Raw genomic sequence first — 72,089 nt, 5'->3', positions numbered from 1 at the left:
AAGCTCGGAGGCGGAGGCGACGGAAGAATTGTTCGACATCACGGCGTGTATTAAATTCATTGATGCGTGGACGGAGGGGGATGAAGGTGAGTCCTTTGCTGAGGACTGATCATTCGTCCTCAGTGAGTGGGAGGTCTGGAGGGATGGTGAAAACTCGGCAGGGCTGGGAGCTGGGATCTGGTGTGGGAGTGGGGTCGGAGCCAGTACCTGGAGTGGGTGTGATGGTGGGGGGAATGGGGGTGGAGGCATGAGCTGGGGTAATGTTCCCCTCGGGGTTCTGGGGGGTGGGGATAGTGACAGGGGGGTCTATGGGGGGCGTGTCAGCAGAATGCAGGTGTGTGGCGCTGGTGGAGGCGGAAGTGGTGGTGATCATGGCAGTAGGGGTGGCGGAAGTCACTGAGCGTGTGGCATCAGCGATGATGTGAGTGCCGGAAGTGGCTGTGGGAGTGGCCATGATGGGGGCGGAAGTGACAGATCTGTAGAGTTAACACTTCAGGTAAGATTTCCAGGATCTTGACGATTTTGTTTTTCAGAATAAATTGTTCATAGTGCAAAGCCAAAAAGAGTGCTCATGGGACAAGTAAAGAAACAAAAATGTGCCTGGAGGAGATGTGAATGGCAGAATCATGAACAGTTGTTGACTGAGAATGAAACAAGGAAAGAAAAGAGAACCAGAGGAGATAGCAAAGACCAGTAGAGAAACAAAAAATAGAATGATTTGGAGGTGCCAGTCTTATAGAGGGGTGGACAAAGTAAAAAAATCACACAACACTAGGTTATAGTCAAATGGGTATATTTGGAAGCACTAGATTTTGAAACACTGCTTCTTCAGGTGGTTGTCACAATAACCTGGTGTTCTGTAAATTTTACTAAAAAAAAACGAATGGCTACACGAATTATGATCTAATATGGTTGAACTCAGTGTTTAGCCTTCACAGCTATAAAGTGCCCAGTCAGCAGATGGTATGCTGCTCCTCGAATTCATGTTGAGTTTCATTGAGTTATAATAAATGGATCTATGATTAATTAGTATAAATATTGTCAAACACACTTATTATAATGAATAACTTATACTGTGTTAGCTGATCCAAACTGGAATAGAATACAATTGGCTTCAAGTCCTTCAGAGGAACAGAGGCAAAATTCAGCCTCAGGTTCCTACTCCAACTCAGCGTTTGCTGGAAAATGTGCGTATATGGATATTCAGTGAGAGCGCTGCCCACAATAATTGAATAGCTGATATACACTAACAACTAGTAATGGTTTTAAACTCATAGGGATTGCCCATTTGGATGAGTTACTGAAGGGTGGGTACCCAATGCTCATAAAACTGTGTTCAAGCAGGACTAAAAGGACAAAGAGGGACAGAGGTTAACAAAATATGTAAAAACCACAGACAGAAACTTTAAATTATAGCAGTTGGCCACATTTACAATACCCACTCCAATAACTCAGCTTAATCGTGCACAGATTGTTCCAGAAAGTAAACCTAACCATTGTCTATAAATATGCTTATGATGACACAGCCCCTTTAGTAAGGACTTGCTGGCAATTTGAAATGGTCTTCACCAATGCATTATATATGTTTTAAAGTGAAAACAATTGTGTTTCATGAATGAGATGCAATTAAATAATAAAAGATACAGCTGTAAACATCCTTTAAGGCATGCAATAGTTACTGGACTCAGAGACTGTATTAATCAGTTTTTACAACAAAGCTATTATCAAATGAAATAGCTGATGAACTAAATCAGTCAAAACAAAGATTGTCTGATGTTTTAACACCTTTTTAGACCAAAGACTGACCCCAATTTGCCATCACAGTGTGTCTGTAATGATGAATAATGTGACCATAACAACCTAGATTACATCATTGTTGGAGCCAGAATGGATACACGCACATTAGTTTGTTTAGCCTCTGTTATTCAGAGTCAGCAATACAATTTCCCTTCACTTTATCATTGTATCCAGCATTTAACCCTTTGGAGTCACAATTTAGACATCTTTGTACTTTATCTTATTAGACTAATGAGTTCTGAACATTGCTGTTTACCTAACCATAAATATTATAGAAATGATTAAGGTAACAAGGTACTGTTGTGTTTTAATATAATGTTGAGATTCATGTGTCGTCGGATTGCAAGTTGTCAGAATTATAACAAGTCGAAGACAGAACCAGAAGATTACTCAGTTAAAAAAAAGTTGTAAAAGTTGATGCCAGGAAACACCAGAAACAATGTGGTTACTGCCTGGGGTAGAGGCAGAAGGCCTGCCTCAGTACTTTGGCACTTTCTGTCCAGATACAAAAAGCAGCAAAACAAAAGCTCTCCACCCTCCAACTCTCCCTCCCGATGCCTGCTCCATGCCAGCATATGCTGCCCGACCCAAACCTCATGTCCCTTTAAAACTTTCATACCAAATAATGCCCTCTGTCAAGACCCCCATACCCTCCATCTACCCACAGACCACCATAACCTTCATGCCAAGCTCTGCGTCCCACCAACCTCCAAGGTCCTTTACAGCCCTTATGCCAATTTAACATTAATTTAAACTGTTCTCACCTACTATTGTTTGCCATTACATCTACCATGCCAACTCATCCAGAATCCCAATGGGCAGACTTCAAGATCTATATTGAAATGAGCTATTTATTAATTAATTCACCATCTAAAAAGGCTCTCATTTATAAAAAATATACTCACTAAGTTTAACCTCCCTTAAATTCTTACTAAAACCAATCACCAGATCATAATCTTACTTAACCACTTTGAGTTGTCAATTAAAGCATGAACTGAGATCTACCCTGCTGTGAGTAGGAAAGGTTGTGAAGTCAGTCATGCCACATTAATTCAGTAATAATAACCTTCAGATTTTTGTTAATAAAGAATGAAATAGCAAGAACAAGTTTTTTGTCAAATTTTTAAAGGGAAGACATGAAGACAGAAGTAACAAAAATGAGGACAGTAGTGAGAGATGTTCGAGGCTCGGATGACATAGCGTTCAATTGGTTGGACATAAATAACAGCAAGAGAAGGAAGACATTGGTAGGGGTAGTGTGTAGACCCTCAAACAGCAGCCACACTGCCAAAAAGGGTATAAATTAACAAATAATTGGAAGGTATAAAAAGAATAATCATTATGCGTGAATTTAATCTTCATTTTGATTGGGTCAATCAAGTTGGAAAAGGTAGCTCCAGCAGCAAATTCATAAAGTGCATTAAGGATAGTTTACTAGAGCAATATGTCATGAAGCCAACCTGAGAAAATGCTACAAAAACAGAAATTGCTGGAAATGCTCAGCAGGTCTGGCAGCATTTGTGGAGAAAAAGCAGAGACAGAAGTCACATGACACTAGATTATAGTCCGACAGGTTTATTTGAAATCACAAGCTTTTAGAGCACTGCTCCTTCATGAAGTGAAAAAAAAATCAGTTAACATTTCAGGTCAGGTGATCCTTCCTTAGCACGTCTTCATACCTATTTTTTAAATTCTAATTTTTCTCCACAGATGCTGTCAGCCCTACTGAGCATTTTCAACAATTTCTATTTTTGTTTCTGATTTCCAGCACCTGCAGTGCTTTCGGTTTTTACAAGGAATAGGCTATCCTGGATCTGGTAATGGCTAATAAGGCAGGTTTAATAAATTACCCAAGAGTAATAAAAATCCTGGAGGCAATTGACATCATAACATGATGAATTTAATATTCAGTTTGAGACTGAGGAACTTGGGTTGGAAACAATTGTGTTTAACTTAAAAAGAATTACAATGAAATGAGGATAGAGTTTGCTAATGTGAACTGGGCACATAGACTAAATGGAAAGCAAGCAGAGGCAGACATTTTGGATTTAATTCATGACTCTCAGCAAAAATATATCCCAGTAAGGAGGAAAGATTCTAAGAGAGAGAGAAATCAATCATGAGTAACCAAGGATGTTAAGGACAGCATAAAGTTGAAAGAAAAAGCATATAAAGAGATAAAAGTCAGTGATAGCCCTAAAGACTAGGATAAATTCATAACCTTATAAAGGAGGACTAAAATGATGTGAGAAGATAAACTATGAGGGCAAACTAGTGAGGAATATAAAAACTATAATAAGAACTTCTTTAAATATATGTAAAAAGGAAGAGGGGGTCAAAGTGAGCGTAGACCCCTTAGAATAACTGGAGCGTTAGTTATGGGGAAAATGGAAATAGCAGACAGGATAAACAGATATTTAGCATTAGGTCTTACAGCAGATGATTGGATTAGCTTTATTGTCACATGTACTCAAATGAGTACATTGAAAAGTTTATAGGTCACCATTTACAGTGCTATCCTAAGTACAAAGGCACCTAGATACAATCCTTAGTTACAGAATAGAGAAATGAAGAAAAAAGTTACATTACACTATACACAGTATAACCATAGGTCAGAAAAACAAGAAGCAAAAGTTAAAAACACAAACATCACAGAGTCTCTCCAAAGTGTCTCCACAGCAGAGCCTGTGCTGGATGCCACCATACTCCATACTGGGCTGCTGGTTGCTGGAGTCCCCACTCTGGCTGCTGGTTGCCAGTGTTCCCACCTTGGTCAATAAAGCAGGCATAAAGTTGTCAAATGGAGTATAATGTGGGGAGATGCAAGTTGTTCCATTTGGAATGGAGAACAAAAGAGCAGAGTATTATTTAAATGGAGGTGATGCCATTGACACATATAGGGGTTTGACAGGGTAAATGCTGAGAGAATGTTTCCCCTAATGGGTGAGTCAGGGACCAGAGGGCATAGTCTCAGAATAAAGGGGTGCCAATTTCAAATTGAAATGAGGAAAAATTTCTTCTCTCAGAGGTTTGAGAGTCTTTGCAACTTCTTGCAACAGAGCTACGAGGGCAGAGTCCTTGTATATATTTAAGGCCTAGATAGTATAGATCTTTGATTAGGAGAGGAATCAACAGTTATGGGGAAAATGCAAGAAAATGGACATGAGCAATGTCAGATCTGTCATGATCCTATTTGAAGAGATTGTAACTAGGTCAGCCAGGTGAACATCTTGGAATATGAGTTCCCTGACAGGGGCTGTTAATCTGGCTGACAGGATTAAAAACAGGAGTGTCTATTCACTCAAAACTGGCTCTGAGGAAACTATATCAGTGTCAAGAACTCCCAGGTCTTAAAAAAAAAGGTCAGCCTTGGAAACGGTCACATAGCCAAGCCATGGCTTTCAGGGAAGCGAAGAAACAGTTATCCTGTAGGATATTGGCACACAAGCAAGTTCTGGTATTGACATGAGATGCCTTCCTACATGACAGCAGGGTGGTATTAGCTCATAGGTAGCCCAGTGGAGAGAAACACCAACGGCTTCAGACCAGATTCAGCTGTGTGCTTTAATAGTAAGTGCATATAATTACAAGTTGGAACACTGCCTGGGAGGCCAGGTAGCAAATTTGGATGCATTGAACTGTCTCCCTGTGGTAGATACACCACAGGTGGAATCACCACTAGACAAGTGCTGAATGGATTTAAATTTTCTGCACCTACTTCCAGCCACAGCTGACATTATCAGACTTTGGATGCAGAAAGATCTGGTCCTGGCAAAACTGAAACAACTATTCATGATGAGGGAAGCCTTGATGATGATGATGATGATGATGAACTGAAACCTTTATGAACCCACAGAGACCAGATCACAGTTGAAGACAGTATATTGTTATGGTGAGCAAGAGTGATTGTCTTGAGCAAACATTGCCACCACATACTGGCTGATCTCCACCAGGGTCATCCATCAGTTTCTAAAATGAAGAATTTGGCGGGAATTTATGTCTGGTGGCCAGGATTAGATGCAGACACAATGACATTGAAGGACAACAATTATCGCTAGCAGCTCCCCTACATTCATGGGAATGGCCAGGTATACCTGGCCAATAATATGTTAGTTATGCCAGTCCTTTCATGGGCTTTATATTCTTAATAAGTGGTTGGATGTGCATAGAGTTCATTCGCCAAACACAAGCATGCATCTTTTGCAATACATGGACTCCTGAAAGTGTTGGTCACTAATATCGGGCCATCATTTACCTGGAGGGAACTTGAGTTTTTCCTAAAGTTGAAAGGTATTCATCATATAATGACAGCACTATACCATCCATTATCCAATGGTTCGGTAAAAACAGCAGTCCAAACTTTGAAGGCAGGCTTAAAGAAATAGCCTACAACTTGCTTAAACACCAAACTGTTTTGCTTCCTATTTGATTACAGGACCACTCCTCATGCAAATTCAGGAGTAGCTCCAGCAGAGTTGCTAATGGGGCGAAGACTCCACACCAGGTTAAATCTAATCTTCCTGGACCTTGGGAGGAGGGTGAAATGGCAGCAGGCATGCTACTGCTGCACGAAGCAAGAGAGACAATTTACTTCAGAGGACAAAGTTTGGTGTACAAATCATGGGAATGGCCTTGCATTGTTAGAAGGCATGGCCATCGCTGCTCATTGGATGCTGCCTGAACTTCTGTGCTCTTCCAGCACCACTAATCCAGTATTTGGTTTTCAGCATCTGCAGTCATTGTTTTTACCATGGCCAAAGTGAGGTCAGGTCCAGTGACGTATAAAGTTTGGGTGGGTGCAACGGTCCTGAATGAGCATGTGAATTGTATGAAAGGTGCAAACGATGCACGAGCAAAGTGTGCCTGGCTCCTCGACAGCCTATCTGACTGTTCTGTAACCTGTGAATTCTCCCTCTCCATCAAACATTGAAGAAACTTTGGAATCTGAGATGGGCATGGTGCATGTTGCTGCCTTGATGCAATTGCTGCCTGTGGAGAAAAGCGAATTTATTCCAAGGCACAAGAGGCAAGCTACTGTGCATTATACACTGCACGTATCAGAGGCAGAGTTGGAGGAACGTCATCTAATTCTAAAACACCAGGAGGAGCTACAAAAAATGAACCAGGCTATGTGCTTGGACTCAGAAGGGAAGTGATTGTAAAAAGGTAAGGCAGGTAGAGTAGAATATGAGTTCCCAAACTGGGGCTGTTAACGTGGTGCAATCAGGGAACCCACACTGATAGATATAAAAAGGCATGTCAGAAGTTCTGTTCATTGTCAGAGCTGGCTGTAAGGAAGCTGGGGATAAACAGCCTACACCTGTTGTTGTTTCTTAAGGTTTTATGGTCCAATAACTTTGAAATGACTTGGCAGCTAGACAGCTGTTTTAGGCAGTTCTTTTGAGCTGTTCCCTTTGACATTTCCTTTCAATGGTTCCTTTTGTCAGCTCCAATGAAATTGGTAGTTCAAATGAGTTTATGAACTTTTCACACACTTCTTGCCTACTTTTAGTAAATACGGAAAGTTTATATCTCCTCCTAATAGATATAATAGTCATGATTAACGGCAGCCGCTGTGTTATGGTCAGATGCCTCAGCGAAACATCTAGATGCAAAACACAACCTGCTCCCATGCAAAAGCAATGGGGGGCCATGTTCAGGTGTAGGAGTTGTGGATTACAGCCTTAGTTGCATTTTGTCAATGATGGTAAAATCATCATTGGACCACAGGCTGATCTTTCCTTAGAGACAGAGATGACTGGTGGTAATTTAACCTTAGGGTCCCCACATTTAAGGCAAGGGGTGAAGTCAAGAAGGCAAGACCTCTATTTGTGTGAGAATTGAACCCACACTGTTGGCCTCAATGCATCGCAAACCAGCTGTCCCAGCCAATTGGGCTAGTCAATCCTCTTTCAATGCCAGAGTAGTTCTATTTCAATGTATAAGTTCAGACGACATCATATTTATAGTTGATGATAACTATCCCATTAGATCAGAAGAAACATTACTATCCAAGAAACGTTACAATTTAAAATCTTTGTAATGATGGAAATCCCTCACACCAACTATTCTCCGTGATTGGAGGGAAAACCTTCTACCCTCATCCAATACTGAGTGGATGAAAAAAGCTGATCTGTAATTGACAGTTCCCAAATTATGATTTTGTATGTAAAGGTAAAGTCGCTATAGTCCCCCTTCCTGACTATTGCCTGAGAGAGGGAGCGGTGGTGGGTTAACCTGAGCTTCACTGTGCCTCAGGTGACAGAAAAGAAATAGAGTCATAGACATATACAGCACAGAAACAGACCCTTCAGTCCAACTCATCCATGCCGACCAGGCATCCAAAACGAATCTAGTCCCATTTGGCAGCATTTGGCACACACCAACCTCTGTGTGAAAATATGGCCCCTTTTAAGTCGTTCCCCCCTCACCTTAAACCTATACCGTTTAGTTTTGGATGCCTCTACCCTGGGAAAAAAACTTAGGCTATTCACCCTAACCATACCCCTCAGGACTTTATAAATTTCTACAAAGAGTTTGAGGGGCAGTCATTTGATTTATTGTAGTTACACTGTGCGATTCTACTGTTGGACCACTTTTATTTAATAATTTTGATTGTACCAAGAATTTCACCAGAAACCAATTTAAGACTATCATTTGGGTGTGATTCGTGTGTGTGTGTTTGAAGCGTCATCTATTCATACACAGAGTCATGCTCTTTAAGGGTGTACAATATACATTAACACATTACGTCTTTTTTAGTGAAGAAAGGCCAAGGAGATAGAGAATCTCTGTTGCATCCCCATGGCATTGCACTGGCTCGAGTTGACTTGGCTAGGATGAACTTAATTAGCTAACTATGACAGTTAACAGTTTTTGCTGTGTCTCTGTGCTAATCACAGTCTAATAAATCAATACCCTCTTCTCATGCTCTCTAAATTTTTGTTCCTTTTGAAGTTGTTTCTCACGTGTTTCAGTTCTGATGAGTGCAGGTGAAAAACTTCAATATCATCTCTCTCTTGGATACATATGCAGAATGTCTTTTCTGCTTATACATACCTTATCAGCTGCTATTTTCTGAATGTCCTGAATGCTGAAAGGGAGAAGAAACAAGATATGAACAGGATGGAAAAAGCATTGAATAGAAAAAAAGAGATTAGAGTGTAATGTGAATGGCAAGTCAAGTTAAGAATTCCTGAATGTGTAATTGCTACATTTGAGACTGTGAAGGCAGAATGCAACAAGTGAATGTTTGTTTGGATTGAGAATGTTAGGGTATAATGTGATGCATGGTGATGAGCATGATACAAGAAGCAGACTGCTTACAGGTCTTGTTGTGAGAAGTAGTGAAATGAAAGACTGTAGTCATCCTCATTTGTGATCAAGCGTTTCCTTCATTGGACCCATGATGCTGTAGACCATATTCCTGAAGCTGACCTTGTTCTAGGTCTGGTGTGCATCAGTTTTGGTAATTGACCTCCCCGGAAAAAAACAGACAATCCTTCTTGGATCACAGAATCCTGGGGCTCACTTCTGACTAAAAGGCACAGCCTCAGTAAAGTGAATGCCAACTGCATGTTAATAATTAAAATAAGGGTGTGGAATCTTACTAGAAGTTACTCGCAAGTTTGAACAAGTAGCACATAAATCATATTTTAATTAGCATGAAAACACAAAAACAGACTACTGCCAAAATTGGAAATCTGAAAAACAAAGTGTTGGATATACTCAGTAAGTTAGTTACCATCTGTGAAGAGAACAAGAGATATTGTTTCAGGTTGATCATGACCCTGGATCTTCATCAATTGGAATTAATGAAGTGTGTTAAAGAGGGATTTGGTGAGTTAGGCCACACAATTGCACGAGACCAGTAGAGTCAAAATGCAGGCAGTGGGAACTGATGGAAAAATCAATCAAATTATTGGAAAGTACTGAGGAGACAAACCCACATAAATGCAAGTAGGAAGTCAATTAAGATTGTTGAACAGTTACTAAAGAGTCATGTTGCTGAACTCTTGAAAATTATATGAGTGATTGTCAGAGCCCTGGGAGTGAAAGCTAGTTACATTGAAGTCAGGTGTCCCTTCAATTGAAAGGTAAGCCATTTTGCAGCTGCTTTCCACAGGAAGAGGAGGACATCTGGAAATTCATAGTCAGAGGAGGAAGGCAGATGATATATCTGAAGTACATAGATTAGGTTGAGAGGACCTGATGCCATAGGCTGAGAAGTGCATATTAAATTAAGGATCAGTATCTAATAAAAGAGCTAAACCTTGACCTGGACATCAAGTACCTATTATTGTTGGACAATTGAGGTTTACTCCTGAAGCCTTTCCCATGTGTGGGTCTGACCACATGGCAGCGGAGGTTTGAAATCAGAGTTTTGCTCCTGACTCCCCCGTATCACTCCTGACCCCCCATCCTCCTCCATATCGCTCCTGACCCCCCTCCTGTGTCACTCCTGACCCCCCCTGTGTCACTCCTGACCCCCCCTGTGTCGCTCCTAACCCCCCCATATCGCTCCTGACCTCCCCCCCCCCCGTATCGCTCCTGACACCCCACCCCCTTATTGCTCCTAACCGCCCCCCCATATCACTCCTGACTCCAGCCCATTTCGCTCCTGACTTCCCCCCCCCCCCCCCCCCCCATATCGCTCCTGGCCCACACCCCGCCGCCCCCGTATCGTTCCTGACCCTCCTCCTCAGTGTTGCTCCTGATCCCCCTCCTCTGTATCGCTCCTGACCCACCCCGTATCACTCCTGACCTCCCCCCCACCCCGTGTCGCTCCTGATCCCCCCATCCTCCTCTGTATCGCTCCTGCCCACCAGTATTGCTCCTGAACTCCCCCGTATCGCTCCCGACCCCCCCTCGTGTCGCTCCTGACCCCTCCCCATGTCGTTTCTGACCCCTCCCCCATGTCGCTCCTGACCACCCCCCCCCCCCGTATCGCTCCTGACACTCCACCCCCGTATCACTCCTGACCCCCCATATCGCTCCTGACCCCTCCCCTCCGTATCGCTCCTGAACCCCCCCGTATCGCTCCTGAACCCCCCCCCGTATTGCTCATGACCCCCCCGCATCGCTCCTGACACCCCCCCCGTATCGTTCCTGACACCCCCCCCCGTATCGCTCCTGACCTCCCCCCCACCCCGTGTCGCTCCCCCCCACCCTCCTCTGTATCGCTCCTGCCCACCCGTATTGCTCCTGAACTCCCCCGTATCGCTCCCGACCCCACCTCGTGTCGCTCCTGACCCCTCCCCCATGTCGCTCCTGACACCCCCCGTATCGCTCCTGACCCCCCCCCGTATCACTCCTGACCCCCCCATATCGCTCATGACCCCCCGCATCGCTCCTGACACCCCCCGTATCGTTCCTGACACCCACCCATATCGATCCTGACACCCCTCCTCCTCCTGTATCGCTCCTGAGCCCCCTCCTATATCGCTCCTGACCCCCCCCATCCTCCTCCGTATCATTTTAGATTAGATTACTTACAGTGTGGAAACAGGCCCTTTGGCCCAACAAGTCCACACTGACCCGCCGGAGCGAAACCCACCCATACCCCTACATTTACCCCTTACCTAACACTACGAGCAATATAGCATAGCCAATTCACCTGACCTGCACATCTTTGGACTGTGGGAGGAAACCGGAGCACCCGGAGGAAACCCACGCAGACACAGGAAGAACGTGCAAACTCCACACAGAGAGTCACCTGAGGCGGGAATTGAACCCGGGTCTCTGGTGCTGTGAGGCAGCAGAGCTAACCACTGTGCCACCATGCTGCCCACTGTGCCACCATATCGTTCCTGACCCCCCCCATCCTCCTCCGTATCACTCCTGACCCCCCCATCCTCCTCTGTATCACTCCTGATCCCCCTCCCATATCGCTCCTGACACCCCGTATCGCTCCTAACCCCCCCTCCTCCTCTGTATCGCTCCTGACCCCCCCCGTATTGCTCCTGACACCCCCTCCTCCTCTGTATCGCTCCTGAACCCCCCCCCCCCCCCTGTATCGCTCCTGACCCCCCGGTATCGCTCCTGACACCCCGTATCGCTCCTAACCACCCTCCTCCTCTGTATCACTCCTGACCCCCCCCCATATCGCTCCTGACACCCCCCCCCGTATCGCACCTGACACCCCCCCGTATCGCTCCTGAATCCCCCCCCCTGTATTGCTCCTGACCCCCCCCATGTCGCTCCTGACCCCCCCATAGCGCTCCTGAACCCCCCCGTATCGCTCATGACCCCCCCCCCGCATCGCTCCTGACACCCCCCCGTATCGCTCCTGACACCCCCCCCCCGTATCGCTCCTGACACCCCATATCGCTCCTGACCCCCCGTATCGCTCCTGAGACACCCCCCTGTATCGTTCCTGACCCCCCATCCTCCTCTGTATCGCTCCTGACCCCCTCCTTCTCAGTGTTACTCCTGACCTCCCCCCCCGTATCGCTCCTGACCCCCCAGTATCGCTCCTGACCCCCCCAGTATCGCCCCTGAGCCCCCCAGTATCGCTCCTAACCCCTCCTCAGTATCGCTCCTGACCTCTCCCAGTATTGCTCCTGACCCCCCTCCCGTATCGCTCCTGCTCCCCCCCGTATCGCTCCTGACCCCACCCCCCGTATCGCTCCTGACCCCCCCATCCTCCTCCGTATCATTTTAGATTAGATTACTTACAGTCTGGAAACAGGCCCTTTGGCCCAACAAGTCCACACTGACCCGCCGGAGCGAAACCCACCCATACCCCTACATTTACCCCTGCACCTAACACTACGAGCAATATAGCATAGCCAATTCACCTGACCTGCACATCTTTGGACTGTGGGAGGAAACCGGAGCACCCGGAGGAAACCCACGCAGACACAGGAAGAATGTGCAAACTCCACACAGAGAGTCGCCTGAGGCGGGAATTGAACCCGGGTCTCTGGTGCTGTGAGGCAGCAGAGCTAACCACTGTGCCACCATGCTGCCCACTGTGCCACCATGCTGCCCACTGTGCCACCATATCGTTCCTGACCCCCCCCATCCTCCTCCGTATCACTCCTGACCCCCCCATCCTCCTCTGTATCACTCCTGACCCCCCTCCCATATCGCTCCTGACACCCCGTATCGCTCCTAACCCCCCCTCCTCCTCTGTATCGCTCCTGACCCCCCCGTATTGCTCCTGACCCCCCCTCCTCCTCTGTATCGCTCCTGAACCCCCCCCCCCCCGTATCGCTCCTGACCCCCCCGTATCGCTCCTGACCCCCCGTATCGCTCCTGACACCCCCCCTGTATCGCACCTGACACCCCCCCGTATCGCTCCTGAATCCCCCCCCCTGTATTGCTCCTGACCCCCCCCATGTCGCTCCTGACCCCCCCATAGCGCTCCTGAACCCCCCCGTATCGCTCATGACCCCCCCCCCCGCATCGCTCCTGACACCCCCCCGTATCGCTCCTGACACCCCCCCCCGTATCGCTCCTGACACCCCATATCGCTCCTGACCCCCCGTATCGCTCCTGAGACACCCCCCTGTATCGTTCCTGACCCCCCATCCTCCTCTGTATCGCTCCTGACCCCCTCCTTCTCAGTGTTACTCCTGACCTCCCCCCCCGTATCGCTCCTGACCCCCCAGTATCGCTCCTGACCCCCCCAGTATCGCTCCTGACCCCCCCAGTATCGCTCCTAACCCCTCCCCAGTATCGCTCCTGACCTCTCCCAGTATCGCTCCTGACCCCCCTCCCGTATCGCTCCTGCTCCCCCCCGTATCGCTCCTGACCCCCCCCAGTATCGCTCCTGACCCCTCCTAGTATCGCGCCTGACCCCCCCCTCCCGTATCGTTCCTGAACGCCCCCGTATCGCTCCTGAACGCCCCCGTATCGCTCCTGACCCCCCTGTATCGCTCCTGACATCCCCATCGCTCCTAATCCCCCCATCCTCCTCCGTATCGCTCCTGACCCCCTCCTCCTCAGTATTACTCCTGACCTCATCCTCCTCATCCTCATCATCATTATCATCATCCTGATGAGGGTGTCAGGTTGGGGTCTGGGAGCAGCAGGAGGGGAGATGAGATGGGAACAGTTAAGCAGAAAGAGGAATGATGTTTGGGGTAGACAGACGTGGCATGGGGAAGAGATGGTGCGTGGGGAGAGAGAGTTGAGAGTAGGGCAGAGAGAAATTGCATAAAGTAGTGTCTCATCTCATTGATATTAGATATTCCCTACACAGTGTGGAAACAAGCCCTTCGGCCCAACCAGTCCACACCGACCCTCCGAACAGTAACCCACCCAGATCCATTTCCCTCTGACTAATTTACCTAACACTATGGGGCAATTTAGCATGGCCAATTCACCTAACCTGCACATCTTTGGACCGTGGGAGGAAACTGGAGCACCCGGAGGAAACCCACCCAGAAACAGGATGAATGTGCAAACTCCACACAGACAGTCGCCAGAGGCTGGAATCGAACCTGGGACCCTGGTGCTGTGAAGCAGCAGTGCTACCCACTGAGCCACCTGAAATGTAATTTCCGACTCTCCCACCAGCCAAATTAAAAACAAGGCCATGACTATTTTGGACATAAAAATATTAGAGGGGGTGCTTGGCATATTGTTTGTTCCGCTGGTCCTCCATCTTGACTAACAGTCACCAGTTTCTCAGGATTACGTTACTTACAGTGTGGAAACAGGCCCTTTGGCCAAACAAGTCCACACCGACCCACAACCCACTCAGACCCCTACATTTACCCCTTCACCTAACACTACGGGCAATTTAGCATGGCCAATTCCCCTGTCCTGCACATCTTTGGACTGTGGGCAGAAACCAGAGCATGCAGAGGAAACTCACACAGACACGGGGAGAATGTGCAAACTCCACACAGTCAGTCGCCTGAGGCGGGAATTGAACCCAGGTCTCTTGTGCTGTGAGGCAGCAGTGCTAGCCACTGTGCCACCATGCCACCCACAAAATTGCCTGAGGAATTGAACCTCCTGGGCCACCATGCACATACTCCAATCCATGCACATTATCCTTGGATACATACTCGCCTCACCATACCCTCTGTCATCAGTTGGGTCTGTCTGTCCAGGTTAGTCATGGACAAGGACATGGTCAGTCCTGCAGGTCAGTTCATTGAAAATCAAGGAGGTGTATCAGAGACCTTTGCAGTGGTAGGGAAGTTAGGGAAATTAATTGTGGGGATTAGATCAGACTATGCTGCAGGCAATCAATATGGTGAAGGGGAAACAAAATGTATAAGTGCTTGGAGACAACAGTGCATTGGATAACACCCGTTGTTGTGGTTGATGGGATTGAAAGGAGGGTAGTCATCGATGGTCACAACAACCCTGCCTTTGGTAGTGGCAAAGTTCAGCTCAATAGTCAGCATCACTAATGCACTGGGAAAACACAGCATAGTGTTCTAAGATGGGATGAGAGTACTCTGTGCAGTTTGTTTCTTAAACAGGAATACGTTTGACTGTGCACTGTTTTGCAATAAAGTATCAGCCATGCCACCAGTCAGCCTGCAGAAAATAAATCTATCTGGTTCCCTTCCCACTATGTGCTTGATAAACAGCAAGTCCTGGCTGGCAGTACTTGACTGGGTTTTACAAATATAGAAGCGCCGGGAATCCTGGGAATTCTGGCTATGGCAAATATTTTCTCTCTTGCCAGATGTGGAAGTAAGACAAGCAGGGTGCCAAAGAAGGTTGGTACAAAAGTAATGAAGTGAATTTCAGAGCATATAATGAGGAATCTTGCTAGGGCTAACAGAAAAAAAACCCTCCATGAACTCAGATGCTAAGCCAATTTCTGGTAAATTCAGCATACCTGAACAAGAAAACACCAACCATTCAATAAAAGAATCCACCACAGGTACTGGATCTCATCAGGTGTTACCTTCTTCATTTCAGCAACAATAAACTCAAGTAATTTGCCCCAGTAAATTGGGACTTCCTCCTTGTAAATATTATTTTATATTATCTATGTTTAAATCTTGGCATCAGTGTTTTTCACAAATAACTTTATTCTTAAGGAACCTTCAGTAATAAAATACCTTTAACCTGTACAAATGAAAAAGCTTGACTGCTGGTGTACTTTAACCTGAATAATTACAAATTAAAAAGGAGCTAAACAAACTATTAATTCCAATCAATGGTCATGTTGCAGAGATGTGTGATGGTCATGACAATTGGCTACTTAGCTATTTTAGCTCTGTCTTTTGTGGAATTCTACCTGTTGCCCAAGTGGAGATCAGTCCATGTTATTTTTAAAATAAAGTTAGATTTAATTGTACTTTGGGCATAATTTGAATATTTGTAGGTGATACAAAAATGATGTGTGTTAGTGAAGAAAAAGATTTGCACAGTAGGAGGATTTCAATGGATGGGTCATGTAGGCAGAAAAGTCAAATCAGATTCAATCTAGAGAAGTGTCAGCTGAGGCATTGGGGGAGGGCAAACAAGAGAAACGAGCACACAGTAAAGAATAGGATCCTGAAATGTTGTTATTTGTGTCAAGCAAGCCAGCAATCTATGACTAGTGTCGAGAGTGTGGAGCTGTAAAACCACTGCCAGTCAGGCAGCATCTGAGGAGTAGGAAATTTCACAGATTCCTGATGAAGGGATTATGCCCGAAATGTCAATTTTCCTGCTCATCGGATGCTGAGCTTTTCCCGCGCCACACTCTCAACTCTGATCTCCAGTACCTGCAGTCCTCACTTTCTCCTGGCAAAGTATGACTAGTAATATTAATGAAGCAGATCGTTCCAAGTTTCAATTCTCTCCAGAAATAGAGGACAGTCAGATTGTCAGGTTTTCAATAGGTCACTCAGAACAGTTTATATGTCATTTAAGAGGAGTTCAAAGGTTACAGGCAGTCAGTGAAGAGGTCAGAGAGACAGAAACAGGTTCCTTGGCAGGTGAGCTGCCATTTGCTGTATTGTGGGGAAGGTAGCTGAGTGAGACCATTTTAATGGTGGCCTTTAGTGATGAGTTGAGAGCAGTTGGGTGGGTCTGTTCTCTTAGAACATGGAAAAAGGTTGTAGGAAGTAGAAGACAGCTAACTGTTGGCGTCAGTCCTGGTGATAAAGTGCCTCTGTGTTGATGGAAACTGTGAGGAGGTTGGAAGAAGCCTGAGTGCATTAAGACTTCAGAGCGGTAAAGAGAGTGGGGTGGTAGGGTGGGGGATGGGAAAGGGTGGAGGAGTTGAACATTTCAGACAGTATTTGCTTGTTACAACTGACAAAGTTTGGAGCTCAGGGACAGGACTAGCTCAGTGAGGTGTACTAGAGTGATGTTTTCAGAAGCTCGAGAAGCATAGACTCAGAAGCGATGGGTGATCAACCAGAACAGGAGAAGTCCATGATAGAGTATTCCTTTAGGAGCTTCAACTGCAAAAGTGAAGAATTGCAATTCTTTGTGAGGTTAACAAAGACTTGATGACTCACTGTATCGTTGATGTCTGGGGGCAGTTGCTGAGAAATTAATGAGATCCTCTTTTATGTCATTTGTAATTTGATGTGCATTTTATGGTATTTGATCATGGTCTGTCACTCATTTATCACGTTAATTATGGATGTTTGAATAAAAGTTTCAATGTAATATACATTATATTATAGTTCTAATATTATACAACCAATACTTATTGTTGTTTGTTCAAAACCATCAAACCTTATGGTCTTATTCTCTTAATATGTTGCCTGGAACAATGTCACAATTTGTCTATTTTACAAAAATGTTACTGGTCCCCAACAAGACTGGCAGTCTGGTCCTAGAATGCAACAAAGTACATGGGAACTGAGAGGCTTTGAAATGCATGTCCACTTATTGTTGAAGGCAACAAGATAGATAGTGATATGAAGATATTGAGGATTCTTTCCCTTATTTCCCAGGCAAAGAATATAAATAGAAGAACTAAGCTAATAAAATGGTCTAAAACAGTAGTTAGGACATCCAAAGAACTGTGTACAGTTCTAGTCACTGCTTTATAGGAAGGATGTGATTGCACAAAAAATATATATACAAGATTTATGCAGATGTTGAAGTGACTAGAAAATTTTAACTTTGAAAAATATTGGATAGTCTAAGGTTGTTTTTGGAATATAAAGTGCTGAGGCACAATTTAATTGAGGTGTATAAAACTAATATTTTTTAATTTACTCATGGTACATGAGTATCATTGGTGGCCAGCATTTATTTCCCTTCGCAATTTCCTTTGAGAAAGTCATGGTGAGCTGCCTTGTTGAACCGCAGCAGTCCACGTGCTGTAGGTTAACCGACAATGCCATTAGGAAGGGAATTCCAGGATTTTGACCTAGTAACAATGAAGGAATGGTACTATATTTCCAAATCAGATAGGGAGTGGTTTTGAAGGAACTTGCAGGGTGTGGTGTTCCCATGTATCTGCTGCCCTCGTCCTTCTAGACGAAAGATTTGGGTTTGGATGGTAGTCCTAAAGATCTTTACTGATTTTTTTTTCTTCCAGTGCATCCTATATACATCTATATATAGGATGCACTGCTGTTACTGTGTATCTGTATGAGGATCCTAAATAAAATGGAATTGGGTGGAATCTATTTCCAATTAGTAGACAGGGCAATAACTATGGGGCAGAGATTGTAAATTATTAATGGAAAAGTTAGGAGTGAGTTAAGGGGAGTATTTTTCTTCCAACAGGTGATAGGATCTGGAAGTGACTATTCGAATGGCTGGTCCAGGTTGGAACTCTTGTTGCAAATAAAAGTACTTGAACAGGCATGTGAAGCATCATAACCAACAGGATTATAGCCCAAGATCAGGAAATTGATATTAGGCTGAAAAGCTGATCTTTTGCAAAACAGACACGATGGGCTCAGTGGCATCTTTGTGTCATAACTTCCATGATTCTGCACTACAGGGATTTGCAGCATAGTTTCATGTCAACATTTTTAGGAATTACTGTAAATCCTGCAATGATGTTACTCATGAGTTGTCTGTCAGCTCTTACGCCATATGCAATTTATTTTCATTTGTTATTCTTCACATTTAAATGTATTGGATATTTGATCTGTCTCAAAAGTTAATTCATGAATATCTTATGAAATAGAACTTAAAGTAAAAATGTATATTATTAAGGATGTCTGTAGATCCAGGCAAGTTTGACAGGTTTAATATAACCGGGACTGTTAAGTACCGTAATCTCAGGGCATGGATGTGGAAGTTGAGAAGAGGAGAAGTTAAGAAGGACAGTCCTTGCTGGTAACCTCAGCTGGTGAAGGAATTGAACCATTGAATTGAATTGTTGGTAATATTCTGCATTGCAAGCAGACAAACCAGCCACCCAGACAACTGATCTCCTAATCTAAAGCCATAAAACTATATTAACTCTGCATAATTATATTATGAAAAAGACATCATGTTTATCAAATTTATAAGCGTTTATTTTTGGAGATGTAACTTGTAGAGGAAGCAAAAGATGCAGAAGACCAATTCAAAGATAAGGTTCTAAATATTTAGCTTAACCATAGCTCCCATGATGTCATGGAAAATGTGTCAAATGTAAAGTGATAACAATATGGAATGCCATCTTTGTTTATTTTTTCCAGAAATCTCATTTTTATAAATAATTATAGGGTTTTCATACCATTACTTTATCTAGAACATTTCATGTATTATTCACCAAATTGTGTCAAGAAACAAAGCTCAGTACCAAATTTGTTTTGTTCTAATGTTGCTTTGTCCTGAATTGACAATTCCATTGAAAGCTATTGGCTGGATCCATCTCATCCAAATCTTATAAACTTCTAAAATATCACTTCACCAAGATTTCACCTACCTCAGTCTTCTACTTCTGAAAACAATTAAGACTCTTGTATGAAAATCGTGCTTCCATTTTTCCTTTTAATCTCACTGAGCAAAGTCAGACAATAATTAAGGTGTGATCTGATCAAAGCGCTGTGATTTCTTCTGAGTTACATTTTATGACATAATTCAAACTTTCAGTTTCTCTATTAATTGTTATTCTACACTGGCTGGTTGCCTAATATGGAGTAAATTTTAAATTTCCAATCTTATTCACTTTCATCATGAGCTATTTTAGCACCACAGTGTATGCATTGTTATTTCCCTTTATATCTGTAATATTTTACATTTAAATATATTGAACCTTGATGACTATCGTTCACTGTTGTGGTTCTGTTTGCTGAGCTGGGAATTTGTGTTGCAGACGTTTCATCCCCTGTCTAGGTGACATCCTCAGTGCTTGGGAGCCTCCTGTGAAGCGCTTCTGTGATCTTTTCTCCAGCATTTGTAGTAGTTTAAGTCTGCTGCTTCCGGTTGTCAGTTCCAGCTGTCAGTTGCAGTGGTCGGTATATTGGGTCCAGATCGATGTGCTTATTGATTGACAGCTGGAACTGACAACTGGAAGCGGCAGATTCAAACCACTACAAATGCCAGAGGAAAGATCACAGAAGCGCTTCACAGGAGGCTCCCAAGCACTGAGGATGTCACCTAGACGGGGCACAAAACGTCTGCAACACAAATTCCCAGCTCGGCGAATAGAACCACAACAACGAGCACCTGAGCTACAAATCTTCTCACAAACTTTGAACTATTGTTCACTTTACCCAACTTAGTAACAGCACCCCCAATTAATTTGATAGTTTTGCAAATTTAGCCAATTTATTTTGTATCTCTGACCCCAAGTAATTAGTTCTGTCTGATATCTGTTATTACAATATTCTACATTTTGTTAAGAATTGTCACAGACAAAAGGGGGTGAATTTAAATTGCAATTATTTTATACATCTTAAGCCTGAGACAGCAAAAACTTGTTTGATTTCTTCTTTTCCTTCTCACTCACATCCGTAATGAGGTAGGCTGAAGGATGTTCCCCATACACTGATTTTCAAATTCCAAGTTTTGGAATAAACTCATAGCAAAACCTTTAAGATGAAATCAAAGACAAAATTTATTAACAAAAAAACTTTGAATTTAAAGGATTTACTTCACTATTCCATTGTGTCTTTCTCTCTCTCTCTGGGAATTAAGGAACACAGAGTAGGAGAGTAGAAATGCAAATTAATCCTTTCATGACTACTTGTGTTTGGTCATCATTCTTTTCAAAATGGACACCAAATGAGCTTATTTCTAAAGCACGATAGATTTCTTTATTAAATAACCCTGTGTAATGACTATCAATCCCTCACCAATTCAAATTCCTACGTTTCTCCCTTCTCTGGATATTTTTGGGCCTTTACTAATTTTGATCGCTTCACCAACCTAACATTCACCGGTCCCAAAACATTAACTGATTTCTCTTCACAGATACTGGCATACTTGCTGAGCTTTTCCAGCAACTTCTGTTTTGATTCATATTAAATGCATTAATTCTACCAGCAAGACTTACTCAAATATTCTGTAATGAATTCTTGGAAATAATTATTAACAATTTTAATTTTCTGTGGTTAAATCTTAATTTTGGTTATGTTCACATTTTTAACCCCCTTACTTCTTTTGTGGTTGCCATCTTACTGCTTACAAAATGGGAAACAAAATATTATTACTGTTCAGGTTTTTAAGTGTCTTATGCCCCTTTATTTAGCATATTCCTGAATATTGACTGTTGAGTTATGTGAAGTAAAATAGAGGAATGAAGAAAACTGGGAAAAGAGAATATTGCTTATTATTTGAATTCGACCATTAACTCAAATGATTTTTAAAAAACAACTGGTAATAGGAAGTTGTATTTTACCAGAACTTTATGTCTTGAACAGAATGTGTGTCATGGTATAGAAATGTGACTGTTTTGTTTAAATCCTTTGTTGGTATTATTTGTAGACAGAAATCCCTCTGAGGTGTAGTGTCAAAGCTATTGTTCCACAAATGGAACTGAACTGATGGATCAAATTTAAATGGCATCAGCTACCTCTCAGTATGAATTGCTCTTGAATGGATACAGAAATAGTGAAATTGATTTACTGTCACCTTTATCCAGGCTGAACTTTTTGACTGGCTGTCTCACTACAGTTTATCACTAGATCAGGCAGTTGGCAGGGGTTCAAATTGATGTGAACTATAGCAATGGCACACACAGACAAATCACAAAGAGGACCAATTGCTTGCTCAGTGGGAAATTAGAGAGGTTTCTGAATTCTCTTGAGCCTGGGATATATCTTTGTCCCCAATCAACAATATCCTGAAGTGCATCAGGCTTTACATTCTTTGTTCCTTCCTGCGTAATAAACATGTTTTGTTCAGTAATGTTTTTCCAAAATACAACTTTGATTAAAATATTAAAAATCAATTTTTGTCCTAAATTAAATGGCGTTTTCCCAATTTTTTTTCTTCTTCATTACTGAAGTGTGCTAGGATACAGTGCTCTTGGCATTGGACATCCTCCACATCTATACCAACACTGCAATTTTCATACCTGCACCCAAATATCAAACATCTGTCCAAGAGTTCTGCAATCATGACCATAACAAAATGGGGCAAAATGACAAGGTAGATCTCAAGAACTATCTCAAACTGTATGCAGGTTAAAGTCATGCCTTTAATATAAAATTGTATGCCATCACTTCCAGCATCTTGTATGTATCAGCTTCTGCCAGAACCATATAGAAGGATGTCCAAACAAAGTATTGGGCAGAAGAGAGGTTCAATTTTTGTTAAAATTATATATTGCTTAGTAGCTAGCTACATAACATCTCAAACACATGATTGTCTCACAGGGACTTACGTCTGACCCAAGAACAGTTGGAGAGTAGAGTCAGGAGCTAGTAAGGGCTATTAAGCCAGTCTTACAGAGACTTCAAGATAAGAGCAGTGGAGGACTGAGACTTGCACAATAAAACCTCTGGTGAGAGGGAGCATGGGATCCTAGAGTGACATCACAGCCAAGCTGGTAAATGATTGGTGTTTGAGGGGTCAGTATAACTATTTAATTTTCTTACTTTAATCAAATAACCTGTTGAAATTATTATACTTATTAGTAACTGTAAGTGTGTGTTAGTGAGCATTAGATTTCAATTCTTTTTTAGTGGATAATTTTTGAGTTAATTAAACAGATAGCAGATCAGCTCCTTCAAGCAGCCTGCTCCACCTGTAACATGTGAAAGTTCTTGGATGTTGAATGCACAGATAAGTACCTCCAATTCGAGTACTGGATTATGGAATGAGGTCTGGAGGCATTGAGGAGCCATCCAGGAGAACAAGAGTTGCATGAATAACACATATAAGGCGGTGGTCACCCCACAGTGTAAAAGGGTGTAGGAGGATAGGGAATGGATAACTGTCTCATGCAAGTATAAAATGAGGCAGGGAATGGAGGTGTTCACTAAATCTATCCCAATAGCTGACCAGTACTGTGTGCTAAGTTCAGGCAATGATGATAATGCTTCAGGGAATTGCATCCAAAACAAAATCTGCAGCACCGCAGGATGTTCAGTTGTGCAGGGTGGGGAGGAAAAGCAGATTAGGACTGTGGTGATAGGAGACTCAATCATTAGGGGAACTGGGAGGCACTTCTGGAGCTGCTTTAGTGACAACAGGATTGTGTGAAGGGCTTTTGCCCAGAATGTTGATTTCCCTGTTCTATGAATGTAACCTGACCTGCTGTGCTTTTCCAGCACCACTCTAATCTTGACTCTAATCTCCAGCATCTGCAGTCCATATTTCTGCCTGGCGTGGTACCTCCCTGGTCCAAGGGTCCTACAGGTTACTGAGTAGCTGCAGGGCATTTTGTGGGGGTATGGAGAAGAGACCAGCGACCAGTCATGACACCAGTCATGGTACCCACTATAAAGATAAGAAGAGGGATGACATCCTGAAACCTGAATTTAGGGAGTTCAGAGCTAGATTGAAAGCCAGTAATCTCTGGATTACTACCTGTACCACGTGCTAGTGAGGCTAAGAATTGCCATGATGTGGAGGTGGCAGTGTTGGACTGGGGTGGACAAATTTAAAAACCACATGACAACAGGTTATAGCCCAACAGGTTTGTTTGAAAGTACAAGCTTTCAGAGCACTGCTCTTTCATCAGGTAGCTCATGGGCAGTTTGGAAGGCAGGGTTTAGTGGGCAGAATTAGCAGTTTAGGCAATTTAATATGTGGCTGGGGGAGGGCTGTAGAAGGGACATCTTTAGGTTGATGAAAATTGGGACCACTTCTGTGGAAGATGGGACCAGGTAAAGAGGGATGATCTTCACTCAAACAGTGATTGGACCAATATTCTTGCAGATGGTTTTGTGAGCACAGTTGGGTGGACATTAAATTTGTTTGGCAGGGTGATGGGAACCTAAGGGTTAGCTAGAGTGGGTGAGTGCTTCAGGATAAAGGGAATCAAGACAGTAAACAAAAAGCAAGAAGTAGCTGAACTGTGCAGCACTAAGATGACTGGAAACCAGGTAGGGACAGAAATAGAGAGAATGTTTAAAAATAAATGTTCTTCTAGTGGAGGTGTTAGGATTCAAAACAAAGGTATAATATCTAGTATAAGGGCACTTATCTGAATGCTCAAGGTATTTGAAACAAGGTAAATAAATTGATAGCACAAATCATTGTGAAAAGGGTCTGATTCATGTATGATGGTCATGACTGGGATTAATATCCAGAGGTATCAGAAACAGTTTGGAAGAATAGACAGGAAGGAAAGGGAGGTGGCATAGCTCTGATATTTAAGAATGACATCAGGGCAGTAGTTAGAAGTGATTTAGATTCTATAGAGAAAAGGATTGAATTAATGTGAAAATTAGAAATAGTAAGGGGAAAACGTCACTGATAGGCATAGTCGACAGGCCACCAAATAACAACATTATTGTGGAGCAGGCAAGAAACAAAGAAATAACTGCTGCATATAAAAGTGGTATGGCAATTTTCCTCTGGGGTTTTAATCCATATATTGATTGATCAAACCAAGTCAGTTAAGGCAGCCTTGAGGAGAAGTTCATAGAATATACCCAGGACAGAGAATATACCCAGGATAGTTTCCTCAAACGGTGTGTAATGGAATCTATGAGGGAGTACATGGTCCTGGATCTGGTCCTGTGTAATGAGGCAGGATTCATTAATGATCTTATAGTCAGGAATTCTCTCTGAATGAGTGATCACAGTATGATTCAATTTAAAATTAAGGTGGAGGGTGAGAAGGTAAAATCCAATACCAGTGTCTTATGCTTAGGTAAAGGAAACTACAATGGGATGAGGGAGGAGTTGACTGAGGTTGCCTGGCAGCAAAAACCATATAATAGGACAATTGAGGAACAGTGGAGACTTTCAAAGTGATTTTCACAGTGCTCAGCAAAAGTATATACCAGTGAAAAAGAAGAACTGTAGGAAAAGGGATAATCAGCCATGGATAACTAAGGAAATAAAGGAGGTTATCAAGCTGAAAGCTAATTGCATTCAAAGTGGCAAGGATTAATGGGAAACCAGAGGATTTAGAAATCTTTAAAGGTCAGCAGAAAGCCATAGAAAATGCAATAAAGAAAGGCAAGACAGATTTTGAGAGAAAAATAGTTCAGAATATAAAAACAGCAAAACTTTCTACAAATATATAAAACAGAGAAGAGTGGCTATGGCAAACATTGGAACTTTAGAGGATGGGAAAGGGGTTTAATAATGGAAAATGAGGAAATGGCTGAAGCACTGAGCAGATATTTTGTGTTGGTCTTCACAGTTGAAGAAACAAATGACATGCCCTGCTGCTATGTCTTAGGTCCTTATGTTCTCACAATTCAAATTAATACATCCCAAGAACATCTTTTATATCCACAAGCACTTATCTTATAAGGTCAGTTAATGTTTTCAGGTATTAACTGCCTTATATAACACACTACACTACACTTTTGCTACCTTCTCAACTTACCCAACCAACCGCGCCTCCCCTTGTCATTCTGCCACTACCAGTCCAATGAGTACAATATTCACAGGCTGTTTAGTCATGGTAAGAGTCAGAGCTGAAGTCAATTATGTTCTGGGTCTCTCTGCAGTAGGTATTACTTGACAGCAATCAGAGAAGCAATTCTAATTGATCCTCCTCTCCTACCTTGCCCAGGGCTAGTAAGGCCAGTTACAGTGTGCTCGTTCCTGCATCATTTGATTTTAGGGACCATTCTAGTATTAGAACTTAGTGTGAGCAACACAAAGGATTTGGCCTTGATGCTTTTACTTCATTCAATGAGGCAACATTTTAATGGAATTCAAGCACATTGATGCAAAGGACACAGCAGAAATACATGATTGTTTTTAGTAATGCTGAGACAGGTACATCATGCTGCCAAATAAAACAACATCTTCATGAGAAACATCCACAAGGTATGCTCTGTGACACAGAAAAATCCATTTAGGAACCTGACAAAGGATTGGTTCCCCTCCTGTACCTTTAGCTAAGAGCTATTCACATTTAATGATGGGGAGATCTAAACTTGTCACATTAGAAGGAGTTAAATATGACAGAGACAATATACTTGCCAATTTAATCTGAACTGATATATATGAAGGGTGATGTATGACTTTTGGCTTTCAAAGACATGCTGCAAAGTCTGAACTTTTTTTATTATACTGTGAGATTCACATATTGTAATTGTTGTAATTCCTATTCAGGTTTCCTCCCCAGATTATTCACAATGCAACTTTGTGTTTGAATACTCAACAGTAAATTTCGATGATGGTATTGTGAGGTTGTACTGTAAATGATTTTTAAAACACAATTGGGAAGTTTAGATGCAAGGAAAATATATTGAATAATTCTCAATTGTAGACATTCCAAAATCTAAATCTTATACTTCTGCCCATGAGCTGCTCTCCAAATTAAATAATAAGAACACACTGGGGAATCTCTATTTCATAAACTAACTCTCATCCTGCATTCTGTCACTACCCGGTTTCACATTAAATTAATCCCACACATTTGAACTGACCTTTTGATGTTGATTAACGAATGACTCAGCAGATTCTTTTTGCAAGCAAGAGTACCGTTAGCTATTTATGCCATTTAAAAGTGAATATAATCATAACTAACAATATTAAAAGTTTCATGTGGGTGTATCTGTGGTATTACATTTGCAATTGGTAAGAAAGACATGTAGGTGAAAAAGATAATGTAAGTCACTCTGTTGAAAATCTCAAGGCACACATAGTTTTGCTTTGAACAATGAAGTAATACAATGTTGACAATCTGCTTTGAAAGACTGAAATGAAAGAAACATTTCTGTGTACCATAATGAATGTGCCTGCTGCTGGAAAATGGAAACTAGTCCTACAAATGTAACACATTAATTATTTTTTGAAATAACTAAATAATATCTTGTGGTATTCCTTGTGGGTTGAGCAATGTGTCTTGCATCTGTAAAACTAATCTAAACAGTAAAATATTTCCCTGGACTTAAAACCACATACAACATGGATCGGAAGGTGTGCCAAAAGTAATGATATGATCCTACCTTAGGTTATTACTGAGAAAGTCTGATGCCAGGCAGAAACCTGGCTTGAAAGGTCATATTTTGATTTGTTTTGATGCTAACTTAGGAGTCTCTCACTGAAACATAAGCACACAATACTGAAGATTTTGCTTTAACTATAGAACAGACGTTTATTAACACAAGAAATGAAGACAAAATAGGATCAATCAAATCACAGTCGGTTCTGCTAGAACACATGTTTCTTTAATGCGATTGAAGAATTTAGACTGTTATTTGTAGAGTGCAAATTTTCCTTACCTGTATTGGCTGTAAAGCAATTCTGGTCCCATTATTTTAAATGGCACGGTTATTGCGTGATTTTCTTATAATGCAAAATCTGACGAGAATGGAACTATCACATTATCTCAGAACCGACTGCATCTAATTACGCCAATTTGAAGATATTTTCACTGCTTTTGGGGAATTAGGGTAGGCAAGACAGAAGAACCTCAATTATTCGGCATTCGATTATTCGAATTTCAGATTATCCGAATTTCAGATTATCCGGACAAGATTGCAAGGTCCCGAGGCTAAACTGTGTTATCTGGCATGCAATTATCCAAACATTCGATTATTCAGGCAAAATACTCCCTGCCGAGACATTCAGGTAATTGAGGTTCCTCTTTAAATGTTCACGTAAATGATGCCCACACCCCAAGAATGAAATAAAATTTTACAAACACCCAGTAAAAGAAAAATCTCATTTGTATCATAACACTCCTTTCTAAATTGAAAAGAAATAAAACAAGTTTTGTACGTACCCAAAATATACCCTGTGCGGATTTACACCCAGCTCCTCTTATGCCTGAAACCTCGATTCTCCTGCTCCTCGGATTCTGCCTGATCTGCTGTACTTTTCCAGCACCACACTCTTGACTCCAATGTCTGAGACCATATCTTGTCCGAACACCAAATGGCAACATTCAGGGAGTAGAAATGCCTCAATTTTCCACAAAATGGAAAGCTGATACCTGGATGTGGAAACTGTGACAACACAGCCAGTTAAAACAGTCAAAGGCTGAGGACCCTCATAGACTATGTTTGGCACATACTGACTAATGAATTTCAACATAGACAAGTGTTCATTTTAGCAGGAGCAGGAAGAGGAAGTGAATCACGAAAAAAGATGAAGAGTAGGAGCCCAAGTGTGGGAGCAGGCAGCCCATGGTGGCAACAGTAGCATGAACAGGCTGCAAGGCAGCAAGAGCAGGCAGTCTGGGGTGGCAGCAGGGACGAGGTTGAGCCCAGGATGGGGGAGATCAAGCCCTTATTGCAAGCCTAGCATAGCTAGGCACTTATCGACTGTGGTGTTGAACTGTTAACTGCATTTCTTTGTTCTTCCACCTTTTAGTAAGAAGGACTGTAATTTTCAACTTCATAACTTTGTTTTCCTTATTTTTCAGCTTTGTACGTGAGATTCTGTACCTAAGTACCTTTGTACCGAAATGATATAGTAAGTGACAATTTGTAAACTTTTTACTATACTTATGTGAGTATATGTGACAATAAACCTAATTGAATTCAATTCAAATCAACCAGTGACCCATGGAATTAAAAAAAAACTCAGAAAACAGTTCCTCAAAGATCATATCACCTCAACCTTGCTTCTCATTTCCAACATACTTTTAAAGCAGAATTTTATTCCCTTCTCTGGGGTGGTTTTGGTGGAGGAGAATCATATTGAGGCCCTTATGTCAGCAAATAATGTCCATTTAAGTGCCAATCAAATTGCTGCTGCTAATAGTCACATGGGGGACACAGCATGTGAATAGCCTAAAAAAAATCATGTCAGGTTTAATTGAGGGCTTATGGAGATAAATTGTAGTTTGTTCTTTTTGTCTGTGACTCTTAATTGAGAGACCTGGCATTAGGTAGGCGTGGTCCTGTTGAGGACCAACCCTTCTACCTTGGCTGTTGATCTCCATCCTTCCTACATATCTAGCCCCCACCCCCCCACCTCTCAACTCCACTCTCAACATGTGGCCTATCTCCCTTTGCAATCCTGGGTGTTTAGGGAGTATGTTGCTCGTAGCTGCTATCATCTCCCTGGTGGCAATGCTAAGCAAAGCACAGCTGCCAACCTCTGGCCACAGCTCCAGGAAGCACATGCACTTTTTGGCCCCAGTCCTCTTGATCACTGCCAACTTACACACCTCCTTTGGCAGGCTATCCCAAAGGTAGGTTCTGTTTAATTGATAGGTGATTCCCCCATCACCTCCATTAAATTCCACCTGTTGTGCTCTGTCTCATGGTCAGTAAGAAATAAGTTCACAATATCATGCATATCTCTGAGCATGTAACCTCAGGATACAAACATCTCATTGCTCCATTGACACAATGACTCTCTACTGGAAGCTCAATGTTGCCCTGTTGTAACCTACTAACTTGGTATTAATTCACACACTTAAGTGTCTGAGAAATGTAAATGCTGGTTGTATTAGTTAGTGGTAACAAACATTGGTTGGATTCTTCAGTATCACAATATCCACACTCAGTTTGTCATGTTACAAGAGATAACATTAGAATTGTTGGAAGGCAAACTCACATCACTACCCACATTCTGGCAACACTTATTTCCACCACCCTTATTGCCACCATAAGATTGTCCCTCAGCCAATATTTTGCCCTCAGTTCACCACAAATGGTAATACCAAGATTAAATCCAGAATAAAAACAAATCCAACAATTCAATATTGAACATTTCACAGAAATAAGTAAAAACTCTTAGTGCCTGTCATTTGTAAGTTAACCTGTCCTCCTATGGAATGCCTACAGCTTAGGAGGTTGAAGATTGCTTAACATCTAATGAGAACACTACAGATGGCCATGGTCAATGCCCTGGAGAAGTTTGGAGTCTTGAGAGCTCTCTGTGGATTACTACATCTGAATATGGGTCAGCCAATCTGCTCCAGCTGCTGTATAGCACTAACAAGGGAGTGGTGAAAAGGCCGGCATATGGAGCAAGGATGCTGCCATTCTGAGAGACAATCACAAGTGCCTCGCCCATGCAATCAAAGCCTTTATCCTCAGCAATGTGACAGCTTGGCTTCCCCCGATTGCAAACTCCTGATACAAATAGAATGTCCTTTTCTGCTAGAAACAAAGAAGTGCATTAATAATGGTTTTGTGAGGCCTTTATGAAATATTCCTGTCATGGTTGAATAGTTTGCACAGAGGAGTGAAGGTTGCAGCAGTGGTGAAAGGAGGAAACATGAAGTGAGAGTATGAGGAGAAGGAGTTGGAATAGTGTGGTGTTATGACAGAACTGATGAGTCATGAAGTTGTAGGTGATGCAGATGCCAGTCTGGCGCAGGATTCTGACCTTAACAACTCTGTTGAGACCAATGATTTATTTCTGCACTGTAGCTATGTCCTGACTCATGGCATTGAGCTCCCTATTAAAAGATTTCCACTAGTGATGAAGTGTTGCCTGAAGGGAATCGCTCTCTGTTTCTATCCATCACCAAATACCAGGATCTTCAATACTGTATTCTCAAGCCTAGAGTAGCTCTTGACCTTGTGTAGCCAGTATTTTGTTTGTAATGATTTCCTGCCGTCTGGAGACTGAACATACTTCACCGTTAAGGGTGCTGACTGCCTTTGACTGACAGCAGTGATACTCCATTTCCAACACCAACAAACAAGAATGTGGCCAATGAAAAATGTGAATAGCTACAGATGTAAACGTGAGTCATGATTTTTAGCTGCCAGCACCAAATTCATGCTTTTCCTGCAACCACACAAATAGGTGTTTGCAGCCTTGCCTCCTACACATTCATCCTTGAACATTTCTTTCAGTATTTAATTCCATGACTGAATCACCATTTAATAGTTAAGTTGTGGATAAGGTGTATTTTGGAGGTACAATGGGAGTCATGCAAATGAATTGAGATCAGAGATTTGTAAACATTGATAAGATTTCATTCTTTCATTGTGTCTTGACTGACTATCACATGATTATTGTGTAACATATTCACCAGCGGATTTAGAAGCATACAAGATGATTATTGCACAGTACTACACTGAGATGGAAGCACTCTGCTGTAATCTTTCTGTGTTTAAATCTTGTTTTACTATTGTCAAACAAAGGTAGGTTTTGCTCTGTTCTTTTGGTCTTTTTTTTATTATGACGGTGCCAATTGAGAGAGACATGTAAACGTTCATAATGTGAGACACTGTTTTATTAGCTCCAATTTAGGTCCATCTCAACTTAAAAAGGAAGAGATTGATCAGTTGTTTTGCAATTGATTCTTATGAGTTGAGGCAAACTATATGGTCTGAACAGACAGCAGTAGGTTTCCCCATTCATATTACAGGAGAAGCTCCCAGAAGGTTGGCATTTAGCAGAGTCTGTGGAAATGACAATGTTATCTTATTACTGTGAATTGAAAAGACAAAACATGAAAATAAACTGCTTTTAGAAAGATTTTAAATTGTGCAAAACTCATATACATTCTTCCATTTGCAATCATGAGATGAGTATTTTTCTCACAGATGAGACATAACTCCACTTGTCTTTCTCTCCAGCACATTAATTGTTTAGGCTAAAACTGGACAAAGATTTAAATTGGAGATGTCATCTCTGACTATCTCTTGAATAGAGGTATTTTTAATAAAGCATGTGTGGACTGGTTGGGCCAAAGGGCCTGTTTCCAAACTGTAGCGAATCTAATCTTAACATTCACTTGCCTGAGTGTAGAGCTCATCTTACTAACGGTGGGAGTAGACCCACAGAGCTAGAGGCATGTGATAGGAGGCACTTAAGTGAAGTCCAGTGATAGAACAGTGCTACAGGTGAGTGACAAGGCCAATCCAGCAAACCAACCACAGAACAAGGGGGAAACATCTGAAGAGTGACCCAGTGGCAATTTAGTGCTGTGGATCAAAGAATTCAAAGCCCAACTAGGTATCAAACCAAATAAAACATTGGTTAAACTGTAGCTACAGTATTGTGCAGTTCAAGAATCTACATGTAGGAAAGATATGATTGAATTGGAAAGGTTGCAGAGGAGATTCACCACAATGTTTCCTGGGTTGGAGGGTTTTAATTAAGAGCAGAGTTTGGATAGACAGGAATTGCTTTCATAGAATTATCGGATAATAGAATTATACAGTACAGAAAAGGCCCTTCGGCACATTGAGCTTACACTGACAAACTACTCTAAATTTACACTAGTCTCTAATTACCATTTTCTTTGAACCGAGGGGACTGAGGGAGGATATGATTGAGATATGCGAAATTATGAGGAGCATAGATAAAATAGACAGGAAGGAACACTTCTCCTTGCTGGAGGAATGAATGACCATTGATTTAAGATAAGGATTTCAGCAATTAATAAATCAAGGAAAGAATAGAGACGAGCAATGCTACAGAGTTGGAAGTGATGATGTGGCAGATCTGGAATTGGTGGCTTAACCCAGGGTTGAATAACTTGCCAAAACTGTGAATAGAATGGCTTAGTTTCAGACAGTGGTGAGGCAGTGATCAGGGAACAGAGTTTGTGGAAAAGAAGTGACAATCAATTTCACTGAACTGAAAACTAATAAAGTAGAAGAGGATGTAGAAAGAACTATGATGAAGATCAAGAAAGACGAGAGAAGGGGAAACAAAATAAGTCCCATTGGGCAAAAACCAGCTGAAAGATTGTGTCCACGAGGGCAGTTGTGTTATGGATCTTGGGAAAGAGGTAGAATTGGATTGAGCAGGACTGGGGAACAGCTGCTGTTTATAACTACTTCTGCCAGGAAATCTGCTTTCATGGCAAATGACCTTTGTTTGCCCAGTGACATTCCCACACATCCATGGCAGCTCATTTGGGCATGATATGGCGAAGCTATTCAGAGGAGATGAGGTCCGTCTGGGGAATGGAGCCTCAAACTGTTATGGTGGCAGTCAATGTCTGAGGGGGGAAACAGGAGGAGATACTGAAGAGTTGGCATTCAGCCTCTGCAAAATTGAGGCCTGTTCATCAAATAACAATGATATAATTGTTGGCAGGTGTCCAAAATGGTTTATAACATTGTCACAGGCGGTTTCAATATTGTGGCTGGGATGAAAACTTCTTTGGATTAGTGGTGCTGGAAGAGCACTGCAGTTCAGGCAGCATCCGAGGATCCATAAAATCGACGTTTCGGGCAAAAGCCCTTCATCAACTCCCAGCTCTCTACAAGAATCTCAGAGAGTCCTTCTCCCACTGCAACTCCCAGGTCATTTCCTCTGCCCTGAAGCTCTTCCAAACTTCCAGCTCAGCACTGTCCCCATGACTTGTCCTACCTGCCTATCTTCTTTTCCACCTATCCACTCCACCCTCCTCCCTGATCTATCACCTTCATCCTCTCCCCCACTCACCTATTGTACTCAATGCTACTTTCTCCCCACCCCCACCCTCCTCTAGCTTATCTCTCCACCTTTCAGGCTTTCTGCCTTTAGTCCTGATGAAGGGCTTTTGCCCGAAACGTCAAGTTTACTGTTCCTCGGATGCTGCCTGAACTGCTGTGCTCTTCCAGCACCACTAATCCAGAATCTGGTTTCCAGCATCTGCAGTCATTGTTTTTACCTTGAAAATTTCTTTGCACAGGTTCAAACATGAGCATTGTTCACATGACAAACAAAAGCTATTTGTAACAATTCTTTAAATTATTGGCCAACAATAAATATACCTCTTTACACAGAGGTGGTAGTTCAGCAGTCAAAGGAGAGTTATTGCAACTTTTTCTTTCATTGTTTCAGCATAGTGCAAATGTTATAACTATTGCTCTTGTACACCTACATTTATTAACAATGGTGGCTACACAGAGCACAGAATAGAACAGTAATATTCATACCTCCCACAAATGATTACAAATGTACAGCAGAAATGTACAGCACCTGTACAGCAGAAAAAGGAAATAGGGGCTTCTTGTATGATTAATTCTGGCTTTTAACAATACTCTGCTTACATCTTTCACCAGAAAACAACTTGTTATTTTCAGGGGACTAAAAAGATAATGGGCATCCCATAAACTAGGGCATTTAATCAAAATCAGCAGAATAAAGTATGGAATGTCATACAATTCCACTGGCGGTGATGAGGCCTAGTTCATGCTCATCAATCAAAACACATATTTGATGTCAGGGAGATTAGAACTCACTCAGAGATGCTACCTACTCTAACACCTGAAACTGTGATTAATCAGCTGCAAACTTGATGTGGATCAGTTGTTGGACTTACTGGCTCACAATTGTTTTGAAATACTTTTGTAGATCCAGGAGACATTTACAATATGATCCAGTGTATGTCTCTTGCAAATTGGAAACCACAGAATATACTTAGTCTTACTGCATTTCTGCATGGCTTGGAAATGAATGCATTACTGCTACCGAATATCTTGCAATACTAGTGTGAGGCTAACCTGGCCATATAATGCTGATACTGGAAGCGTGGTGTGATTCTCTAGTGTGATATTTCACAGTAAGTACTGTGTGAAACCAATTATAATTTGTCGTTAGTTTTATTTTTCCTCCACCTTGTGTCTCCTTTTCTTTGCCGTCTTTAGGTTTGCATTTTCTCTATAAAACGCACTGCTCCCTGCAAGATAGTGTTTAGACAACCTGCTCTCAAGAATCTGTCATAGCTTCTTGCAAACAAGATACAAAAAGTGGGCAAGATTTTGGTTCAACAGGACAATTTATCTTTACATGGAAAAGGAAAGGTATGTACAGCAAGATCTGACATTGTGTGGGAAGGCTTGGGTATGGACTTTTTATTTTGACATTCAATGATTTACAATTATGCAGACAGGTAATATATTAAAATCACCACAATGTTTTTAATCTCTTCCTTTTGTTTTAATCAAGATATTTTCAAACGCAGCTGGTTTAAAAAAAAACACATTTCCAATTATAAGGCATTTTTAATGAACTATGAAGCACATGTCACTTAAAGTTTTGTTTGAGTGCAGTTAGTTCCAAATCATCTTTTTAATGCCTCTGAACACACAAGCAATCTGAATCAGAGCTCTGAGTGACAGAATGGGGATTTGTTAAACAGAAGGGAGGACAGATGTTGTGCCAATAGATGCCCACAAGCTAAGCATGGAGCAGCTAAGCTGCATGCACACACACTCTCCCATCAGGACCATTATATCTTTCTCAGGATGGGTCTGGGAATTGCCTCATGTGGTCATGAAATCTGTCAAAAATACACAACTGCAGCGAATAGAATATGCCAATTTTCCTATTTAAACTAAAGCAAAATAGAATCAATTAAACAAGTTTGGAATCAAGATTTTATTTTACTTTGAGGGTAAATTTCTAAAAAAAAACACTTTCCATGCTATCTTTCTGAAATCATAATTAAAATTGCCTACAAAAAAGATGAAATCTCAATCCCTTTTTAAAAGTCCCATGTGTTCTTTCATAATTGGGTTTTAATAATATCCAATGTTCTTCTTCAGAGAAGCATTTTATTTCAAATGCCTTGACACAAATCTCCAGGTTAAAACTAGCACAGGAAAATATTAGTGTGGCTCATTTTAAAAGTTTTTTTAAAAATGAAGCTGATTGAGTCAATAAAAGCAATATTTAACAATATTTAACAAATCTGTACCTATATTTCATGTTAAATTCTTTCCTTTTGTCAAGTAGTCTGTTCAGTGATTTCTGCTGAGAAACTGGTAAATGCATTTTATGAGATCTACACAAAGGCATTAAGCATGCTTGAGAAGCTTTGCTTAACAAAAGGAAATTTATTCCAGTATAACTGGCTTCCATGTATTGATTATATACTTTAGTTTGGAATCATGGGACTGTTGCATTGTTTGATGTATGCATTTTATTTTATTGAAAAGATGAAACCATTTCTGATAAAAAGATATAAATTGTTCTCTTGCAATATTGATCCTTTGATTTGAAGGCACAGATTGATAGAAATTTGAATATTTTCACTTTTGATTCAGGTAAGTAAATTGTTCATAGCTTTCACAAGACAGCCTAAATATTTCCCATTGTATTCATAGAATTAATTCAATTGTTGATTGATTAGATGTTTGAAATATTGTTGATTTCCTTCTGGTCCATCTACCTAAAATAATTGTCAAATATATTGCCTTTGACATCCAAGAATTTAGAAGTAAGGGACTGGAAATATATGATTCCTTCTGAAATTGGTTGCATGAACCAAATAAGATGGAGTAAAGGGTAGTTTGAAAGTTAAGGGACTCAAGAAGCTGAGAACATCCTTCATGCCAAATGAAAAATATTAATAACAGTCAAAAGCCAGATCAACAGAAGGAAATTGAACCCATACAAATTTTCTCATTGTACGTTTGTGTATTTTGTACTCCTTGTAATTATTGATTGTTATGCTTCATATTTGCTATTTTTGTCAGTACAGTTAATAACCGTGCACATTGATCAATAGTGAGACGTAAAGCAGCTTGTTACATAACTTCTGAATCAAACAAAGAGTACATCAGGGATGTCTAACATCTCCAAAACTATTCAACCACTACACCAAAGCTACCTTCTAAGATATATGATTGACCAGATTGCCACACTATAGGAGTTGAACATCAACATCTTCAGATACACAATCGTCACACTGATTTCCAAATCAGGTGGAATACTATTAAAAATAGTAAATAAAATGTGAGCAAGGAGTATGGCGAGATTGGAGAGATTATCATTGGCGATGTGAGATCTTCAGCTGAATTGACATAGCTAAGACCAGCTTTGTCAAAATAAATGTCATATTGGCATCAAACAGAACAAATCTGAAACTTAAGAAAAGAATTCTGAGGTGCTGCGGTTTTTCATAGTTAACAAAATGAAGCTGAATATATTCATGATGCACACATATAGGAAGATGTTTAACATATATACCCTATACAGACAGAAAGACTAATATCAGGAAGTGCTAAAAATTACTGGACAAAGGAGAAAAATCTTGCATAGCATGAAAGAGCAAATGAGACTTTGGTCACATCATTAGATCTCACAGGGGATAATCATCAGGGGCATGAATAGGGTGAATAGCCAAGGTCTTTTCCCTGGGACGGGGGAGTCCGAAACTAGAGGGCATAAGTTTAAAGTGAGAGGGGAAAGCTTTATAAAGGACATACAGGGCAACTGCAGAGAGTGGTGCTGCCAGAGGAAGTGGTGGAGGCTGGTACAGTTATGACATTTCAAAAGGCGTCTGAGTAGGAAAGGTTTAGCGGGATATGGGCCAAATGCTGGCAAATGGAACCAGGTTAATTTAGAATATCTGTTCGGCATGGGCGAGTTGGACCGAAGGGTCTGTTTCTGTGCTAAACAGCCCTATGACTCAATGACTCTAGCTGAAGCAGTTATTGAGGGTGAAGATTGACAGAAAACCTGGAGAAAGAAGCAGAGGAGGAAATAGATGATAGCCATAATAGACTGGATGCAGTTGATCAAGTTGGAAAATATAAAGGCAGCACGGAACACGCAAAGATGGAGGTGCATGTCAAATGTCTGGGGAGAAGATGACACTGACAAATGGACAAAAATAATTCTGTCCTTATTCAACTCATAACTACATAAACAGCTTCCTTCAGCTCTTTGTTTTTACACATATCTCCATACTCTTCTGAATCTGGTTCCTTTTGCACATGTGGTGCTTGTGGTCTCACAGTGGTCTCTATGAGTTCTTCCAAATTTCTATCCTTTTTCCTCCAAAAACCTTCAATCTTATTGATGATGCCATTAGTCATTCCCCATAGTTCCTCTAAAGTCTGCTCTAGTATCTAGTTACTTTTGCCTCTGTACAGACCATGGGATGTTTTACAATTAAAGGAGTAATGCGAGAACATTGCAAGAACATACAGTACCTCTCGTTTGGGCTTTATAGATTAATATCCAGGCTGTGTGGCATTTTGAATGAGTAACCAAGTGTAAACACATGTTGAATTCAATACATAAATGACAGCAAGTTAGGTATTGCTAGTTTCTTTAAGATATGTGCTTCAATAAGCAGGTTGATAAGGAAATGTGCAGCTTCCAAAGCAAAAGAGACACCATCCATTTTAAGACACTGGCATTCAGACCTTCGAAGGAAAAAGTAATCTACAAAATGAGGTGTGGCAAAAATAGTACCCAGTCCTTGGTTATTGCATTAGATAATTCTGTAAGTCTGCATTAATCTCATTCTACCTGTGCCTGATCCATTTTGCATGGCTTTAATAAGTCCATATGACCAGAAGAACAAAACAAAAGGTTGAACAACACTGCTGACATTCAGATCTAACAAATGCTTCTTATTCATTATAAAGCCACAATGTATTCATGGATGCTAATCTTTTTTTAAAATGTTGTAAATTTGCAATCTTGCTGTGTTTCTATTTTGGCAAGAAATTGCCAGGGAGACATTGGTAAATCAGATTTGTGGAAAGGTTAAACTGCTCTCGGCACCTTATGTATGACATATTATGGTAGTTCAAATTTATGGTACAGATGCCTGTGCAGTATCTGATGAAACTGGGATGATGGCCTGAATAAGGTGGGAGTGGGATGGGAGTGGACAATGGGAAAACATGGAGAGAGATAAAGCAAATAGACATATTATCCATTTATCCTTAAAGCGGAGTCGCAGGTAGATAGGATAGTGAAGAAGGCATTTGGTATGCTTTCCTTTATTGGTCAGAGTATTGCGTACAGGAGTCGGGAGGTCATGTTGCGGCTGTACAGGACATTGGTTAGGCCACTGTTGGAATATTGCATGCAATTCTGGTCTCCTTCCTATCAGAAAGATGTTGTGAAATTTGAAAGGGTTCAGAAAAGATTTACAAGGATGTTGCCAGGGTTGGAGGATTTGAGCTATAGGGAGAGGCTGATCAGGCTGGGGCTGTTTCCTCTGGAGCATCGGAGGCTGAGGGGTGACCTTATAGAGGTTTACAAAATTAGGAGGGGCATGGATAGAGTAAATAGGCAAAATCTTTTCCTTGGGGCTGGGAGTCCAGAACTAGAGGGCATAGGTTTAGGGTGAGAGTGCAAAGATATAAAAGAGACCTAAGGGGCAACATTTTCATGCAGAGGGCGGTACGTGTATGGAATGAGCTGCCACAGGAAGTGGTGGAGGCTGGTACAATTGCAACATTTAAGAGTCATTTGGATGGGTATCTGAATAGGAAGGGTTTGGAGGAATATGGGCCGGGTGCTGGCAGGTGGGACTAGATTGGGTTGGGATATCTGGTCAGCATGGATGGGTTGGACCATGCTGTACATCTCTATGACTCTATGACTCTGAGTTCTGTGATTTCTGATGAGACCAAAAACATTAGCTCCGTGATAGATTACAGCCAGTCCAAAATTCTGTCCCTGATAAGTCAATATACCTGATGCCAAGATATTTAGGTTTCTTTTATTTAATAGCCTGTTCTTGGTGACATATTGTACATTCAAACCTCAAATTGAATGGCATTTCCCACTCAGGGCACAGAAGTCACTCCCTCAAACTTGCCATTCATGAAAATGTTTATAATGTATAATTTACTCAGTAGACTGACAATAATCAGTGGTTTTCAGTATTAATTCATCAGATTTACTGGAGGAGTTAGATTTCTTGGAATACAGAGAGATCTAGCCATTTAGATAAAGAACTGGCTCAAAGGACGGAGGGTGGTGGTGGAGGGTTGTTTTTCAGACTGAAGGCCTGTGACCAATGGAGTGCCACAAGAATCGGTGCTGGGTCCACTACTTTTCATCATTTATTTAAATGACTTGGATGTGAACATAGGAGATACAGTTAGTAAGTTTGCAGATGACTCCAAAATTGGAGGTGTAGTGGACAGAGAAGAAGGTTACCTCAGATTACAACAGGATCTTAATCAGATGGGCCAATGGGCTGAGAAGTGGCCGATGGAGTGTAATTCAGATAAATGCGAGGTGCTGCATTTTGGAAAAGCAAATCAGAGCAGGACTTATACACTTAATGCTAAGTTCCTGGGGAGTGTTGCTGAGCAAAGATACCTTGGAGTGCAGGATAATAGCTCCTTGAAGGTACAGTTGCAGATAGATAGGATAGTGAAGAAGGTGTTTGATATGCTTTCCTTTATTGGTCAGAGTATTGAGTACAGGAGTTGGGAGGTCATATTGTGGCTGCACAGGACATTGGTTAGGCCACTTTTGGAATATTGCGTGCAATTCCGTTTTCTTTCCTATCGGAAAGATGTTGTGAAACTTGAAAGGGTTCAGAAAAGATTTACAAGGATGTTGCCACGGTGGGAGGATTTGAGCTATAGGGAGAGGCTGAATAGTCTGAGGTTTTTTTCCCTTGGAGGCTGAGTGGTGACCTTACAGAGGGTTATAAAATCATGAGAGTCATTGATAGGATAAGTAGTAAAGGCCTTTTCACTGGGGTGAGGGAGTCCAGAACTAGAGGGCATAGGTTTAGGGTGAGAGGGGAAAGATATAAAAGGGACCTAAGTGCAGCTTTTTCATACAGAGGCTGGTGCTTGTTTGGAACGAGCTGCCAGAGGAAGTGGTGGAGGGTTGTACAATTAAGCATTAAAAGGCAGCTGGACACGTACAAGAATAGGAAGGGGTTAGAGGGATATGGGCCAAGTGCTGGCAAATGCTGGCAGATTAGTTTAGGATATCTGATCAGTATGAGTGAGTTGGACAGAAGTGTCTCTTTCTGTGTTGTACATCCCCATGACTCCGTGACTCTGTGAGAATTTCCACGCTTAACTGCCTTAGTGTTTTCAGAACTTCAAAAAAATTAGCAAGATTTTCTTTTTACATCAGACTATTAAACATATTCCCATTAATTTTGCTTCAAGATGGCAGTCAACCCAACACTGTTAATATATTATATTGGTGTTGTGATGTAGCATTCGGTGATTATCATGTTAACTTTTCTTCAGACGTTGACAGGCTTATCACATTAATTCCACATTTCATGTTTTCTTTTCATTTCAAATATATGACTAGTTTAATATGACATGTCACACTGTTACTCACGCTGCTCATTATTGCCACAGTTCTTCTCCATCCTGCTCAACTGTTCACTTAAGTCCACCTACTCATTGTGCTGATATGTATTATTCCCATGTGCCATCCTCTGGTTAAAGGGTTTCACCCTGGGCTTTCCCAAGAACAGACGAATCTTTCAGATAACAGACACTGACAGCTGACAGCACCTTACATTACATTATTCAGGTTATTTATCTTTGCCTCTAGCTACGCTTGTACAAAGAAAACAAAACACATGCATTTGTAAAATTAAAATGGGGAAAGAGTAGCTAGATTGCACGGGAACATTACTACTTTATGGTCGAGTGTTTAATGCTTAGAAATGTTGTCTTGCCACTATTCTGCATGTTCAGGGTTGGGGATGCAGAATGGTCACAAGGAACAATCTGTGTGCTTGAATGGTGAAGTTTTTGGTGACACAAATAATGTTGGGCCTCAGGTCTCATTTCCATTTGGTTGACAACAGCAACAGGATGTTCATGGCAAAGTACAATAGAAGATCAGGACATAGCTGACTTTGTTCAGTTAGAAAGGAGGATGACCAGGAAGCTTGGGAGTGGGTTAGGAGGCATTCAATTTGGGGTAGAGATCAGTAAAGTAAAAGACAAAAAGGAGAAAGAGTGGGCGAGATGGGGGAACTCACAAATCTAAACCAGATCTTGTTGTGTCCCATTTTCCAACAAACTGTTGGATAGATCTAAAATCTCTGCTGGAACAATGTTACCACTCTTCTCTGGCCCAGATACTCTGAAGCCAATTACAGTGCAACCTAGTTGAGATTTTCTGACTATGAAAGAAAGGGAATTCTTCCTGGTTGAAGAGCAGTACACCTCACCAAGATTTACTGCGCACAAAGCAATAAATATAACAATAAAATATTTTTTATGGAAAGTAAGCTGAGCCAGCATTTACAGCCTATCTTATTTGCCCTTGAGAAGGTGGTGATAAGTGGCATTATTAAACCACTGAAGTTCATCTAGTTTAGGTTCACCCAAGGTGAAAGATCCAGGAATTTTTTTCAGAGACAGTGAAGAAATGGCTATATAGATCCATTATTTCCAATTCATTACATTGTCCTTTGGGCCTTATGTTACGTCCATTATAGTTTTGCTGCAAAGCATCAGATACATGGCCTGAAGCTGAGGAGCGATATTCTGATCACAACCATTGTATGCTTGGAATTTCAAAAGAACAGCTGATCAAGTAAAGAAAAACAAACTCCAAATAGAAACTGTGAAATTATAGCCCAGGTATGAAATATAATTTTCATAATTTTAATTACTAATTATATTTTCAGATTTGATTGAATCTAATCCGAAACACATCCCACTGCCTCGGTACATTCTCCAGCATTGTTCAAGCCTTGATACTGAGAATCATGCAGAACTAAAGTTATGAAAGATAAGGAGAGCTGAACTAGCCAAAAGAAGGAAAATAGAAAGTGAGCATCGTTATCACTAATGGATGATCAAGTATGTTCCGATAATGTCCAAGTGAGTTTGCCAATTGTAGTTTGACATGCTCCTGGAAGTTTAATACCAGAGTCTCCCTTCACCAAGTGCCCCACTCTCACTATACCCAGATGCAGTCACCGTCATGAGACAGTGCGTTCATTTGAGTGTCACGGTGGCTCAGTGGTTAGCACTGCTGCCTCACAGCACCAGGGATTCAAGTTCAATTCCACTCTCGGGTGACTGTGGAATTTATTTCTGCATAGGTTTCCTCCGGGTGCTCTGATTTCTTCCCACAATCCAAAGATGGGCAGATTAGGTAGATTGGTCATGCTAAATTGCCCATAGTCCAGGGATATGTAGGCCAAATGGATTAGACATGGGAAAATGCAGGGTTACATGGAAAAAGTAGGGGGTTGGGTCTGGCTGGGATGCTCTTCAGAGGATTGGTATGAACTCAATGAGCCAAACAGCCTGCTTCAGCACTGTAGGGTTTCTGTGAAAGCCATTTTGAGAGCAAACAGATTCTGCACTAACAGATCGGACAAGTCTTGATTATCAGTTAAATTGTATTTGATTCCATCTGTTTACTTGCTATAAATAGTAAAAATGGGAATAAACACTTGTTTACTACCCTTCATCCCCCTCTGAGGGGTTCGGTTGCTTGGCAGCTGGTTTGTGATACACTGTAATGTGAACAGTGTAAGCTCAGTTCTGAGGCTGAGGTAATAATGAAGGACTCTCCCTCTCAACCTTGCCCTGTACCTGAAGCATAGTGACCCTCGGGTTAAATTCATAAGTCAACTCTTGAATGAGAGAGCAACTTGGTAAGATAATGGCAACTTTACATTATCCCATGAGGTTCTCCAATTTCTTACATTTCAAGAAGGGATACCCGAAATTATTAAGCTCCTGACTGAGGAGAGATGAACTCTCTTCCCTTGTTTATTTGCATTCCCCTTTCATTAATCACTGAATTTACATCCATAGAGCTTTTTTTTCAGGAGCAGCCTTCTGTAAAAAATGCACATTTTCGAATTTCAGGATGTCAATGAATACTTTACATACTAAGGGATATGGACCAAATGCTAGTGAAAGGGACTAGGTCAGATTGGAATGGCTGGTTGGTGTGGATGAGTTGGACCAAAACGTCTGTTTCAGTTCTGTATGAGTGAATGATTCTACAACTTGATGACTCTATCTATGGTTGAAAGACACACCTCACCAAAGGATCAATAGGATCAATATTCCTGATGTTATACTGTATTTCTGGGGAAAGAAACATCCAAGATTTTGTCAATCTGGGTAATTTGTTTAACATGGTATAACATGTCATGCTGTTTCTTTAAATATGCAAATTAGTTCAGATGACTAAATCAGAACGCAACAGCTCACTTTTGGCTTGAGTAGAAAGATGACCATTCCTTTCCCACCTGGTTTTTCTAGTGACTAGAGGAATGCGGAATGGAGGCATCTCAAAGGATTGAGTCCATTAACATTTTACAAAATGACACTGTGGGTCCAGGAGGAGCAGGTAAATCCAGGTCACTCTTGTCCCTGGTTACTCAACCTCGAATATGATATCCTGCAGAAATCCATTATGTACCCGATCGCAGGGAATAGTTTGTTTGAGGCTTTGCTGCCAGTCAATCGTACCTTCCTAAGGTTTTGGGTGAGAAAAGGTCAGAGGGCGTACATATGACACCTCGGAATCCTCAGGTATCTTGCTCCCAAAGGTCAGGATGCTTGACTGTTTTGTCTGGACCTCCTTTCACCTTTCCAATTCCTGCTGTGGGTTAAAGTCAGGGCCACAAGTACTGTTTTATGAGGTCTGAAAATGTGTTGCTGGAAAAGCGCAGCAGGTCAGGCAGCATCCAAGGAACAGGAGAATCGACGTTTCGGGTATCAGCCCTTCTTCAGGGCTGCGCTTTTCCAGCAACACATTTTCAGCTCTGATCTCCAGCATCTGCAGTCCTCACTTTATCCTGTTTTATGAGGGACATGTATTTAAAGTGACTATGGAGAAAAGTATGTATTTTTAAAAGTAAATCTTAAAAGCCTTTGAAGGATTTTGGCCAATAAAAATAGTAATTCACACAATGTATTTCCTGTTTTAATAGTCTTAATCCATAAGAAGTTGATTTGGAGAGAGCATCAGATGTATTGGATTGCAGGCATACTAATGCCTGGAGAGGCTGTAACTGAATCAGCATAAATTTGCAAAATCGATGAGCAGATGTGACTGAAGCATCAACAGCTGAATATGAATAATCTTGTCCCTGGCATTATTTGCATAATTGGTGTCTGTTGGGCATTGAAGCCAGTTCTCGGCTGCCTGGCAACACGGCAATTGTGATTATGAACAGAAGTAACAGATGCAAGGTGATATCTTGAATGTCAATTACTGGCAGAAAGAATTACTTTATTCTCTGAGTTTTTGTTGCAATGCTGGAATTTCACAGATTCAGTTAAAAATCAATAGATCATATTCCATGATGTAGCTAGACTACCTCCATTATAGAACTTCAGAACTCACTATCACTTTTAGAATGGGCTGATCATGTCAGTTTCAATTGAGTTAAGCACAGAAATTAAGGTGACACAAACCATCACAGAAAGGATGACTCAAGAGTCTATTATTTACAATTGATTTCACCAAAGATTGGTCTTAGTCTTTAAATTAGCTAATTCAAATTTCTAATGTTCGGGTTACATTTTACATACAACTACAGCCACTATCAGCAGAGGTAAACTTTGCAAGGTCCAGAAGGTCATGGCTGCCTCTTTCTTAAATAAAATTCAGTCTAACATGTTTGATAGGTTTGAAGATGTACACACCCATCAAACATTGAGGAGAGCCTAAGATCATGACTTTAGAATAAAATTTAAAAAGAAAAAATATTGATCAGTATCTCTACTGAAACAATGTCATTCTGTTTGAATATTATCTGGTAGATTTGCTGAATCATTTGTCCAGAATGTTCTGTATCATGAAAGTTGCATTGTTTATTGACTTGCATTGCTATATCAATGAGCTTCGAAACCTGTAGATATTACAGGATTATAATTGTGCCTTTTTTTTGGAAAATCCCTGGTGGAGGTTAAATTTACCAGAGTGTCACTACTTGGTAAACAGGCAACCTGCATTCTCATTCTGTGGCATCACACTGCACAGCACACTGCTATTACAATATTCACCTTCTTGACATGAAGTAAGTTGGCATGATTTCTAGCTGGAGAACATGGCTGAGATGGGCACTATGCACAGAACACTGTTGCAGTCACCCCTCTGTGGAGAGCACAGCAATGCTGTGCCACTAACCTATATAGTGATCACTGCAGGGTGCAAAGAATGAAATTTGTAATCCATCTATGTAGTGCTGAACATCACAAGTTAAATTTGTTTCTTTTGCCTACATCTTCTAGTGAAGACATGTGGATGTATATCCGCTGAACACTTTATTTAGAGTAGAAATTACTTTTGCGTCATTAATTATTCAAAATCATTAATGACAAACACATCGTTGCTGATATCTAACAGAGCAATCTTTGTAATGTATTAAAGTGCTGACCACAGATCAACTAATAAACCAGCAAACCAGAACTAAAATGCCTTAATGATCTACCAGCTATTTCTGTTTAAATTTATTGCAAATCAATGGGTGCCTAAGAAAATGTTCTCCTCTATGGAGATGTGCCGTCATTAACCATCCTGCTAGATTGATGTTAATTGTTGATTCAGTTAACCAATAATATCTATGTGTATATAGTGCCAGGAAATCGAGCTCAGACCAGACAATTATTGACCATCGTACCCTTGGAGGAACAATTTAAAATGATTGGAATTGAAGTACATTAGACTTGACAAGTGTGAAAATAAGTTGATAAATAATTGTTAAAAGATGCAATTCATAACAACACTTTCACTCTACAGGCTTCCAGAAAGAAAAAGCAAAATTCACCAAATGGTTGCTACAGAAACTATTTTCTCTCAGTGTCATCCATACTGGAAAGATGCAAGATTCAAAATTTAGGTAAGTATGATGGAAATAAAAACAAAAAGGGTATATGGTTGCAAGTACCTTTCAATATTGCTGGCAACATGTATGTCAAGTTTATTGCATGGCAATACACATTTGAACATATTGAAAATAAGCAAATAACCGTGTTGGGAAAATCTCTCATGCAATACGTTGCAGTATTTTAGCACTGTTGTTGAACTTCCATAAGGAGAAGTAATATAATTAATATAATAATATATTAAAGTAAATAAAAAACCTTAAATTGTGCATTTTCTGATTTCTAAATTGTTTCATGAGTTGCAAAGATCTCCTTTTGAAGGATTGTACATAGATCAGCTCTGAGCTTTTCCTGACTAAAAATAACAGCTATTTTGCACTCCATGGAGGAAATGCCTAGCAACAAGGACAAAAGCATACCAAGTAAAGAGAGCTCATTCTGGCAAAGGATAGACCAAAAAAGGAAATGTGTGGTCAGTTATATAAGGTTGGACACTTAGGACCTTGTCTCATTACCATTATAGGTCACCTATGTTCCAAATTTTCTTGTGTGCACTGTGATGTTGGGTGTATGCAAATAGCATTTTCATGTTTCTGAAGGTTTTGAGGAAAAGGATGAAAATATGTTCTAAGGGGGGACTTCTGCTAATAAGCCACACCTTTTTAATAATTCTAGCTTATGCCCACAAATATCCGACTAATTGATGATCATTGTAACTTAAAGGTATCTGGAGGAGGTACCTTATGCAATATATGGCACAGTTTTCTGGTAGTAATTCAATGCAGCCTTCATTCATACATTTTCACCGAAGGTGCAGAGTGCACTGGTCAATACTAAATGGAATATTTTGGATTTCCAAAATGCTGAAAGAGTGGAGTTGGTTGGATGTCATATAGTCAAAGAAGTATAGAGCACAGAAAAAAGCCCTTTCAAAACAACCACTTATTCTAATCCCATTTTGTAAAACATGATTCCACATTCCTGATAAAGGGCTTATGTCAAAACATCAATGCTCCTGCTCTTCGGATGCTGCCTGACCTGCTGTGCTTTTCCAGTGCCATTCTGATTTTCCAACATCTGCAGTCCTCACTTTCTCCATATATGCCTTGACATTGCAACTGTACAGCTAAATACATCTTAAGTGTTATAAAGGTTTCTGCCTCCATCACTCTGACAGTTGGTGAGTTCCAGATTCCCAGTTAGTGACCTTTTTTTTCCTCACATCCCCTCTAAATCTCCTGCCCCTTAACTTTAATCTATGTCCTGGGTCATTGATCCTTCTACCAAGGGGAAGTGTTCCTTTCTGTCTACCCTACGTATCCCCATCGTAATTTTAGACATCTCAATCATGTCCCCACTCAGACTCCTCTGCTCCAAGAAAAACAAGTCTAAGATCTTCTTGCCACTAAAATTCTCCAGCCCAGGCAAACATATTGGTAAATCTCCCATGTACCCTCCCAAGTGCAATCACATCCTTCTTATAATGTGGATTCTAGAACTGCACACAATACTCCAGCTGTGACCTAACCAACATTTTATACAGTTCCAACATAACCTTCCTGCCCTTAACTCTATGCCTCAGCTAATAAAAGTAAGAGGGAGCTTTGAATATAGTAGATACATTGGCTGTAATTTTCCAAAAATCATGGATTCTAGAGAAGTACTTGAAGATTGGAAAACAACTAATGTGATATCCATATTCAGAGGAAGAGAGACAAGAAAGCAGGTAACTATAGATCAATTTGCTAATTATCTATTATTGGAATAAATTATGAAGGAAGTCATTGCAGCACATTTGGGCCTGCTGGTTGTTTAGCTCAGGTGGTTAGAGCTTGGTGTGAATATTCCCACAGTCATGGGTTCATTCCTCACACTGACCCAAACTCATAAGACTAAGATGAGGAAGAATTTCTTCTTTCAGTGAATTGAGTGTCTTTGGAAGTCCTTGCCACAGATTCCTCATGCAGATCCTCAGGCAGAGTCCTCATGCATATTTAGGGTTGAGACAGGTAGATTCTTGCTCATTAGGGGAAGCAAGGAATACAGGAAATGGGCAGGAAATTGGACATGAGGAATGCCGGATAAGCCATGTTCCATTTGTTTTGCAGGACAGGCTTGAGGGGCTGAATGACATACTGTTCTTCTTATCTCTTATGGTATAACTATCCCATCTGCCTTCTTAACTATTCTACCTACTTGTCCTGCTACCTTAAGGTACAGATGGATATGCACACCAAGATCCGTTTGATCCTTGGTACTTCCCAGGATCCTCCAGTTCATTATCTCTTTCCCTGTCCCTGTGCAAGTGCATCACTCATACTTATCCAGATAAAATTCCATTTGCCATTGATCAGCCAAGTCACAAAAGACCCCTTAATCATTACCCCTATTTATTACCCCTCAGTTAAATCTGGATCAAATCAGCCAAATTTCCTGAAGTCCAAATAGACCACATTGAATGCATTGCCCTCATCACCTCTTCACAAAATTCAATCAAATTGGTCAGACATGCTCTGCCCATAACAAAACCACACTGACTGTACTTGATTAATCCCTGCCTCTCCAAGTGGAGATTAATTCTGTCCCTCAGAATTGCTTCCAGTAGTTTCCCCACATCTGAGGCGACAGTGATTGGTCTGTAGTTTCCTGATTTATCTCTTGCTCCCTTACTGAATAATGCTACCACAATGGCTGTCCTCCAGTCCTTTGGCATTCTCTCCTGTGGTCAGAGAGGAATTGAACATTATTGCTAGAGCCTGTGCTATTACCTCGCTTGCCTCACTCAGCAGCCTTGGATACATTTCATCCGGCCCTGAAGATTTATCTACTTACACGCCTGCCAGACCACTCAGAACCTTTTCTTTGTCTATGCTAATTTTTTTAGGAACATCACAGAGCTTATCTCTGATTTCTATACCCAAATCATCCCTCTCACTATTGAATACTGTCACAAAATATTCATCTATATTGTCTGACACCAGGCACAAATTACCACTGTGGTCTTTACTCTTTCCCTAGTTATCCTTTTACTCTTGGTAGAGGTAAAACAGAGGAGGAGGGATGTTCTGTATCTGTAGTGTGAAAGATATAGGAAGAGGAGTAAGTCATTTGGCCCCTCAAGCCTGCTCTACCATTCACTAGGATCACAGGCTTATCTGCCATTCCTCATAGACAATTTCCTTCCCTTTCCTCGTAATCTTTGATCCCCCTAATGATCAAGAGTTTACCCACAACTCATTGTGTTTGAGTCTCAAACACAATAACTTCACTTCCACCTCACAACAACAATGCAGTCCATTCCCCGTCTAACTGAACAATGACAGTCACACACCTCAGGCTATCACATCTTTCATTGGCATGATACCTCAGACATATCTCTCAGCTGTTCAGCAAATGAGGCATTACACACAAACAATCATATTCAATCATAAGCATTACTCCAAAACAAAAATAGAACAGGCACCAGCAAGACGAATGGGAGAGTGGAAGCACAACTTTGTTAAAGAACTCTCCTTGAAGAGGCAGAACTGGCCGTCATCTGGTCGGATTGGGAGCAGAGGTCACGTTACTGATAAGTGGTACACATTTATTCCCAATCTCTAATTCCCAAACCTATCCTCACTCCCATGTTTTAAACAGTTATTTCATATATATCTATTGATGTTGCTGAGAGAGGAAAAGAGCACTGTGGGAACAATTACCATTAACAAAAGCTCAGAGATTTGTACCACAATAAGTTCAAATACTACATGGGTCTGAAAGTGTTAGAGAGAAGATATTGGCTGGTTGTTAAACTTGATAAGGCACCAGGACAGATAAGATACATTCAAGAATACGGGGCAAAGTAAGAGTAGAAATTGTGGAGGCATTGGCCATAATTTTCCCATCTTGAAGCAGTTGAGACTGTTCTTCTTAGAGAGGAAAAGGTTGAGAAGAGATTTCTTTGAGGTAATCAAAATTACAATCTGGACAGAATAGGTAGGGAGACTGGGTGAATGTAAGATGATAACATAGCCATGGTAAGTTTGTGATTTGGAGGGCAGGGAGATATCAGTTGCCCAAGGAAGGGTGGGAAAGGATTTGGGGATGTCATGTTATTGATGCCAAGCTGGGGTGGAGAAACATTTTGTTGGGGGCCTGTTGCTGCTTCCTCCCAAACGCTTTGCCTTGAGTAGATTAAAAAGCAGCGTGCCCATTCAAATCTGCCTTCTGGTGTCAAGCATATTGTGGTAGGGAGGCAGAATTAGGTCCTTACCTACCCCTTAGTTGGGCAATTAAGGGTGACATAGAGGCTTAAGGCCAGGTAGGCATGCAGGCAGCTTATCCCACCTAATGTATTATTGGGTAAGCATTGTTGGTGGGTTAAAATGTGGCAACTGGGTCACCTGACATCGTCTATTTGGTCCCCTACCAAATGTTCATTGCAGGTGAGTGGAGACGGTTGGGATTTTAAATGAACTTAAAGGTTAGGGATGGATCCTCAAAGTGGCATGTGCAGGACAGCACACATATCAGATGGAAGAAAGACCATTGGTACCACCTAACCTGCAATGGTGTGGTTTCAGTGGGAGTGAGGTTCTGCTGTGGAGACATTAGGCATTTCAAGGCCAATCTTTACAAAGTAGCTGATTGGCTGATTCATATAGCCATCCAGCTGCTTCTTAAATGTTGTAATTATACCACCTCCACCACTTTTTCTCTGGCAGATCATCCCATACACACACCACCCTCTGCATGAAAAAGTTACCCCTTAGGTCCCTTTAAAATCTTTCCCCTCTCACTTATGCCCTCTAGTTCTAGATGGAAAAGATGACCTTATCTATTTGACACTTCCTCTGGCAACTCATTCCATATCCAGACCACCCTCTGTGCCAAACAGAGACACGCACGAAAATTCCTAGAAGCATGGCACTCCAACCGGAATTCTATCAACAAACACATTGACTTGGATCCCATTTACCACCCCCTGAGAAAAAGAATGGGAAATAACATCACCATTGGAAATAATGTCACCACAGGAAATGACATCACCAACCCAAGGAATCCCAAATGTATAAGTAGAAAGCGGGCTACACAACTAGTGCTTCATTCAGAGGCTCACTGAAGATGTTACCTAGTGTGGTGACAAAACATCCGAAAAATGAACCTTCCAGCTCAGCAAGCAAATATATATCCAGAGCCTTCTTAACTACCCTGTCTATCTGTGACAGAAATTTCAAAGAACAATGGACTTGAACCTCTTGGTCTCTCTGTTCAGCAAGAGTCTGGATTAGAGTGGTGCAAGAAAAGCACAGCAGGTCACGCAGCATCTGAGGAGCAGGAAAATCAACGTTTCAGGCAAAAGCCCTTCATCAGGAATAGAGACATGGAACCTGCAGTGTGGAGAGATAAATGAGAGGGGGGTGGGGGTGGGGAGAAAGTAGCATAGAGAACAGTAGGTGAATGGGGGTGGGGATGAAAGTGATAGGTTAGAGAGGAGGGTGGCCCTGTGGCCCAACATTTCAACTCCCCCTCCCACTCTGCCGAGGACATGGAGGTCCTGGGCCTCCTCCACCACCGCTCCCTCACTAACCGATGCCTGGAGGAAGAACACCTCATCTTCCGCCTCGGAACACTTCAACCCCAGGGCATCAATGTGGGCTTCACCAGTTTCCTCATTTCCCCTCCCCCCAGTTCCAATCTTCCAGCTCAGCACTGTCCCCATGACCTGTCCTACCTGCCTATCTTCCTTTCCACCTATCAAATCTACCCTCCTCTCTGACCTATCACCTTCATCCCCACCCCCATTCACCTATTGTACTCTTAGCTACCTTCCCCCACCCTCCTCTCTGATTTATCACCTCCATCTCCACCCCCATTCACCTATTGTACTCTATGCTACTTTCTCCCCAGCCTCCTCTCATTAATCTCTCCACCCTGCAGGTTCCCTGCCTCTATTCCTGATTAAGGGCTTTTGCCCGAAATGTCGATTTTCCTGCTCCTTGGATGCTGCCTGACCTGCTGTGCTTTTCCAGCACCACTCTAATCCAGACTCAGGTTCCCAGCATCTGCAGTCCTTGTTTTTACCTCTCTACTTAGCAACACTACCCAGGGCCTACAATTAACTGTATAAGTCCTGTCCTTGTTTGCTTTATTAAAGTTCAACATCTAGCATTTATCCAAAATTAACTCCTCCCATGCATCGTGGAAAGTCTTTCTGTACTGGCAAAGAGTCAATATTTCTGAGTAGATTAGTTATCTTGCAGCTACTAACTGCAAGTAGTGAATAGCACATTGTAAAGCACTTTCAAAATGTTCAGTCAGCAGAAAGAAACGTAGAACACAAGTATATTCTTCTACACAAACCAAAAGTCTCAAAAAGGAGACAAAAACAGAAACCACTGAGAGAACACTTCAATGTTCAAGGTTGCTGTCACGTAAAATGAAAGAGTCCAGCAATTTTTTAACAGCTTCAACTAATTTGCCAAAGTACAATCTGAGGAGATTACACCTCAGAATCAACATGTTTGAGCTGTTAAAAGCACTTGACGATTGATTCATTCTTAAATTTTTAATCTGACATTTGTCTCTCAGTCCAAGCGCTAACGATGACTTGATTCATATTTTCCTCCTTCTGGAGAAAGATGATTTTGTAATATTCAAGAACATTTGAAAAAGAATTATTTCAAATTAATTAAATATGGTATGGCTATTACACATGCAGCCCGGATTCCACAATTTGCATACTAGAAATAACATTCCCAAAATCTTGAAATTTTATCTGATTTCTCCACTGTAGCTCTGACCTCAAAAATCATTTATGGGTCAGGGTGGGAATCATATTAAAAACTCCTCCACAATTTCCATAAGCTGTGATGTGTGTGGATCAGCTGACAGGAAATAAAATTGTTTCTGGGAATGCCCTATTCCCCAAAATGCCCTACTCCACCCCAAGGGCTGACTAAGTATTGAAGAAACAAACAATTGAAAACTACGTTTAAAAGACTAAACACAACGACGCACCAAATTTTCAAGAACCTAAATCACTGCAGATACATGCAAGGAGAAGATCTGAGAAATATCATAATCTAATTATCAGCAGCAAATCCAGAAGAACAGGTTTCTGTGATTATTGCGATTGGGAACTGGGTGTCTTTTGGTGCAATCCAGGTAACTGCCAATATTTATAGGTTCATGCTGTGATACTTTGTCAGAGACAAAAAAAACTGCAGATGCTGGAATCCAAAGTAGACAGGCAGGAGGCTGGAAGAACACTGGAAGCCAGGCAGCATCAGAAGGTGGAGAAGTTGATATTTCAGGTATAACTCTTCTTCAGGAATGGAGAAGGGTTACACATAAAATGTCAACTTCTCCACCTCCAAATGCTGCCTGGCTTGCTGTGATACTTTTATCAGTTACAGTAACATTAATGATTGCCATGATGTGAAGGAGCTGGTGTTGGACTGGGGTGGACAAAGTTAAAAATCACACAGCACCAGGTTATAGTCCAACAGGTATAATTGGAAGCACTAGCTTTTGGACCACTGCTCCTTTATCGGGTAGCTGTGGAACAGAATCATAAGACATAGGATTTATAGCAAAGGATTACAGTGACATGCAACTGAAATGATGTATTTAACAAACCTAGATTGCTGTTAAGTCTTTCATCTTTTGGAATGGGTTGCAGGTTTCAGTTCATTAATATGTAAAGCCCAGGACTTCTTTTAAGTCACATTTTTGAGATAACTTAAGGTTTTATAAAAAAAGGTAACATCTCAGCTCAGACAATACGTTAAAGATGTGAGGTTAGAGTCTGTCTGTATCCCAATCTTGAGTCAGACTGCTTCTATTTCCAAAGTAGGAATTTACAAAATATTATATGGATTGACTGCCTGCATTGACTGCCTACAAGTTGTGCATTTTTTGCGCAAAATAAATGTACCTAGAATAGTGGAAGATTAGGACCAGTCTTAAATGAGGAATCAAGTGGGCTAAAAGGGGTCATGAAATAGCTTTAGCAAGCAGAATTAAGGAGAATCCAAAGCACTTTATTCTTATATAAGAAGCAAGTGAGTAACTAGAGAAAGGATTGGTCCACTAAAGGAGAATGAAGAAAGGCTGTGTGTCGAACCTGAGAGAATGGGTGAGATTCTAAATGATTACTTTGCGTCAGAGTTCACTTAGGAGAGGAATATGATGAATGTTGAGATTAGAGATAGTAGTTTGATTAGTCTAGATCACATTGATACAAGTAGGGAAAATGTGTTGGGTAGGCGAGAGGTTATTAAGGTAGACAAATCCCCAAGACCGATGAGATCTATCCCAAGTTGCTGAGGGAGGTGAGAGAAGAAATAGCTGGAGCCCTGACAGATATCTTTGTTGCATCCTTAAATACAGGTGAGGTGCTGGAGGACTGGAAGGTTGCTCATGTTGTCCCTCTGTACAAGAAGGGTAGCAGGGATATTCCGGGTAACTACAGACCAGTAAGCCTGACATCAGTGGTGGGAAAGTTGCTGGAGAAGGTACTGAGGGAAAGGATCTATTTATATTTAGAAAAGAATGGGCTTATCAGTGATAGGCAACATGGTTTTATGCAGGGGAGATCATGCCTTACCAACTTAGCAGAGTTCTTTGAGGAAGTGACCAAGTTGATAGATGATGGAAGGGCTGTTGATGTCATATACATGGACTTTAGTAAGGCGTTTGATAAGGTTCCCCATGGTAAACTAATAGAGAAAGTGAAGTCACATGGTGTGCAGGGTGTTCTAGCTAGGTGAATAAAGAACTGGTTGAGCAACAGGAGACAGAGAGTAGTAGTTGAAGGGAGTTTCTTGAAATGGAGAAAGGTGACCAGTGGAGTTCCACAGGGATCAGTATTGGGGCCACTGTTGTTTGTGATATACGTATATGATCTGAAAGAGTTAAAAATCACACAACACCAGGTTATAGTCCAACAGGTTTAATTGGAAGCACACTAGCTTTCGGAGCGACGCTCCTTCATCAGGTGATCGTCGATGAACGATCACCTGATGAAGGAGCATCGCTCCGAAAGCTAGTGTGCTTCCAATTAAACCTGTTGGACTATAACCTGATGTTGTGTGATTCTTAACTTTGTACACCCCAGTCCAACACCGGCATCTCCAAATCATGACTACGATCTAGAAGAGGGCACTGTTGGTATGATCAGCAAGTTTGCAGATGACACGAAGATTGGTGGAGTAGAAGAAAGCATAAGGGACTGTCAAAGAATACAGGAGAATAAAGATAGACTGGAGAGTTGGGCGGAAAAGTGGCAGCTGGAGTTCAATCCAAACAAATATGAGATGATACATTTAGGCAAGTCTAATTCTCGAGCAAATTATACAATGAACGGAAGAGCCTTGGGGAAAGTTGATGAGCAGAGAGATCTGGGAGTGCAGGTCCATTGTACCCTGAAGGTTGCTGCACAGGTTGGTCAAGAAGACATGTGGTTGGCTTGCCTTCATCGGATGGGGTATCGCGTATAAGAGCTGGCAGGTCATGTTAAAATTGTACAAGACATTGGTTTGGACGCATTTAGAATATGGTGTACAGTTCTGGTCGCCACATTACCAAAAGGATGTGGACACTTTGGAAAAGGTGCAGAGAAGGTTTACAAGGATGTTGCCTGGTATGGAAGGTGCCAGCTATGAAGAGAGGTTGAGTAGGTTAGGTTTGTTTTCATTAGAAAAAGGAGATTGACGGGGGACCTGATTGAGATCTATAACATCATGAAGGGTAGAGACAGGGTAGATAGAGATAAGCTTTTTCCCAGGGTGAGGGATTCAATAACATGAGATCATGCTTTCAAGGTGAGAGGTGAAAAGTGTAGGGGGGATACACGTGGCAAGTACTTTACACAGAGGGTGGTGGGTGTCTGGAATGCATTGCCAGCAGAGGTGGTAGAGGCAGGCACGGTAGATGCATTTAAGATGCGTCTGGACAGATGCATGAGGAGGTGGGGAGCAGAGGGATACAGATGCTTAGGGATTGACGACAGGTGCAGACAGTAGATTTGGATCGCTTAGGCTTGGAGGGCCGAAGGGTCTGTTCCTGGGCTGTAAATTTTCTTTGTTATTTTGTTCTTTATAATTCTGCAAATGCAAATTCACCCTATAGACTTATATGTGTGTGCGTGCATGAGAAAGAGAGAGAGAGACAGAGTGTGAGTGTGTGAGTGTGAGTGCACAGGAGAGAGTATGTGTTTGCATGTGTGCATGCTTGGTAGAGTGTGTGTGTGAGTGTGATGAAGTATAAGCCTGTGAGAGGATGTGAGTGTGGGGGTTGTATGCGTATGTGTGAGAGAGAGTGTGTGTATGGGAGGGGGTCTGTGTGAGTGTGTGAGTATGAAACTGTGTGTGTGCGTGTGCATGTGAGAGAGAGAGACAGTGTTTGGTGGTGAGGGGTCACCTGTAGTGTGACATGAACCCAAGGTCTCGGTTGAGGCAATCTTCATGGGTTTCAAACTTGGCTATCAGCCTCTGCTAGGCCACTCTGCATGGTTATGTTTCCCGAAGTCCCCTTGGAGGATGGTCACCCAGAGACCTGAACGTCCCTTACTGCTGAAGTGTTCCCCAACTGAGAGGGAACACCCCTGTCTGGTGATTGTTGTGAGGCATCCATTCATGCATTGTCATAGCGTCTGCTTCATCTCGCCAATGTACCATGCCTTGGAGCTATTGGGCTACAGGCTATTAGACTAGACAGGTTTGAGGTCTATACGGAGGAGGTGTTAGCAATTCTGGAAAGTGTGAAAATAGATAAATCTCCTGGGCTGGATGGGATTAATTCTAGGATTCTCTGGGAAGCTAGGGAGGAGATTGCAGAGCTTTTGACATTGACCTTTATGTCATTCATGTCTACAGGCAAAGTACCAGAAGACTTGAGGATAGCAAATGCTGAAGGGGAGTAGAGACAACCCTGGTAATTATAGACCAGTGAGCCTTACTTCAGTTGTGGGTAAAGTTTTGAAAAGAATTATAATAGATAGGAGTTATAATCATCTAGAAAGGAATAATTTGATTAGGGCTAGTCAACATGGTTTTGTGAAGGGTATGTCATGCTTCATAAATCTTATTGAGTTCTTTGAGAAGGTGACCAAACAAGTGGATGAGGTAAAGTGGCTGTGATGTATATAAATTTCAGTAATGCATTTGATAAGGTCCCTCACAGTTGGCTATTGCAGAAAATACGGAGGCATGGGATTGAGGGTGATTTTAGTGGTTTAGGTGAGAAATTGGCTAGTTGTAAGAAGACAGAGGGTGGTGGTTGATGTAAAATGTTCATCCTAGATTTCAGTTACTAGTGGTCTACCGCAAGGATCTGTTTTGGGGCCACTGTTGACCTGGATAAGGGTGTAGGAAGATGAACTAGTCAATTTGCAGGTAACACTAATGTCAGTGGAGTTGTGGACAGTGTGGAAGGATGTTGCAGATTACAGAGGGAGGAAAGTAAGCTGCAGAGCTGGGCTGAGAGATGGCAAATGGGGTTTAATGCAGAAAAGTGTGAGGTGATTTACTTTGGAAGGTGTAACCAGAATAAAGAATACTGGGCTAACTCTAAGATTCTTGGCATTGTGGATGAGTAGAGAGATCTCAGTGTCCAGGTGCGTTGATCCCTGAAAGTTGCCACCCAGGTTGATAGGGTTATTAAGAAGACATATGGCGTGTTAGCTTTTATTGGTAGAGGGATTGAGGTTTGGAGCCATGAGGTCATGCTGCAGTTGTACAAAACTCTGGTGCAGCTGCACTTGGAGTATTGTGTACAGTCTGGTCGCCGCATTGTAGGAAGGATGTGGAAGCATTGGAAAGCGTTCAGTGGACATTTACTAGGATGTTGCCTGGTATGGAAGGAGGAAAGGCTGAGGGACTTAAGGCTGTTTTTGTTAGAGGGAAGAAGGTTGAGAGTGATTTAATAGAGACATACAAGATGATCAGAGGATTAGGTACGGTGGACAGTGAAAGTCTTTTTCCTTGGATGGTCATGGCTAGCACGAGGTGGCATAGCTTTAAATTGAGGGGTGATGGATATAGGACATATGTCAGAGCAAGGTTCTTTACTCAGAGCATAGTAGGAATTACGTGGAACACCCTGCCTGCAACAGTAGTAGACTTGCCAACTTAAAGGGCATTTAAATGGTCTTTGGGTAAACATATAGATGATAATGGAATAGTGTAGGTTAGATAGGCTTCAGATTGGTTTCACAGGTCAGTGCAACATCGAGGACTGAATAGTCTGTACTGTGCTGTATTATTCTATGTTTTATGAATTAAAGAGCTTTGAGATATCATTGCCATCCAACAGGAGATTACGTGACCATGGAAGGAGGAAGAAATGTTTCGTCATAATGCATCAGCCATCACTATATGTGGCAAGTTTGTTGGGTCAATTATATATTTCTGCTTCTCAATATTGTATTTCCTTTAAAATATTATTATTATTATTATTAAATTATTATTAAAGTCCTATGTCAATCAGATTGCTTTGTTGTGGAGTAGTTTAAATCAACACTGAACCCTTGGTCTTTCTTTCAAATATCAAGCAGCCTTTTGTTTGGTGAAAAGACAATCAAGAGACTTCTCCAACAACACTGTGCTTCAAGAAGTTTAGATTAGATTACTTACAGCGTGGAAACAGGCCCTTCGGCCCAACAAGTCCACACCGACCCGTCGAAGCGCAACCCACCCAGACCCATTCCCCTACATTTACCCCTTCATCTAACACTACGGGCAATTTAGCATGGCCAATTCACCTAACCTGCACATTTTTTGGAATGTGGGAGGAAACCTGAGCACCCGAAGGAAACCCACGCAGACACGGGGAGAATGTGCAAACTCCACACAGAGAGTCGCCTGAGGTGGGAATTGAACCCGGGTCTCTGGTGCTGTGAGGCAGCAGTGCTAACCACTGTGCCGCCCACTGTAATTGTGTTACAAACATAGTACCACCTGCAACAGGACTAATACTATGAAGAAGGACTAGAAGTTAGGACATCACAACAATGCCATAGGATAGTCATCATCATGTTATGTAATTTAGAAATGGAGGAGGTCACAACCAAATGATTCCAAACAGCACCCATTCACCCCTGTCACAGAAGGAGAGACACTCTTTGATTTAATGATCAGCTTGGGAGCAACGGGTCCCTCACTTTGATGAATGTATTATTTTCAATTGTAGATATAACATATCGATGTGTGTCCAGAATACACTTGCAGGATCAAAGTGGTGCTAAGTCCAGTCATCCAGCAGGATGTCCTCGGGGCATATATTTATGATACTGTTTAGATCAAACCATGTGACTTACATGGCTCCAGTAAAGTTGCTGCGTTGATTTTGCACCTTGTAAGCTTCATGTCCAAGAATCAGTTTTAAGTCCTGTTTTCACCAGCCATGCACTTTGTTTAAATATTATCCAATATAGACAATGTGACATACAGAAGAGACATTGATTGGATTTCTTCTGACCTGTTAAATATTTGTTCTCAATCACACAGTTGTAGGCAAATGCTCAGAGTGGGTTGAGTGACTTCACAGAAATAAAAGGAGAGCCATCAGCGTGGCCTGCTGAAGATAGTTGAAGAGCAATACGAATAGGTTCTTCAGAGCCAAAATTCCAGTTTGATACTTCACAAGTTTCTTTGACTTAATTCTCAATTCCCAATTTCACAAAATTGCGCTAGTCATGAACAAACTATCAGAAAATGGAAAAGACACCAACAGCCAAATTAATTACTGCAGCTAAAATTGGTGAGGTTAGGTTGTGGAACTGGTTTTATATGCTTCTGTTCAAAAATTGGTAACTTGATTACATTCTTGGGATTGTTGCAGCAGAGCTCAAGCAAGTGATCAGTAGATCTGGTCTGAAAAACCTGGTCAATAATCTTTATTTGATTAGAGTGATCACCTTTTGATGAGTCCAAACATGAATAGAGGCATTGGAGAGGACAGGTTATAACTGTGTTCTATTGGTTGTCTCACTGCTGATTGAAAGTGACCTTCTCTTTAAAGAAAAATATGAAAGCCAAAGATTATTTGCATGTATTTCATAACAGCTAGATGGCGGGTGGCATTGTAAGATGAAATTATCCCCGCTGAAATGTCTTACATTTTGAATTAGTTGGTTCCATGCAGATCCTCAATTTGATTGAGTTGGTTCAGAGGAGAATTACATTCCTAAAGAAGGATAGAGAAACACATTGAACAAAGTGCAAAAATAAACCACAATATAATCTTAATATCACAGCAAATTACTCAAAAAGGTTAAATGACAATAATTCAATACAAGAAACTAAATTTCCAGAAAAGAATTGCCCAAAAAGGGAGCTTGAATAGGGCCTGCAATCCACTCTTTTATGAAGTATTATCAATACATCTAGAAAGACTGCTTTTAAAAAATGTAAAATAAATTTATTATACATCAGTGGAAGGAAATTTTGATACTGAAGCATCTGTGAGGTATCACATATTTACATATCCCTGCCCCAAAGCCTCTCTCTGGGATTCCAGTCTGGTTATAATTGTTAAAAATGTTTTAAAATTAAGGATGTTGATTTATGTCACTTATGGCTTCAGCCTACAACTGAATGGCACAACGGATAGTTCTCTGAGACATAGATGCAAGTTAAACACTCACATGTACAATAAAAAACTGACTAAGCTTTACTCAGAGAGTAAACCACGAATGTGGTTTATTCCTTTAACCCTGTTATGAAAGCTTTGGCACCTGGCTGGATTAAGCATATGGGTGACCATTCTTATTTATTTATGAGTTTCAACAGACAGTGCTCCTATCTTCATCAACTATGGAAAGTTTGGCAGAGGAGCCTGATCATATCTTCACCCAATGTCCAAAAATGCAAATATTTGAGTAGGTGTGTCTAGATGACAGACCTAGTTGATTTAATTCCCTCTCATTAACCCATGTCATGCTGGCAAAGATGTAGGCGATGCATGTATTATATTGCAAAAACACTCCAATTTATAGTAACATTTATGGAACTTGTGTATAATGAAGACACTGCAGGTCAGGCAACATCTAAGGAGCAGGAGAATCGACGTTTCGGGCATGAGCCCTTCCTGAAGAAGGGCTCATGCCCGAAACGTCGATTCTCCTGCTCCTTGGATGCTGCCTGACCTGCTGCGCCTTTCCAGCAATACATTTTCAGCTCTGATCTCCAGCATCTGCAGTCCTCACTTTCTCCTATAATGAAGACAACCCAGTGAAGGTTAACTAGGTTGCTATGGGAGACTGAGGGATTTTCTGATCAGTAAAGATTGAGTAGGTGGTGCCTGAACTCATTGATGTTTAAAAGGATGATAGGAGACCTTACTGAAATATGTAAGATTCTTAGGCTTAAATGTGGAAAGGTTGTTTCCCGTTCAGGGAAAATCTAGGACCAGAGCACATTGTCTCAGAATAAGTTTTTGTCCATTTAAAACAGAGAAGAGGAATTTCTTCTCTCAGAGGCTAATTAATCCGTGGAATTCCTAACCATAAAATGCTGTCAAGGATAGGTCATTAAAGATATTTACAGCTGGGATAAACAGATTTTTAATCCTTATGGGAACCAAGTCTTATGGGGAAAAGCAAGAAAATGGATTAACATTATCAAGTCAGCCAGATGTTATTGAATGGTGGTACAGACATAAAGAGCCAAATGGCCTACTTCTAACCCTATGTCGTATGATCTTAGAGCACAGTCAGGAGAGATGATCATAAGCCATGTCAAAGGGCTAAACTTCAAAGAGCGTCTTGAGAGAAAAAAATGAGAGGGAAGACAGAGGCAGAGAGTTGATGGAAATACAGAGCTTAAAGTTAAGCAACCCACCAATGATAAAAGTAGGAAGTGGACCAAATCCAGAGTTTGATGTAGGCAGAAATCTTTGAGGGTAACAGAGCTAGAAGTTAAATTATGACAGGGAGCAGCAAGAGCATATATGCATTTGAGCAAAAGGATGGATGAATTTTAAATATGTGCATTTCAGTTCAGCAAACACAGTTTTGACCTGTGACCAGTAATACATTAAGTATAACTTCCAGGATTCTCTTGTGATTGGGGTTTGATCACATTATTAACCTTTTAATTGTTTTGTTATGTTATTTAAACATTAAAAGCAGTATGTTCATTGTTATTTAACTTTCTCTTATGTAGTGCTCCCGTGGCATTCGATTCATAGTATGTTTACACTATTTTTCCTGATCTATATGCAATACTCAACACTAACATTAAATTTCATTTGCTATTTTGCTGCCTAAAGAGTGAAGAAGCGAAGAAGCAAGTAAGTGTAAGAGATGTACCCATAACTTACATGTCATTTTAAAAAAAATAATTTTACAAATATCTGGATACTTATCCTCTTTACCCATTAAATAGGTTTTGTTGGTACTGGTGTGCATTTATGATGCTCGAGAAGAAAATTGAAAGTTGCAAACAAATCTCTGCATGTGGGCATTTGGGGCAAGGCCAACATTACTAGTCATCCCTATATACAGCTAAGAAAGTGATATTTGGCTTTCTTCTTGAATCTCTGTAATTCATGTATGTGCTCTCCATATTGTGGTTGGATAGGTGTTAGAATCAGTTGAGGCAAGGGTATGGTTTCCCTTTTTCTAAGTCCCTCTTGCTTAGTCACCACAGATAATTTTATAACATTTTAACACACAGCTAGATAATAATTCAATTAATTTAAACATAGTTCGCTGGAAAATAACAAATCCAATGACAAGGTATTCCTGACTGAAAAAAAAGTTATATTACCTACTAACTCCAGGAATAAATAATAAGATCATCACTCCAAAGTCAAATAAAACACAGGTAATAAGTGACAATATCTGTTACATAGTGAAAGATAAGTTTATGTAGTTTAGAAGTCCTTAGAGTCTTTTGAGGGGTCAGATTCTAAACCTGAGAACAAATTTAATTTTTATTGACTTGTAACCACAGCAGTAACATAATCTGTAGATATATTCAGTTCTTAGAGAAAGAGTGTTTCTCCCAATTGCAATTTCAACAGGCACTTATTTTCCAAGATGATGAGAGAATCAGACAAGGAGAGAGAGAGAGAGAGAGAAGAAGAAGCCACCCAGGTTCAGTTATTGTAAATATATATTTTCTCTTTGTTCTGCAGCTCAAATTCAGCTGTTGAAATATAGGCCAATGTATATTCCTGAGTCTGGATCCATCAATTCTCCATGCTGGCTACTGGCAGATGACCCTTTAATCTCCCAAAGTACAAAATCAGACATTTGAGAGTTAAGCAGGAGATGTGAATTTCTTGATGCCGATTCAATTGCCTGGTTTTGGTACCCCTAGATAAAACTGTAATTTCAGTGAAGATGGTTTTGTTTGTTCAACATGGGGGTCAGCAAATTTTCCTTAATTTGTGGTCAGGTGACCACTACAACCATTTGAGTTCCATGTTTCTTCCATTTAAAAAAATCCATGAAAGGACTTGGGTATAACAATCAGGTGGAGAAAGTTAAAATGTGATATTTCATATTTATAATCATAATAAACGTTGTTATTTAAGTTAAATATGGTTGGATTATTCCTCACAGTTAAATCACCTACTACTTAGATCCATATTAGAAGAATGGCCAATGCATGGTTTATTATAAAATTGTGGCATCTAAAGAATTATATTCTATCAGCAGTTTGTGAATTTGGAGAACAAGGAAGAAAATAAAAGGAAAATGAACATATTTGACAAAAACTCTTCAAAGCTTAAAGCACTTCTTAATAGCTAAATATTCTAAGTAAATATATATTAATAGTGAGAAACATCACAGCTTAAGAAGGGAAGGCAATTTCAACACCGATATCAGTCCGACTAATCCATTTTTATAAATACAGAAGGTGCAGTACTGCCTACATGACGTCATAATGAAATAAGCAACAGTGTATGATTTTTCTTATGTACACAGTGTACAAGCAGAAAAATCTAGCATGTGCAACATGAACAGTTCTGCACTGGTGAGGCTATTCTAGGTTTGATCAATGCAAGATTTATCTTGATGAATTTGCAGATGCTGTGGTAAGGAGCAATCTAATTTGGAAAAGGAACATGGACTGCATAAAACACTAGAATTACCAATCAGACATCATAAGACATAGAATTGGAAAAATTATCCCCTAAGTAATTGTGTTCTGACTCATGTCCAAAACCTTTGCACCTAAGCTGAGTTCTTCATTTTCCTTTAAGGGAAGCAATTCCTAAAAATTGGATGTTCTCATCCCAAGTGAAGATTTTAGTTGAGATCAATTGAATTCATGATATTCCCATGCTCAGTCTACATTAGTGGAGGATAATGATGGTGATCATGAGCATGCTAAATGATGTTCTGACAAACAGAAAGAGTTAAGCATTGGACATAAAGCAGAAGCAGCTGCTCAGTGCTAAAAGAAAATGGAATTTTCTGAGCTCTGACATGTGAAAGTAAACATTTATCTGTTCAATATAAGATTTCAAAATCGATGAGGTGATGAGTTAACCTGAAAGCTGCATTTAAATATTTTGACAGCTGCTAATGGGGTACATGGAACATCAAGAATTCAGCATAGATGCAAACAGTTGGAACATTGAATCAGAACACAATTACTTAGGTAATATTTTTAAAAAATTCTTTGTACTCAAATATGCACTGGAATAGAGAATATATTTATAGAAGATAAGATGATCACGTGAACTAGTTAGAGGGACCTTCCATGCTCCTTATTTTCTAATAGTTATTTATCATTATGTGAAATCAGAGAAAAATTGTGGTTATTAACACTGTAACACAAATCAAACCTGTTATTTCCTTCATTCAAAGGATGTAGGGTTGATTTTGATAACGAGGGCTCATTTAATCTATTGAGATAGCAATTCCCTTCATTTTGCTATCAAATCAACCAGCTCTTTCTCCAATGAGGATGTGGAATTCACACAGCATTATGTGATTTTGTTGATATTGATCATAAAAATAGTACCATTTGTTTTTGCCATTTTGCAATCTGTCGTCTTCTTCATGATTGTGTTGCACGATGGAAAGAAAAATAGATGACACACAATCTTTAATAAATAGTTTTAGGATAATTAAGGATGAAACTGAAAGTGGTTTTGGAGTTTTAGTTAAGTTAATATTCAGCAAGGTGTGCATCAATCAACAACTAGCCCATAGACTGTGCAAGAAAACAACCTACTATGAGAATACAAGTGAAAGGAAGTCATGATGGAATGGTATAGTGTTCAGGTTAGAGCATATCTTAAATACTTTGTTCTGTTCAGGTTGCTCAGTAATAAAGGAGAATTTTGATTCTGGAAAGAATGCAGAGATGAAAATGAATGACACCCAGTGTAAAAAAATTCATGAGTTATGAAAAAAGACTGGAGTCATTTGGGTTTTTCATCCTTGAAAAGAGTTAATAGTGGAGTGGATATAGATTTTAATTCCAGTAAACAATAGATGGAAACACCTTACTGATCTAATCAACACAAGGTTTGAGATAGTTCAAGGGACCTAACCTTATGACCAAACTGCTGATAAGCTGCAAATACTGAACAATTTACTGCAGCCCACCAATTCCAGGCTGGCTTAATCTTGTTACAATGAAATGATTATGAAGGAATTAATGGTCAAATTATATTGGTTTTATTCATTCTGCTGGTGTCACGTACAGTCTGTCAGGGGAGACAAAGAGTTGAATCTTACCAGAATTTGTTTGTGAATTTTTGGTGAGTTTCACAGAGGCTTTCTCTATGCAAGACCTGGTGAGTTTTCGCATGCCATCTTCACAAGCTCATCTTATGACTATATACCATGTTGCTTTGGCACCTCACTCATCGTTTCTCCTGCTCACCATAAATAGACTTACTAGCCACTGCCGGGATATGGCACAAGTGCTATATTTAAAAAGCTGGTGTGCATCATACCAAGCTCTCACAATCTAGGGTCTAGATTAGAGTGGTGCTGGAAAAGCACAGCAGATCAGGCAGCATCCGAAGAGCAGGAAAATCAATGTTTCGGGCAAAAGCCCTTCATGGCAAAAGCCCTTCATGAGGATTAGAGGCAGGGTGCCTGCAGAGTGGAAAGATAAAAGGAGCTGCCCTACATGATTTGTGATATTTGCCTCAGCCATGGCAGTCAAGGGAAGATGGATGTCGTGCCATGCGGACTGGAACATAGAGGTTCTGTAGATGGGGTAGTACAGAAGATGGCTGCCCTCTTTCCCAAGGACACACAGAGGAGACTATGCAACCACACACTGTTGGTCTGCTCCAAGAGGTCCAAAGAAAGGCTCAACATTGTAGGTAGAAGATCAATGGCCTTCTCCCAGGGTAGGTGCATCTTCACTCTGCTACGAAATCTCATGGTGTATCACTCCAATTGGATTTAACATCTCCCCTTACCCACTCCCACCTACTCCATCATGCCCCCAACACACAATACTAATCCTGCATGCCATCTTTACTGCCTACTCACTCAGGACAGCCTATCTTGTTTCCCCCACCTGTGTAACCTCTGCAGTTGTGCCAAGCACTTCAATTTAATTTAATCCTTCCTTTTGTCTCACGCCAGGGGAAACTGACCAAATGGGGGGAAATGGTCGTGAGATGGGATGCCCAACATTTTCTTCCACACCCACTACAGGCCCTAGTTGGTGAGGACAAAGACCGCTCAAGACCACATCCATGTGCTGAAAATCAGATAAGAATCATTGTTCATTGTATGCTATTCTCTCATTACCACAACTGTGAATGCATTAAGAAGGGTCTGTTTCCATGCTGTACATCTCTATGACTCTAAGATACACACCATCCCTTGTTTGCAACACATTTTCTCTCATCTCCTGCAACTTCCATCATCAAGAGAACATCCACGCAAATCATTGCCTTTTCCACTTCCGAGGAAGAATCCAAAGGTTCCCGACAGGATTCGCCGACAAGGCTACCATCTGCATCCGCCATCAGATACTGACACTTCACATGTATTAGCTCGTTGGGTGAACATTTTACTGTCACATCTCCACAGCTGGCCAAGGAAGGGATGCCCAGGTCTCTGGCACTCAAAGGTTCCTCTCAATCCCAGGCAGGAGATGACACCATGGTTTCAGGAATTAAGAACTTCATGGAAGTGCACAAGCAGATCCAAGAATAGCAGATATTTTTTAAGAGGTAATGTGCAGCCTAAAACTAAGGTTGCAGCACCTCACTAATACTGTTAGCACTGTGCTGCCTTTGACATATTTGGGTCTGATCTATTCAGTACCAATAGCAAAATGACAAGGAAATGACGAACCATGATTTCACTCCTGCTGTCTCTTCCTCACTTGGAGATAGGGCAGTGCCAATTAGCTTTCAGGCAGAAGATTCTAGGAAGTGTTTTCTTCGGACACTTCAGAAATGGTCAGGTCTTCCACCCTGCCAATCATCCTCAGTTTTCAATCTGACAAGGGTGCACTTACACCTGGGCAAGATACACTCAGCATGTTTGAGCCCTCAAGCCACAAGTGCCCCCGGGGTCACCCAACCAAAATTGCAAGTAAAATGGGCTCTACTATAGGGCAGGCCCCCTCCCAGCTTCGGTACCTGAAACTGAACTTAGATGTAGCGAAAGACAAGGAAAGAAGAAGACATTATGACAGCACATGGCTGAAACTTCATTTTAAATATATTCTCACATTTGTAAATATAGGTTTACAGTGTGAGCAAGTAGCGATCTAACTGCATGTGCAAAATTAAAGGTGTAGAACCTAGGCATCCGTAAAGCTACACAAGGTCTTACAGTCCAATGTATAAAATGAGCAGCTTCTACACCATATCTAGGCTTTGGGCCTTGGAAGGTGCTTGCTGTTTTAACACCTCATATGAATCTTCCCAGGCTACAAAACATTACTTCTCTTCTCCGCTACAGTGATTAGTTGGATTGATTTCTGTGCTGCATGACATGGTCAAGAGTGCTTGGAGCCAGAATTTGGATTCCACACAGTAGATTAATGTCTAAGATACATGTATACATGTCAGGCTCACCGGTGTCATAATATTACTCTTCAAATGGTCGCACTTCACTCGAAAGTGAAGTCCCCTTCCTGACAGAATGAAACACCTCCCCCTGAAAAATCAGGACGTGTGGACAGTCATTTTCAGTTCCATTGCTATTTGGACCAAATTGGAAAGAAATAGCATTTTGTTTCACATAGTGAGTCTCAGTCTCAAACATTTACCTTTGATGAACTCTTCAAATTGGTTCCTTTCTTGATATCCCTCCATTGGAATGCCATTGGCTTTGGACTTGCTGATGTTCCCACTAAGCCTGCCTGTCTAACGCCCATCTTCACCCACATATATCAAGTGCCAGATATAGCATTCCATGAACTCCTCATCAAAGTTGACCATTGGTAACCACACCCCTTCCCTCATTACCCCTTTCTCTTTCATGCTGTATTGTCTCCCCCACTTATATGTTGAGTTGCCCCCATTCACAATTGTTACCTCCTCTGCATCCCAGAATTCTGCTTACAATTTTAACAATTCAGTTTCCCAACTTCTCTCCTATTACACTGGCCCTTGAAAACCAATGTTCCCTCTAACATCTTTCTCAGTGCGGGCTTCTGAGGTTCATGGGAAGTTGCAACCTCTTAATTCAAAAGTGAATGTTGAAATCAACACCAGAACACTGATCACCATGTGCGGAATATCCCAGCTTAGCGTGAATGTTGTTGATAAGTCCACGTTGACTTTTAGTAGGCATACCCTCAGGATTGCCTGGGGCCTACCCCCTTAACTGACTTGAATGGACAGCGCCAACTGATGACTGACCAGATCCATGACTGATCTCAGTGCAGCTCCCTGACTGACTTGCTGTGAAACCCCACACTGGGCCCACAGAGCAGAGTATGGTCCATTTACAGGACCTCCACCCAAAGACTTCCACTCCAGCTTTCACAACGAAATGGTATATCCATTCCAGATGCAGGTCCTGGTAATTATGCCTGAGCAAATATAGTTGTACTTGTTTTTATCATGCAATCAACCTTCTTGTTATTGAATATCAGGTCTGCAATTTAGCTAAATTAATATCATTTATCTGAGTGATTGAATTTTGAACTAGTGGTTTGTGTGTTTTGCTTTTTATGAATGAAGAAATAATATTTAACTTGTCAGTCTTTTGAGACCCACGATTGGAAACAAGTTTGTCTTTGGGAACAGCTGACTGGGGGCTTCCCTAGAGTGATAATGTGAATTTGTTTTGATAGTGTAACTTTTAGAATTGGAAACAGCAATGCTTGAAAGATATTAGCTTGCTTTAAGTTAAGAAAAATCAAGAATTGGTTTTAGTTTTTAAAAAAACCCAAAGTGAGCAAATTTTTAGTCAGTTTCCAGAAGTTCTAGCTGGGGTCAGATGTAAATGCAATTACGCCTGCAGAAAGGCAATAGTTCAGAGCAGTTAGGAAATACATTGTACTTTGCTCAAAAACTGCATGAATTCATGTAAAACCCTGTTTTCTCACTTTTTCGATTAGAATTAATCTAAACATCATGGCATAGACAGAGAACACAGGGGGCTAACACCTTCAACATATTGTCTAGCTAATGCCCATTGTGACAGCTAACTTTGAGAATGCAACTTTTAAAAAAAATGCTTTGTGATTTCCACTTGAAAGAAGTGAAACTACCATGGTGTTTGAACAGATGAAAGACTCAACAGACAATCAATGTATTTTTCAATGTATAATTTCAGTTACATCACACTGTAAATTTTTGCTATAAATTCTGTGCCTTAGAATTGTGTCCTCCACGATCACCTGATGAAGGAGCGGCGCTCTGAAAGCTAGTGTGTTTCCAATTAAACCTGTTGGACTATAACCTGGTGTTGTGTGATTTCTAACTCTTTACCCACATATTGGTAAAGTGGAAAATACCATAAGTTGTCAGCAGCGGTCATCTGGGAAAATGTCTTAGATATAGCAGCTCAGAGCTTAAACCAGCTGATGAGGAAGGTCCAGTGTGGGAGAGTGTGTAAAGACAACTAATTGGGCAGTTAAGTGCCCTGATATGATAGCTGCTCATGGCATTCTTGTTAATGCTCAAGAAACGCCCATGCTCTTGCTGATTCCACAAAGACATATGTCCTCTTAACGTTTCAGATCTTCTCTGCTTCAACCCCTGCTACAACCAGGTGAATCAGAATTGGTACACACTGCACCCAGTTGTCCCTTAAATTTGAATTCATGTCCAAAGTACTGTGCAAAATAGTAATGTCCATTCCTGATTCGGATAGGTAGGGATTAGAGCAGGAATGAAGCAGTCAGTGCAACACTGTCAAATAGAGTATGTCAGATATGATTTGGAGATGTCGGTGTTGGACTGGGGTGTACAAAGTTAAAAATCACCTGACGAAGGAGCGTCGGTCCGAAAGCTAGTGTACTTCCAATTAAACCTGTTGGACTATAACCTGGTGTTGTGTGATTTTTAACTATGTCAGATATGTTAGTTTCAGGTTGGCCCTGTGATTTTAATGAAGCATATAAAATAATTAATGGCATAGCAAAGGTTAATCCAGATCATTGCTTTGAACTAAATTATTACAATAGAAGCTTCAAACTAGTAAAAGCTAAACTGATCTCACAAAGTCCTTCTTGTAAATTAAAAAAAAAGAAGAGTTGCATTAGTTTAGACACATTAATGGTCATGGTTCAGTGCAGAGGAATTATCTCAACAAGGAAGGAACCTCTTGACAGATTGACGTGAAAACCCTAGAGTTCTTTAAGAGCCAATTTTCTCAGCTCAGTCTGGGGTTTGTGGGGGCGGACGTTGGGGGGAATAACTGTGGAACTATCCATGACCCTGGATAACCTTCCATTTGCAGTGTTAGTGCAAATATGAGATCCTTCCTAATGAAAGATGGAGTTTCTGCTGCCTGTAAAATATATACAGTATATGAGTGTTGTCTCCTATGTTTGCTGAAAGCAGCATTTTTAGTTCTTTTAATCGGTCAGCTCCTGGTGCTTAGTCACCTCTCCTGCTGATTATTAAACACTAAGGGGCTGATTTCAGCTATGAATTGTGCTTGAACATATGTGCTAGCAGATTGACCCACTGGTAAACAGGCAGGGTGTACAATGGGTGGCCAATTCATTGTCAACCATTCCTCACTACAGCCAAAAGTTAAAATCAAACCTTAAATGTCTAGGCCAAAACAAGCAGTCTTGCATCCAATTCAAACAAGGCAAATGGGATGTGCCCCAGAGACTGTGTTCCTTACATTTGTGGAAAGGCCAGAGGCAAAGGCCAGGAATATCAGATACAGATTTCATTCATCTCCTGACCCACCAGCTCCTGTCCATGTGCATACACAGAAATGGCTATAAGTTTAAGACTAGCCAGTATTAAAATAGGCATTCACTAATTACAATAATTTCATTGATCAGTCTATCCCAGAAGAGAAATCCA

General features: G+C 41.1%; 1 long non-coding RNA gene across 1 annotated transcript; it reads left to right on the top strand.

Annotated features, from left to right (window-relative positions):
- Positions 1 to 28,618: 28,618 nt before the first annotated feature.
- LOC140492169 (uncharacterized) lies at positions 28,619 to 67,325 on the top strand. Its single transcript, XR_011963510.1, has 5 exons — positions 28,619 to 28,668; positions 34,752 to 34,907; positions 46,573 to 46,672; positions 62,916 to 62,936; positions 67,216 to 67,325. It is a non-coding gene; the product is annotated as an uncharacterized lncRNA (long non-coding RNA).
- The last annotated feature ends 4,764 nt before the right edge of the window (positions 67,326 to 72,089 follow it).

Source organism: Chiloscyllium punctatum, chromosome 20 (assembly GCF_047496795.1).
Source record: "Chiloscyllium punctatum isolate Juve2018m chromosome 20, sChiPun1.3, whole genome shotgun sequence".
In the NCBI taxonomy this organism is placed as follows: domain Eukaryota; kingdom Metazoa; phylum Chordata; class Chondrichthyes; order Orectolobiformes; family Hemiscylliidae; genus Chiloscyllium; species Chiloscyllium punctatum.
Note: the sequence above shows the minus strand (reverse complement) of the source record. Positions and strands in the feature narration are given on the sequence as shown.